Below are 72,089 nucleotides of genomic sequence, written 5' to 3'. Positions count from 1 at the left end.
GCCAATTGAAGCACATAAAACAAAACAAACAACCCCTGAAAAGCATATCCAAGACATTCATGTTGAGGGTGACTGAGAGGCCAGGCAGCAAACTGTGTCCTGAGTTCAATAATGGACCAATGTATGTCAGAAAGAACCAAAATGCAGGCCAAAATGGAACCTGATTCACATCTTGAGCCAGAGTCTAAACAACTTCCAGAAAGAACTAAGAATTCTGGCATCTGGCAATGGAACCAACTCACACGAACCCAGCTCAGTATCTTAGCATAAACACAGAGGAAGAAGGCTTGATTCTTGAATGGCAGAGCTTTCAGGGGTTTCTATTAGATATTCCTGGGACCTAAAGCCAGAAATCTTTGTCATTGATGACTGCTTTCTAGAGTCTTATATTACTTTTATTTCACTCACCCTTTTAAATGACTTAGTAAAAGTAATTTCTAAAAATTCATTTGACTTAGCTGAACTGAAGCAAAATCCCAATGCTGCCTTAGGGAGAACTAATTGAAGCTATTATGGTTATTGACATCTTTCTTAGGACAATCTCTCACATTTCTTTCCTAGTTCACAGGTCATTAACTCCTTTTGGTGTTCAAACCACCAACTCCTCCCCTAGTTCTCTGAATGGTATAGTTTATATTGCTGGAAATATTAATTTTCCTGTCACTTGAAAATATACCATTATTTAAGAAGTTTTGTCATTTGAAAAATACACAATTAATTTTTTCTTTATGTATCCTCTTTATGATTTCAATGAGACAGTCTTCTATGTTATTAACTCAATATTTGGTACTTACTGGGTGCTCTGGAAACAATAACTGTCATTGGTTAATTCATTGATTGTTTAACAAATGCAGAATATTCCGGTTTTAGAGTTTTATACCTATTAATTGAAATGTTCAACCACAAAGAGTCCTGAATTATCTATCGTAGAATGACTAATAATAACCACTTACAAAGTTACCAAATGCAGTTAGAATGAGTCAGACTTTTAAATAAATAGGCTGTGTAAATAGTAGGCAAGTGGCAACATCTTTCTACACGCAGTATCATTTTTATCATGCTCATACTATATTTCAGCCTCTTTTCAAATATAAACATGGATGACACAGAAACTTTTATTCAAACATGAACTAAGAAGATCCTGGATGAAGGCGTATGTGAGAGAAAGTATCTTCTCTAGTGTGTGCGAGTATTTGGTTGCTCAACCTCATGCCCCAGCATTAATTTCACACTTTATTTCCCAGAAATTGAAGACAGTTAATTGACTTTTTACAACTGGTATTGAAACTTTTTTCTACTTCATGCCTCATAGGATGGGAAAACTATGCTGTTAGTGAGGCTCAATGGCTTGTCCAAGAAGAGGTGACATGTCAGTAAATAGAAGACCCAGATTATATTGGGCTTTATAATGTCATGTTTTCATTTCTATAGAGAATCACTGTAGTTGAAAAGACGTCAACAAAGATCACACTTTAGCTCTTTCTCTTAGCTAATTTTCCTTCTTAAAATTCTGCAAATTGTCTTAAATACATAAAAATGTTAGAGCAAGAAGGGCCTTTAGAAAGTGAAGGCCAGAGAAGATAAACTGTTCTCATAGAAGTCATCAAATCAGAATTCAAAGAAAAGTGATCATTCTTTAATTCTGTTCAAGATATAACATAGAAAGAAAAAAGAAGATTGGAAGTAGAGATATATTTTTAAATTTACCATTGTGCCTATTGTGTGTCAGGCCTCACAATAACAATTTTTATGCTTCTTAGATGACTTTTTATTCTCATCTTCCAGCTAAGCAATGTCCTAGGGTGACCATTATTCAAATGAGGAAATTGGTACTGCTGTATATATTAAAGGATAGGGCCCAACACCAACTAACATAGAAATTTAAATCCAATCTCCACTTTTCTATTTAGTCTGAAAAGATTTCCTAAATGGAATAAACATTAGGAACTTACTGAATAAGATAAGAGAACCTTTAGGCAACTCTTGTGAGAGTTTCAGAAACAAGTACTATTTTGATAAAACAGTTAAAGCATGGTGGATATTATAAGGGTTTTTAAAGAAATATTCCAACTCTCCTCTATCTCCAGGCAGGCCTATGTCACATTACAAGTCCTCATGCTCCTGAAGATAGGGGTAGTTATGGGACTTGATTCAGTCAATAAAATGTAGTAAAATGAGGCACTTCTAGGCAGCAACTTTCAGAGATAGTGTGTATCTTGCCAGTTCTGTCTTCCTGCCTTGACCATGAAAAGCTCACACATGTAAGGAGCCTCTGTCAGTCTTCATTCTTGAGTGACTATGATAAGTTGTCCTGACTCACCTGCTGATCATTCAAAAATCTTTCCTGATGGAGCAGGCTTTCCTGTCTGAAATGATACAAATATGAAGAACACAGTTCAAGAGAGATTTGGCTTTGATGCCTGTTTCTGCCACTTATTGGCTAGGTGATCATGGGTAATGATAACTGATTCTCTCTAACCTTCAGTTTCCCCACCAATAATGTGATCACAATAACATTAATTTCATTAGGTTGTCACAAATTAAGTGTGGTAATATTTGTCAATTGTTCAGTTGTGTGCCCGTTGCACACTACTGGGTATTAGAAACATCATCATTATTGTCATCATCTAGGGAGACAAGAAATTACTTTTCACAATATTTTCACAAGGGATTTTGAAACAAAGGGAGCAAGCTGTTTGGTCTATTTGAGACTAAGAAGGATCCACAAACATAGTCTCAGAATGAAAGGACAAGTAGAATGACATGTGAAGGACACATATTCCATGTGCATAACAGATTCTGTGTAGTCTCCCGACAAGAGATGAACACAGTTCAACTGAGGCCAAGGAAGGAGGCGACTGTTTTCAGAAAAACATGTGAAATGCAAACTAACTTCTGAGTATTATTTAAATTGTTATCTCTTGAGAAGAAAAATACTTTTCCCTTAAAATAGTAGAGTAGAATGAAAATGCCCATACATCTTTTGTGTTTTATTCCTAAGCAGTTTCAGCATCTTGGGAATGACTTGAAGCTGCCTCAGTTAGATTGAGTTGAAGGTACGGGTGTCTGGATATGAATCCTTGTTTGACTTTATGAAACACTAATGGAGGAAGATGTTACTAAAACAGAAAACAATAACAACATCATCAAGGAACAAGTGCCTCGCAATTGAATGTCAGAAATTTTTCGACGAGTTCTCAGCAGGAAACCTCCCACTGAGAAGCACAGTCTGAAATCACTTCCCAGGAGAGTGACTCTTAAAACCTGGATGTGCGCTGAACAGGTGTTCCAGCAACTGCTGCCAACTGCATCCTTCAAGTCAGGAGAAAACTTCAGCAACTACTCAGAAATCTTTAAAAATAACGTGCTCAATTGTGAACTGGGAGAAAGACAACACATACAGAGGGAGAAAAAATAAATACCAGCTTTCAAAAATTAATAGACTATATATATGTAGTCTATTATATATATATAATAGCTGGTATATATATATAGTCTATTATATATATATAATAGCTGGTATATATATATATATATATATATACACACACACACACACACACACATATAGACACAATAGAGGCATATGTGCTCAATCACTCAGTTGTGGCTGACTCTTTGTGACTCTATGGACCGTAGCCCACCAGGCTTCTTTGTTCATGGGCTTCTCCAGGCAAGAATGCTGGAGCAGGTTCCTTCTCCAGGTGATCTTCCTGACCCAGGGATCAAACCCTTGATTCCTTTGGCAGGCGGATTCTTTACCACTGAGTCAGCCGAGAACTGCATGCACACAATGTGTGTGTGTGTGTGTGTGTGTGTGTGTAGCTTCCCATATATGTATGGGCTTCCCAGGTAGCACTAGTGGTAAGAACCTGCCTGCCAATGCAGGAGACATAAGAGACGTGGGTCCAATCCCTGGATTTGGGTTGGCTCCATGGGTTGGGAAGATCCTCTGGAGGAGGCCACAGCAACCCACTCCCGGATTCTTGCCGGGAAAATCCCATAGATAGAGAAACCTGGCGGGCTACAGTCTATAGGGTCACAAAGAGTCAGACATGACTAAAGTGATTTAGTGAATGTATATATATATATATATGTGTGTGTGTGTGTGTGTGTGTCTGTATATATACACACACATACATACATACACACACATGAATGTTCTCCATGTATTTAATATTACCATTATTGTACTCCTTAACGTGTTTTTTTTTTTTTTTCCATTCCCTTTAATCAATGGACTGGAAAAGGTCATGGACTGGAAAAGATCAGTTCTCATTCCAATCCCAAGGAAGGGCAATGCCAAAGAATGTTCAAACTACTGCACAATTGCACTCATCTCACACACTAGCAAAGTAATGCTCAAAATTCTCCAAGCCAGGCTTCAACAGTATGTGAACCATGAACTTCCAGATGTTCAAGTTGGATTTAGAAAAGGCAGAGGAACCAGAAATCAAATGGTCAATATCCAGTGGATCATCCAAAAGGCAAGAGAATTCCAGAAAAACATCTACTTTGCTTCATTGACTGTCCTAAAGCCTTTGACTGTGTAGATCACAACAAACTGTGGAAACTTCTTAAAAAGATGGGAATACCAGACCATCTTACCTGCCTCCTGAGAAATTTGTAAGCAAGTCAAGAAGCAACAGTTAGAACCAGTGGATCAATAGACTGGTTCCAAATTGGGAAACGAGTACATCAGACTGTTTATTGTCACCCTGCTTATTTAAGTTATATGCAGAGTACATCCTGTGAAATGCTGGGCTGGATGAAGCACAAGCTGGACTCAAGATTGCCGGGAGAAATAACAATAACCTCAATTGCGCAAATGACACCACAATTATGTCAGAAAGTGAAGAGGAACTAACGAGCCTCTTGATGAAGGTGAAAGAGGAGAGTGAAAAAACTGGCTTAAAACACAACATTCAAAAAACTAAGATCATGGCATCTGGTCCCATCACTTCACGGCAAACGGGGAAACAATGGAAACAGTGAGAGACTTTTATTTTTGGGGCTCCAAAATCACTGCAGATGGTGACTGCAGCCATGAAATTAAAGGACACTTGTTCCCTAGAAGAAAGACTATGATCAACCTAGACAGCATATCAAAAAGCAGAGACATTACTTTTCCAACAAAGATCTGTCTAGTCAAAACTATGGCTTTTTTGGTAGCTATGTATGGATGTAAGAGTTGGACTATGAAGAAAACTGAGTGGCAAAGAATTGATGCTTTTGAATTGCAGTGTTGGAGAAGACTCTTGAGAGTCCCTTGGACTGCAAGGAGATCAAACCAGTCAATCCTCAAGGAAATCAATCCTGAATACTCATTGGAAGTACTGATGTTGAAGCTGAAACTCCAATATTTGGCCACCTGATGCAAAGAACTGACTCACTGGAAAAGACCCTGACATGGGAAAGATTGAAGGCAGGAGGAGAAGGGGATGACAGAGGATGAAATGGTTGGATGGCACCACCAACACAATGGACATGAGTTTGAGCAAGCTCCAGGAGTTGGGGATGGACAGCAAAGCCTGGTGTACTGCAGTCCATGGGGTCGTAAAGAGTTGGACACGACTGAGCCACTGAACTGAATGAATGGTTCTGTAGCTTTGGATAATCAAATGGCATGTGATTCTCAAAAGAAACAAATCTCTGAAGTTGCAGAATTATTTAATCCAGAAAATAATCTCATAAAGAAATTCCATATCTATACATAAACCACCAAAGCTAACCTCTTCCCACTGATGGAAAAATTGTGAGCCAATCAGACTGCTTGGTCACTTCCAGTTGGATTACAAAGAACAATAACAGGAATAAACAGGACCTGGTTTATCAAGAGGAAGGACTTTTATTCCAATTCTAACCTTAGTTACTCATATATATGGTAGAGATTTCCAAACTGTCCTGAGAATCAATGTCTTCATTGATCAAATAAATACAGAAACTGTTGTACCTACATTACAGTTTAGTTAAAAGAATCAATTAGAATGATGTGTAAAAAAGCTTTAAAAAATCACTAAATCCTAGCTACTGGACCATTGAGATGAAAAAACAACACTCAGAATGGGAGAAAAGAATCACAAATGAAACAGCTGACGAAGGCTTCATCTCCAAAATATCCACGCTGCTCATTCAGCTCAATACCAAGACAACAACCCAATCAAAAAGTGGGCAGAAGATCCAAACAGACATTTCTCCAAAGAAAACGTATAGATGTGGCTAATAAAAACATGAAAAGATGCTCAACATTGCTCATTATTAGAGAAATGCAAATCAAAACTACAATGAGGTGTCATCTCACACCAGTTAGAATGGCCATTATCAAAAAATCTAAAAACAGTAAGTGCTGGAGAGGGTGTGGAGACAAGGAACTCATGCATTTTTGGTGGAAATGTAAATTGATTCAGCCACCATGGAGAACAGTATGGAGATTCCTTATAAAACTAGGAATGAAACTACCATGTGACCCAAACAGTCCCACTACTGGACATATACTCTGAAGAAACCATAACTGAAAAAGATACATGTATCCCATTGTACATTGCAGTACTTTTTACAATACCTAGGACATGGAAGTAACATAGACGTTCATCAACAGATGAATGAATTAAGAACTAGTGGTACATATACATAATGGAATATTAGCCATTAAAAAAAAAACACATTTGATTCAGTTCTAATTAGGTAGATGAAACTAGAATCTATTATACAGAGTGAAGTATGTTAGAAAAGAAAAACAAATATCACATATTAAGACATATATCGGAGAAGACAATGACAACCCACTCCAGTGTTCTTGCCTGGAGAATCCCAGGGACAGGGGAGCCTGGTGGGCTGCCGTCTATGGGGTCGCACAGAGTTGGACATGAATGAAGTGACTTAGCATCAGCAGCAGCAGCAGCAGCAGCAGCAAGGCATATGCATGGGATTTAGAGAGATGCTATGGATGAACCTATCTGCAGGGCAGCAATGGAGATGCAGACATAGAGAGCAGACTTGTGGACACAGAGCGGGGAGGAGACAGTAGGATGAATGGAGAGAGTAGCATTGAAACATATACTTTACCACATGGAAAATTAGGTGGCTGCGGGGAATTTTCTGTATGACTTAGGGAGCTCAAATCAGGTGCTCTGTGACAACCGAGAGCAGTGGGATGGGGTAGGAAGTGGGAAGGAGATTCAAGAGTGAGGGAACATACCTATTCCTATGACTGACTCATGTTGATATGTGGCAGAAACCAACACAATATTGTAAAGCAATTATTCTCCGATTAAAATTGCATTTAAATAAAGGGAAAAAATTAAAATGCTAAAACACTGTAAAGATACAAGGAACTATTATTTGCTACTACAATCAATATTGGAATGAATGAAATCACACTGAACCTGTAGCATCCCTACACTGAATTAATTCCTTCACTCCCCCTTACTTGTATAGTCTTCACTGTACAATTATCAACCTCTTGCAGCATAAGGCAAGGATAAATTGTACTTTATTCTGTCCCCTAATCATTTTATATATGTATATGTGTGTGTGTGTATATGTATATATACTTTTCTACCTCTGTGGGGGCCACATTTTTTTCATTTCTCCATTTATGTGGCTCCTGTTACATTCAACATACAGAGTTCAGAGGGTACTCATCATTAAGTATTTTAAACTAGAAACTGAGAAGAATATTTAACAGTTAAAAGAGGTATAATAGAAAAAAGTTCCACATTTCATTGGATAAGCTAGGTTGAAATAGAAGCTACTCCCTCAAAAAAATCTATTTTGCATTTCTAACTGCCCTCCTATACTGGGTAGCTTCATAGTAAATTCAGGAAAACATGACAATTTATAGTCAAGAGTCCTACTGATTGTTTGCAGTTGTCAAAATTACGGGGTCAGTTGGAGAAAAATATAAGGTATGCATCAGCAGAAAAACTTGAAAGTCTTGGGAGACTTCTTGGAAGATATAATAGATGAGATAAATATTGATTCACTGTTCTTGATTTGCTGTTGTCTTCCTATCCAGAAACAGAGAATTAGAAAAAATAAATAAAAAAGAAACACTCCATTGTCCTCTCTCTTTCATATACACAGGCACATTCACTTACACTCCCACAAAGAAATACTGTTCGAGCTCTTTAATTTGATGCTTAAAATCTGCATCAAACAACTTTCTTCCTAGAATCCTTCACAAACACCAAACTGTAGCCCTTTAACACTAAGATAGAATATCTGCAAGAGTGAATGTTCCCTGTGCAAATCTGTTTCACATTCTGAGATTTATTACTGATGGGTATCTGTTATGCAAATATGGAATAATAGAACTGATGACCTTGATTGAATGTTAAAGGTAGAACAAGCAGTCTGACTTTTAGCCAAGTTTAATGCGAGGCCAGCCCACACCTAATCGAAGCGTACCAATGGCATCCAAATCATGACTGGGCAATGTAGAAGTAACTTCTCAGGGAGAAGTTCCCAGTTGAGTTGGTTCATGAAGACTTCCTGAGATCCATGCTATTTCTTACTTATCTAAAACCTGTAGGAAGTGAGATGTTCCATTTTCTGATTATATGCCTCTGCCGTCAAAGGGGAGCTTCTAATAATATATATTTTGAGTAGAAAGACACTTAAACTTGCTTGAAAGATGAGCCTTAATTTGAGGGCCATCAATTGCAAACAGACTCCATTAGAATTGCCACAAGACTCCCTATTAATACACCTAATGGTAATAATAGTCACACTCTAAACCATTTATGTAAATGGAACTAACATAAACTATTTATGCTAATGTTACTGTGATACCATCCAGGGCATATATACTTTAAAAAAAAAATAGTAATATCATTGTGATCATAAAATTTAATGGGTTAAGATAGAAATTAAATTTGTAGGTTAACGTATATCTTTTGGGTCCTACATGTTTATAAAATTCTGTTTAAAAAGAGTGTGGTGCAATTGTAAGCCGTGAGCTGACTTGATTTACCCAGTGCTTGCATATGAAAAATGACTTCAAATGCAGGCACGTCTATGAAGAGCGGCTAAGTTAGAAATAGCCATACATATAGACTAATACTCTACTATAATATAAATGTATAAAAAAGTGATTGTATAGGAATTTTTTGTTGCTCTAATTTAAAATGCTATTTTCAATGACAAAATACTTGTGTTAGTCACCTCAGGGTGCCATAATGAAATGCCACAGACTCAGGGGCTTAAACAACACACATTCTAGAATCTGGAAGTCCAAGAACAGGGGACCAGCATGGTTGGGTTCCAACGAAAGCCCTCTCCCTGACTTGCAGAAAACGACCTTCTTCCTATGTTCTCCATGGCAGGGAGAGAAAGGACTCTCTGGCATTATAAGGTCACTAATCTCATTAGGACTCTATGCTCCTGGCTTCATTTAACCCTAATTACTTCCGAAAGATTCATTTCCAAATACCATCACATTGTATGCTTGGGTTTCATTCATCACATTTATCTTAGGGGGACATAAACATTCTTTCCATAACAATTACTCTAGACTTTTTCTTTTTTTTAATAGCAATACAGTAACTTTAAAGTGCCAGTGAGCTCTACCCAACTAAAGTATTTCAATGTTAAATATATATTTGAAACAATTTGCTTAACTGTAAGCTTTAATTAATTAAGAAAAGCTAAATTTGACTATGAGATGGAAAAATGTTTCACTCATAGTAATATTAAAGAAAACTTGTGTATTTCCAATAGCATATAGCTTTGTTCTTACCGTAGGATCTTACAGGATGCGATGCACCAACACCTCTTCGGGAACCCTTATTGTAAGCAGGAATCATTTGTTATCTCAGTACTAGTTAGTACCTGTCTGTGCTTTTGTCAGTTTTTGCCACATTGCCGCCTCCCAGAACCTCACAAGATTCTAATGTATCCCACTGGGAAAGGCTGCTGGGTGTTGTCAATTTCTCTGACTGCAACACTCAAAGCTCAATCCTGATAGAAGAATGTGTAGTTATTGTATTAGTCAGGGTTCTCCAGAGAAACTATGAAGAGATATAAATACTTTTAAAAACTTTTAAGAAGTTAAGGCATTGGGTCACCTCATTGTGGAGGCATGGTGAGTCGCATGTCACGGCCTGGTGAGGCCCTCAAGGTGGAGACTCGGGAAAAGTTGCAGATTGAGGCCCAAGGCAGTGTATCAGCAGAAGTCCTTCTTGCTCTGAAGAGGGTCCCTTTTCACTCTATTAAGGCCTTCACCTGACTGGATGAGGCCCATTCCCATTATTGAGAGTAATCTGATCTGAGAAAGACTTTCCCTGAAACACCCAGCATAATGTTTGATTAATTATTCTGAGCACTACAATCCAGCTAATTTGACATGTAAAGCTAACCACAACGATACATCATGTTAGGATCTAATGCTTCTTAAATATTTTTTTTAGTCCAATCCCAAATAGACCTGGATGAACAAAAATTTTTTTGAGTGCTTAGCATAAATTCAAGCACTGTGGCAATGAGTACTCTTACACTCATGACTTTATTGATGCACAAGACACTCTTGCGGGAAAATTTTTAATATTGTCTTCATTTTATGATAAGAAAATTGAAATTCAGTTGGTTTAATTGATTATGTGGAAATCAATATCCAGGTTACATCTCTCCTGGGATACTCAGTCTTTTTCCACATTTCTGTGAATAAAATGCTATATTATTACACAGGGTTTATACACCTTCAATTGAGAGACATCACTTTGCTGAAAAATGTCCATATAGTCAAAATTATGGTTTTTCCTGTAGTCATGTACAGATGTGAGAGTTGGATCCTACAGAAGGCTGAGCACTGAAGAATTGATGCACTTGAATTGTGGTGCTGGAGAAGACTCTTGAGTCCCTTGGACAGCAAGAAGTTCAAACCAGTCAATCTTAAAGGAAGTCAACCCTGAATATTCATTGGAAGGACTAATGCTGAAGTTGAAGCTCCAGTACATTGGGCACCTGATACAAAGAGCTGACTCATTGGAAAAGACGCTGATGCTGGGAATGATTGAAGGAGAAGGGGATATAGAGATGGTTGGATGGCATCATCAATTCAATGGACATGAGTTTGAACAAACTCCAGGAGATAGTGAAGGACAGGGAAGCCTGGCCTGCTGCAGTCCATGGGGTCACAAAGAGCTGGACCTGACTGAGTAACTGAACAACAATAACACTTGCCCAGTCAGGAAATTGAGATTGTGTGAATCTGGAAGCTCCCGTCCTTCTTTTTCTTTCCTTCCTTATACACCTCCCCCATCTTTTTTATCATCCAGTGCTTCGAGCTAACCCTGTTGTACTCTGGTTGTGTTTCTATTGGTATTAATTATTGCAACTAAAATGGGATAAGAACGGCTGCCACTTCTAGGGTTCCCAAATGTGTGGCATGCTCATACAGTTTACCTATGAAGTGGGGATGCTGTGCATCTGACAATTAGCAAGGAATGAAAATGAAATCTAGCTACTGCTGGAATCCTCGTGTGAAACCACTACCGTGTGCTGCCCTTCCTTCATCACACAGGAAACCAGGGTCCTGAAGCCTTTATTTCAGTTCATCTTCTTAACTAGAAAGTGGTTACCAGAATGAGAGATGCATTTTCAGCAGGAGTTAGGATGTAGAAGTAACCTGACTTCCTAGACCCAGCTTGGGACCTAAATACCCACATTGCTGCCACATTCCCCACCTCCACAGATATACATGCCCAGGAGGTCTCAGGGTCATTCTGCGTGGGTTCTTTTAGAGTATTCCAGTTCCCCACAGTGAAGTCTGAACTCCAGCGTTTTCTTTTCCTAGAGGACATGACTCTACGCATGATGACCCCTATATTGACCCTGGTTCAGTTTCAAACTAAGAAAAGACTCCTTGGAGCCTTGTTGTGTGTCCATGAGGATCATTTTACGAGCTCAGATCCATTTGTCCAGAAAATAGGCTCCATGAGGACAAAGACTTACTTCTTTCTGATTCTCTCTTTCTCTTTTCAGTCTCTCTCATTTTTAACCTCTAGATCCTTAACGCCTATAACAGTGAGTGATACATAGAAAATACCCAGTAAGTAATTTTGGAATTAATGAATTCATGCAGAACAAGTTAAATAGATCTTTTCTGGTTTCCCAGAATATTATAATTTAAATGGTTGGCCTTCATCCTTTGCGGGTCAGTCTCTTACCTAGTCTGTTCAGGTTGCTATAACAAAAATACCATAAACTTAATAAACACTTATTTCTAATAGTCTGAGAAGTCTAAGATCAAGGTGCTAGCCCATTCAGTATGTGGTGAAGACAGGCTTCCCAGTTTGTAGACACCCATCTCCTTGCTGTAGAAGAAGCACTTGGTAGAAGTGGCAAGGGAGGCCCCACTGCCACCTGTCAGCACACTGGACATTAGGATTTAACATATGAATTTGGGGGGGAGGGGGGTGCACAGTAAGTCAATGGCAGTCAGTTTCACATCTAGTCTAAGCTCTCTAGACTCTTATCCACATAATTCTAGCTCATGTACGCCTACATGTTAACTCTATGTCCAGGTCGTGGTTCCAGCTGCCCTTTGGATAGCAGAGTGCATTTGGAGTTTCATCTCCATCACTGTTGTGTGCACTAGCTGTGTGCTATTTTGAGCCCTGTAGAATCATCATCTAAGCTTTCTTCGCAGTCCGTTTTCTTTGATACCATCTTGAATGACAGCTATTCGCCTCCTTGAAGCTGCTCAGTTTCATTTAGCTTCAGTATGATGTTTTATGACTCTATTTTGAAATATAAGAAGGTGGAAAATATAAGAGAATAAAGACTCAATCCTCTTCAGTGTAGCATTCAAAAATCACACACAATCTGATCCAGAATTATCTTTCTAGCAAAGATCTCCCTGGCCATTCTGCAAGCACCTTCCACTTTCACAGCTCTGAGTTTCTGTTTCTTTCCCCAATAATTGTGCTTCCCTCTTTTCGCTGATCATCCAAAGCCTGCCTCATCTTTCTACTTCACTCTAATTCCTTTACAATGACTTCCCTGACCAATCATTTTACTATTTTATTTTTGTTAATGAATGACCACTTTGAAGGTGCCAAGCTGAACTTTCCAAAGTAATGGTGGTAAAGCAGGCACAATCTCTGTCTTAAAAAGCTTAGAGCACAGAAGAGGAAATACAAAGAGGGAGAGGAAACACATAGACTCACAACTGTGCAGAATTCAGAGGAAGTGAGGGTCGCTCAATCCTTGTCAGTAAAAACCATCCTTGAGCAGAGTTGGGAAGAATGAAAATATTCTTGATTCTAGAAATATCTGGAGGGTGTCTCAGTGAAGTATACCTCAAGAAAAAACAAACAAACAAAACAAGCAGCATAGGTACTACTACTGGTCATTTGATTTGACCAGTCCTCCAAAGATCATGAGAGTATCAAAAACAGGTTGACTGGACCTAGCCAATGGAAGAATATTAATGTCATTTCATATAGCTTGAATTTTACTCTCTAGACAAGAATATGAGGAAACACTGCTTTGTTAATACACAGAATAATACAGAGGAGCTCTGCTCTGCAACTGGGGGGTGGGGGTGGGGCAAACAGGAATAACAGCAAAGTGAAATAGAATGGTGATCTAGCTTCAAGTTAGAAAAAATATCTAAGTACCTTTTACTGCCCCTAGTAAAATTACCCAGACGCAGTTAAGACATCCATAGCCTATGGCATCTCGCAATCTCCATAAGGGTTTAGATCACACATTCTCCCTCTTCTGCTATCTCCTTGATAGAAGTATAACTCCAGAACCGCCATCATCACACAGACTCCCATATAGTTTGTTTGATCTTTTGAATTCTTTACCGTAACACTTTTCTCTAAGTTCCGTTTCTTTCTGACCCATCAGATCTAATGTACATTCTAATATACTCTTTGGACAGTTCATAATGCCTGGTATTGGATTTTGCCTGGTTGCAGTTTACTTAACTTCTCTGAGCCTCAATTTCCATATCTATGAAAAAGAAAAAAATTAACATTCATGGTAATACAGTTGCTGTGAGAATTCAAATTGTGAATAAACATAAAACATTTGGAACAACAACAAAATAAAATTACAAAAACTCTCCTTGTAGAGTGCTTAAGGCTTCCCTGGTGGCTCAGTCAGTAAAGAGTCCGCCTGCAATGAGGGAGACCTGGGTTCAGTCCCTGGGTTGGGAAGATCCCCCGGAGGATAGCAAGGCAACCCACTCTAGTATTCTTGCCCAGAGAATCCCAAGGACAGAGAAGCCTAGCAGGCTGCAATCCATGGGGTTGCATGAGTTAGACACGACTGAGCAACTAAGAACAGCACAGCACAGAGTGCTTAATGAATAGTACTCAGTGCTATTAGTATCTTTGGCAAAATTTCCTAGAGAGTATACGTCATACTTTTTTTGACCTGAGTAAATTTGACTGTATTCTGAGACTATTGCTAATACTGTTGGAATCTTAAGTAGTGGTTTTATACTTTATTTCTTTCTTTCTCACACTTCATATATGTCTGGTGTCTTTTTTTCTCCTCATTGACAGATCCATATCATTTTTGTTTTCTACACTAGTATCACAATTCTGAATTCCTGTGCAGACTTTGTTCCCTCACTCAGTTGTACTGGACTCTTTGAGACCTGATGGACCTCAGCACACCAGGCATCCCTGTCTTTTAGCATCTCAAGAGCTTGCTCAAACTCATGTCCATTAAGACAGTGATGCTATTCAACTATTTCACCCTCGGTTGTCCCCTTCTCCTCCTGCCTTCAATTTTTCCCAGCATCAGGGCCTTTTCCAATGAGAGAGATCTTCGCATCAGTTGGCCAAAGTACTGGAAGTTCAGTTTCAGCATCAGTCCTTACAACAAATATTCAGGACTGATTTCCTTTAGGATTGACTGGTTTGATCTCCTTGCAGTCCAAGGAACTCCCAACAGTCTTCTCCAACACTACAGTTCAAAAGCATCAATTCTTTGGTGTCAGCCTTCTTTATGATCCAACTCTCACATGCATACATGACTACTAGAAACAAAAGCTTTGACTAGATGTAGCTTTTTTGGCAAAGTAATGTCTCTGCTTTTTAATATGCTGTCTAGATTGGTCATATTTTTTCTTCCAAGGAGCAAGCATCTTTTAATTTTGTGGCTACAGTCACCGTCTGCAGTGACTTTGGAGCTCAAGAATATAAAGTCTGTCTCTGTTTTCATTGTTTCCCCATCTATTTGCTATGAAGCGATGGGACCAGATGCCATGATCTTTGCTTTTTGAATGTTGAGTTTTAAGCCAGGTTTTTCACTCTCCTCTTTCACCTTCATCAAGAGGCTCTTTAGTTCTTCTTCACTTTGGGCCATAAGGGTGGTGTTATCTGCTTAACTGAGGTTATTGATATTTCTCCCAGCAATCTTGATTCCAGCTTGTGCTTCCTCCAGCCCAGCGTTTCTCATGATGCACTCTGTATATAAGTTAAATAAGCAGGGTGACAATATACAGCCTTGAAGTACTTCTTTCCCAATTTGGAACCAGTCTGTTGTTCATGTCCATTTCTAACTGTTGCCTGTTGACATACATATAGGTTTCAGAAGAGGCAGGTAAGGTGGTCTGGTATTCCTGTCCCTTTAAGAATGTTCCAGTTTGTTGTGATCCACATAGGCAAAGGCTTTAGCGCAATCAAGCAGAAGTAGATGTTTTTCTGGAGTTATCTTGCTTTTTCTATGCTTCAATAAATGTTGGCAATTTGATCTCTGGTTCCTCTGACTTTTCTAAATCCAGCTTGAACATCTGGAAGCTCTCTGTTCACATACTTTTGAAGCCTTGTTTAGAGAACTTTGAGCATTACTTTGCTAGTATGTTAGATGAGCGAAATTGTTTGGCAGTTTGAACTTCTTTGGCATTGACTTTCTTTGGGATTGAAATGAAAACTGACCTTTTCCAGTCCTGTGGCCACTGCTGAGTTTTCCAAACTTGCTGGCATATTGAGTACAGCACTTTAACAGCATCATCATTTAGGCTTCGAAATTGCTCCAGTGGAATTCCTTAACCTCCACTAGCTTTGTTAATAGTGATGCTTCCTGAAGCCCACTTGACTTTGCATTCCATGATGTCTGGCTCTAGGTGAGTGATGGGTGATCACACCATCATGGTTATCTGGATCATTAAGATGTTTTTTGCATAGCTCTTCTGTATATTATTGCCACCTCTTCTTAAATCTTATGCATCTGTTATTTCCATACTGTTTCTGTTTTTTATTGTGCCCATCTTTGCATGAAATATTCACTTGTTATCTTTACATTTCTTGAGGAGATCTCAAGTCTTTCCCATTTTATTGTTTTCCTCTATTTCTTTGTGTTGATCACTTAGGGAGGCTTTCTTATCTCTCCTTGCTATTTTTTGGAACTCTGCATTCAGATGGATGTATCTTTCCTTTTCTCACTTGCCTTTCACTTTTCTTCTTTTCTCAGCTATCAATATTTACAACTCTTTTTGAAGTATAGATTATCACAGTTTACAACTCTGTCTTATTAGTTTCTTCTACAGATCTTACAGTTTAGCTCTCTCTCACCTTTTAATCAATCAATCTGTCTCCTTGTCTTTGCCATCATCCTTGGTAATTCAATATCTTTCTTGGATACATTCCTATCAACTACTTCTTCACTTCCTACTACCACTTGCTATCCTTGCATTCCTATATTTATACCCTAGATTTTGTCATTTACAACTCAACTGCTCCAGAATCTGATTTTGAGCAAACTTCTTTCTGACCCTCACTTTGTCTTGACTCATTGACTCGGCATCTTCACCCCAATAGCTCATGTGATATACAGCATCTTTTCTTTTCATTTAACACATCTAAGAAACCTTTAAAGAACCCATCCCCCATATCACCATCCAAGAGATCTACTCTTCCCCATGCTCTTTCATCTTAGAAACCTTTAGATTTTAACCCATTTTGTACACAGATCACCTGAAATAAATGTCCTAAAATGAAAATTGTTGAATGACACTCCTCTATTTAAAAATCATTCAGTAACTGGCCATCACATCTTGAGTGGATTGCACTCTCCTTTCTCTGACCTGTAGTGTCCTTCTATGTGAGTTCTGCTCACTCTTTCTCTGTCTCTCACTCACTAAGTCTCACTCATCCTGGCCTTCTTGCTGTCAGTAAACAGTTCAAACCTAAGTCTTTACCCTTTCTAAAATTTTACACTGGATAGCTTTACCTGGAACCATTTTCACTGAGATGGTTTGAAATCTTCATCTTGTCCCCCACTCAGATCTTTGCTCAAGTATCACCCGCTTAGTGAGATCTTCTCTGATTCATCTTTCTATGATATCTTGCCCTCTAGCCAATGTCATCTTCTTTCCTCTTATTCTTTTTGTTTTTGTTCTTTTTGGCCTAGCAATTACTAGAAGAAATAGTTTTCTGTATTCCTTTGTGGGATTTGTTGTTTCCTGCCACTCCCAGTTAAGGTTAGCTCCATGATGGCAGCTGCTTCCCTGGCCATTATTCTATTTTTGGTGCCAAGAACAATCATTGCTACAGGATAAGCTCCATTAACACTCTTCTTTTTAAATGAATGAATAAGAAAGCTGAGAAAATGAGAAAAACTATTTAGGAGTCTCTTACAATAATCAATAACTGTTACATCTAAAAGTAATAGCTTATTATTCATTAATTACATAGATGAATAGCATCTTGTGATTCTTTTTCTGCATTGCCAGTTTGCATTAGTAACTGACTCTTGTTATTTTATATTTGAGATAGTCCAGTGGCCTCAGGAGTAGAGGAGAAACTTACAGAGCAGAGTTACCTGTAGGGTAATGGCTTAGATTAACTGATTTTCTAGTGAAATTTGATGTCTTTTCATACTCATTGTGTTAGGGGAAGCACACTGATTGAAACCGCCCACCCTGGTCAGGTACCATAGTAACCATTTGCATGAGTTGTTTTATGGCAGGAGATCCTGATAAGGAATACGGAACTAATAGGCCACCACCAGCCGGAAGAGTTCGGGAAAGATCGAGAGGAGACACTACCTGTCCGTCCACTTCCCAGAATCCCTCCTGCTAGCATCCATCTTGGCTGAGCGATGCGTGCGCCACCAGGAAAGACTCTGAATTAGAATGATTGGCCAAAGACCACCCGGAAACTAATCCCATCACCATAAAACCCAAGACTGCGAGCCACGCGGCAGAGCAGTTCTCCTGGGTTCCCTTACCTACTGCTCTCCACCCGGGTGCCCTTTCCCAATAAAATCTCTTGCTTTGTCAGCACGTGTCTCCTCGGACAATTCTTTTCCGAGTGTTAGACAAGAGCCCAACTTTGGGCCCTGGAAGGGGGTCCCCTTCCTACAACAACTGGCGACCACGAAGGGACTCCCCCATTTCTACTGGGGCTGACATCCAGACCGCTCGGGGTACTCCAGGACCAGCTCGCCTGCCGACGGATCTGACCCAGCGGCCGCAACTGGGACTCGTTTGTCCCTGGTCTCCTCCTGACGCAGACAACTGGCCAGGGTGCCCCAACCGGGTAAGGAACAAGAGATTTTGTTGACCCTTCTTTTCCCACCCCTCTTTTCAACCTATCCTATTTTTCTAGTCCCCCGGTCCTGGACGCAGGAATCTGGTCGAAGGGCCTCAGCTTAAGCTGAGGATTGGAGACTGATCACCTCCTCTTGGCAGAGAACTCGAATTCTGGTTCTGGTAGGGCCGAGTTCCAGTCCTCCCTTCTCTGGAAGCCCAGGGAAAAGTCCCGTAACGCCTGGGTGTCTGCAGGTGGCAGGAGACGTCTGTAAGGCCACCCCTTTTTTCTCTTTCTCTCCCCCACTCCTAGACCTTCTGTCTCGTCCCACTCCTTTTCTCTCAACCTGGCCCTCTTCCCTCTCTTTGAAGACCCAAGTTATTTCCGCTTACTCTGTCTGTCAGTACTTGGACCTGAAGTTCTGGGTCTTTGTAAGAGATTTTCAGAGAGGCTACGCCCTCTGCTCCCCATCAACTGTGCTTTCTGTTCCTGGGGAGACGATCGGGCGTTAGAAGCCCTCCATCGGGTGCCCTGTTTCTATAAATTCAGCCATTTAATTGCGCATTTGGCTGAGTGCTTCCACGTGGAAGTGATTGACGGGGTTCAGTATAGTCGCACCTGGTCCTGGGTGAAAATTAACACCCTAGATACATCCTTAGGGGTTAATTTACCTTTTGGGGCCAGCCCTACAGCCCCATTGATTGTGCTTACTACCGAACATTTCCTTTGGCGCTTATACAATCAGGCCCTTTGGGACCAGGAGAGAGCTTACAATCTCTCTAGAGTCAGATATAGAGGCATCCGCCCCAGTACTGGTCCCTTGGGAACGAGATATAGGCTATACCATCGCTAAAATGGGAAATAAGCCTAGCTTCCCTCTAGACACCCCGCTCGGTTGTCTTTTGGCCAACTGGGAGGGACACCAACTGGGAGGGTTAAAAAAAAAAAAAAAAAAAAAAAAAAACTTATCAAATACTGTACTCAGTACTGGCCTACTTACTCCCTGGGAGGAGGGGAAAAATGGCCCCAGTCAGGATCACTTGGACACAACACCATTTTACAGCTCAGTCTATACTGCAAACGTGTGGGTAAATACAAGAAAGTTCCCTATGTTCAGGCCTTTATGGCCCTCTACCAGGATTCTGAAAAAAAGGGAAAATATAAGCTTGAGGACTTCGATAAATGCTCTTCCAAAATCCTTTTAGCAAGGCCTGAAACAGAAGATCCCCTTGACCTTCTCTTGACCTCCCCTGCTTCAGCAGAGAGGCCACGAGGAAGGGAGGGTCAGACACGCCCGAAAGTCAGGAGCCCCGGCCGGAAGACATGAGATCAGAAGGGGAGTCACTCCCAGTCGCCTCGGCTCCTCCTCCATATGTCCCCTCCCCCATGGGGTTACGATCAGGAAGTAAGCTTTGTCCTCTACAGAAGGAAAGGTCATCCTCAGACAAAATCTGCCCCCTAAGAGAGGTACCAGATGGGGAGGGGGGAACTATGCACGTTCATGTTCCGTTCTCTATGCAAGACATTACCCAATGCAAGGAACAATTGGGTTCATATTCCGAGAACCCCCAAAAATTTAAAGATGAATTTGAGCGTCTTAGCCTTAACTTCTCCCTCACCTGGAGGGATATAATGGTCATCCTCACCCGGTGTTGTAATGATGAGAAAAAAGCTCGAATCCTAGATCAGGCTAAAAAAGTGGCTGATGAAAGACAGCGGGTAGATGTCAGTCTGGCCCCTGCCGAAGAGGCAATTCCCTCGACAGAGCCAGACTGGGATCCTAATACAAGGGCAGGAAAGAAATCCTTAAGACACCTCATTACTTGCCTACTACAGGGAATGACCCAGGGTGTGCGAAAGGTTGTTAATTATAATAAGATAAAAGAGGTTACACAGAGAGAGAATGAAAATCCAGCTCTTTTTTTGGGCAGACTCACAGAAGCCTTTAAAAACTTTACCAAGACAGATTTAACAAGTATGGAAGGACGAGTCCTGTTGGCCCATTCCTTCATAACCCAGGCAGCTCCAGACATAAGGAGAAAATTACAAAAACTAGGAAAAGGACCAGAGACCCCAATTTCCGATTTGGTGGAGGAGGCAAATAGGATGTTTTTGAACAGGGACCGGGAGGAGGAAGCAAGAAGGGAGCAAAAAGAAGTCCGAAAAGATAGGAGAATAGAGAGGCAGACCCAGGCCTTGGCCCAACAACAGGCTAAAATCCTGGCCTTGATTCATCCTGCCACTATGCGAGAGTCCCGGGGAGAGCAAGGAAGAAAAAAAGATCTTAACAATCCACCGCGGCTGAGCCGCACCCAATGTGCCTACTGCAGAGAGGATGGACATTGGAAAAGGGAGTGTCCATATCGTCCTAAGGGAAGGCGTATGGCGACCCCTACACCTGCTCCCTCTGTGTTAGTTCTGGGCGACCAGGACTGACGGTGCCCAGCGGCTCGAGAAACCCCCGCGAATGGTGAGATCCAGATCACTCCTCTCGACCCTTGGGTGACTCTACAAATAGAAGGTAAGGATGTGAACTTTCTTCTAGACACGGGGGCTGCCTTCTCCGTTCTTCCTTTCCGATTAGGACCTTTAGACTCCCAGACTAAAATGGTGATAGGGGTAGATGGAAAACCCCAAAGCCGGAATTTTACTAAGCCCCTCCATTGTAAGGTGGGAAATTGGCAAGGAACCCACCCCTTCTTATACATCCCTGGTTGCCCTGCTCCCCTACTGGGGAGAGACCTTCTTTGCCGCCTCCAAACCAAAGTGACTTGGGGAAAGGTAGAAGTCGATAATTTTCTTTGCCTAGTGTCTGAATATTTACAGTCAGAGGTAGAAAAGGAAGAGTCTGTCCCTTTCCTAGATGAGGTCAATCCCCAGGTGTGGGATGTCTCCAGCCCTGGTTTAGCCATAAATGTTCCACCGGTAAAGATTTCTCTGAGGCCAAATGCTCCCTACCCCTGGAAAAGACAATATCCCTTAAAACCAGAAGCTCTTAAGGGTCTTAGACCGTTAGTTAACAAATACCGAGATACTGGAATTCTAATCAGCTGTGAGTCCCCCTGCAATACTCCAATCTTGCCCGTTAAAAAACCAGATGGATCTTATCGATTCGTCCAGGATCTAAGAGCTGTTAATGAAGCTGTGGTTCCCATCCACCCCATAGTCCCAAACCCGTATACCCTCCTATCCCAAGTCCCAGGAAAAGCCAAGTACTTCTCAGTCTTGGATCTTAAAGATGCTTTCTTTTGCATTCCTCTCCATCCTGAATCCCAAAAACTCTTTGCTTTTGAGTGGCGGGACTTGGAAACGAGGGAGACCATACAACTCTGCTGGACTCGACTACCACAAGGGTTTAGGGATAGCCCTCATATCTTTGGGACTTCCTTGGGGAGAGAACTAAGGGAATTAACTTTAACGAACAGTAGTCTAATACAGTATGTGGATGACTTGCTCATAGCTAGTCCAGATTTTACCAGCTCTCAAATGGACACTATTAAAACCCTAAATTTCCTATATGAAAAGGGTTATCGAGTATCCCCCAAGAAGGCTCAGATTAGCTTAACCCAAGTAAAATACCTTGGATTTATAATTACAGAAGGAAAAAGAATGCTTGACCCTGAGAGGAAATCCCTCATCTTAAATACCCCATACCCCCAAAACAAAAAAACAGCTTAGGGGATTTTTAGGAATGACCGGGTTTTGCAGGATCTGGATTCCTAATTATGGCAATCTGGCCAAACCCCTATATGAAAAGTTAAGGGGGAAAGAGGAAGAGCCACTTGACTGGGATGAGACCTGCAAGGTGGCCTTTAATGCCCTAAAAGAGTCCATCACTACAGCCCCAGCTTTAGGCCTCCCAAACCTGGAGAAGCCTTTTAGACTCTATGTTTCTGAAAGGATAGGAACTGCTCTTGGGATGTTAGGGCAGATGATGGGGCCCGTATTACAACCCGTGGCTTATCTCTCAAAACAACTAGATGAGGTGGCCAGAGGGTGGCCCACTTGCCTCCGGGCAGTAGCAGCCACCGCTCTTATGGTTAAGGAGGCATCTAGGCTGACCCTGGGTCAGCCCACCACAGTGTATACGCCTCACCAGGTGCAAGCAGTCTTGGAAACTAAAGGGGACAGGTGGATGACAGGGGGAAGGATCACCCAATACCAAGCCCTCCTCCTTGACACTCCAGAAATAAGGTTGAGGGTCTGCCAGACTTTAAATCCAGCAACCTTACTGCCAGATCCCCCTACTTCCCCTCTGGATCACCAATGCATACAAATCATAGACGAGTTATACTCTTCTCGCCCGGACCTATCAGAGACACCTTTATCTGACCCAGAGGAAAACTGGTACACAGATGGCAGCAGTTTTGTAGAAAAAGGAGAGAGGAAAGCAGGATATGCAGTAGTGAGCCTAAAAGAAACTAAAGAAAGTGGGTCTCTTCCCCCAGACACCTCAGCCCAGAAAGCTGAACTTTTTGCCCTGACAAGAGCTTTGGAGTTAGGAGAAGGAAAGAGGATTAATGTGTATACGGACTCTTAAGTATGCTTTCCTCATTCTGCATGCCCATGCAGCAATTTGGAAAGAAAGAGGGATGCTCAGTGCCGGAAGCTCTCCTATTAAACACAAAGAGCTCATTCTCAGGCTCCTGGAGGCAGTCAAACTTCCTGCAAAATTAGCTGTCATCCACTGCAAGAGTCACCAAAAGGGGCAAGAAAAAGAGGCCCAGGGAAATAAGAAAGCTGATCAAGAGGCAAAACGAGCTGCCAGGAAAGCTACCTCTGCCACTGCTATCTGCCCCCTTTTCCCAAGGAAACCCTGACTCCAGATTATACCCCAGAGGAGCATTCCCGATATGCTGAGCGGGGCTGGGAGATTGGGTCACATGGGTGGTTTCAGACTGATCAGGCCCAAATAATACTCCCTGATTCTCAGGTTTGGAAAATTACTAACCCCTTACATAAGAGCATCCATTTTGGAAGAGATAATCTAGAAATCTTGCTTAAGTCTATTCTCTACCATCCCCAGTTAGCTAAGGTTGTTAGACAGGTCACACAGAATTGTGATACCTGTCTAAGAAATAATCCAAAAACCAGACCCTTGCCACCTCCTCTAATTAAACCTGTCCAACATAGGGGATCATACCCAGGAGAGGACTGGCAAGTAGATTTTACAGCCATGCCAAAGACCCAAGGGTTTTCTTATTTGCTAGTCTTTATTGACACATTCACAGGATGGATCGAAGCGTTCCCTACTAAGACAGAGAGAGCTACAGAAGTCTGTAAGGCTCTGCTGAAGGAGATAGTGCCTAGGTTTGGGCTGCCTCGGTCACTTCAGAGTGACAATGGGCCCTCATTTACAGCCACGATATCCCAAAACCTAGCCGCATGCTTAGGCATAAAATACCGGCTCCACTCATCCTGGAGGCCTCAAGCTTCAGGAAAGGTAGAGAGAGCCAACCAGACTCTTAAAAGGGCTCTGGCTAAGCTATGCCAAGAAACACATAATAAGTGGACACACATGCTACCCATAGCCCTCATGAGGGTACGGACATCCCCCAAACGGTCACTATTGTTAAGTCCTTATGAAATGATGTATGGACGTCCATTCTTAACTTCTGATTTGTTTTTTGATGAGGATGCCAATACACTCTTAAAACATATAACTGACCTGGGAAGGTTTCAACAAGAACTCCAACGGTATGGAGAACAGATCCTCCCTAAACCACAGGAAGACTTGAAAAATCCCCAGGTAGAGCCAGGGGATCAAGTATTAGTAAAGACCTGGCAAGAAAAAGGGAGTCCAAACCAGCTGTCCGAGAAATGGACAGGGCCATATCAGGTTGTTCTAGTGACCTCAACTGCTGTAAAAGTGAAGGGTCTATCTGCCTGGGTCCACAATTCTAGAATAAAACCCTATGGCCTACAGGAGGGGGAGACAGAAACTGAGACTCCAAAGCCAGAGGACAGCTATTCCTGTGAACCTGTTGAAGATCTCAGGCTCTTGTTCAAGCGGAACCCCATCAACCCTCCCTCAGATAAGTAAAATGCATCATATGATGTTCTTCCTCTTTCTAATCATATCTCCCTGTATGGCTATTGATCTCTCCCTAAACGAGGCATATACACTTGCAAACCACACTGCTTCTCAACTCAACCTAACCAGCCCATGCTGGATCTGCATTAATGGCAGAAGTTGGGGATATGTCCAACCTATCCCAGGGTATCAATGGCCCACCCTTCCAGCCGAGCTACGGGCTGTTACTCAGCGCACCCCATCTGGACGTAGTATGGCCTTTTGGGAAAAGGGGGAAAAAAACTTCATGCCTTGGTACCAGCAACAACTGTCTCTATTTACCCCCTCGATGACATCTGCAATCCCACCTGAGCCCTTATTTTCTCTCTTGACTAACATCCCTCAAGTGACCTTCCCTATCTGTCTAAAAAGCCACTCCCTAACAGGGGTGTCAGTTGGAAATCTAGATGACTCACAATGTGGGGTGACCTTCACTGTTGAAACTGATGGGAAAAACCGGGACCTAGAAATTTCACTAGGGTATTACGATTTAGCCCAAAGTTTGGGAACTAGAGGTTCTGGCAGAACCGACACACTATACCTATCCCCAAACATGAGGCTCTCCTCAGATGCCATTAACCAGTCTCAAAAATCCATGTTCTGTTCTGGACGACCAAAGAACCACACCCGTTCGTCCTGGTTTCTAAACCGGACGGGCAACTCTGACCCCTGTTATTCTCTTGTAGGGGTACCCACCCCTAAAAACCTAACCCTATGGTGGGAGCCCAAACGAAATATTCTCTACCTTGAGGACAAAACCCAGGATGCCTCACAACACTTAAATCCGTTTCTAAATGCCCTCACTGCTGCCGGTTTTGCAGCAAGTGGGGTGACAGTCTCCTCCCAGCTGCTAAAGGACTGCCCCTGTTCCATTATGCCATGTTCCAGTTGTAAGGCAGATGGAAATCCTGTTCCTCTTTGGCAAACTCATTTTGCTGCCCAACTTAAACCTAGTCATGGTGTCTATTTCATATGTGGGGATAAAGCTTATTTATCCCTACCACCTTTTTGGTCAGGAACTTGCTCCCTAGGGTATGTTACGCCCCACATAGATCTGGCCTGGAGTAATACCTCCTTGCCTCTACCAGTATATACCAACCAGAGGATACGTCGTGCGGTAATACTTACCCCTATTTTCCTGGCATTAGGACTGACTGCTGGTTTAACAGGAGTTGCCGTGGGGGGAACTTCTTTACATAAATTTCAGCAGCTTTCTACCGACACTGCTGTATCCATAGAAAAAACAGCGAGGACCCTCCAACGCCTACAATCCCAGTTAGACTCCCTAGCCGCAATGGTCCTACAAAATCGTCGGGCCCTAGACTTATTGACTGCAGGACAGGGAGGCACTTGTCTATATCTAAAGGAAGAATGCTGTTTTTATTATAACCAGTCTGGGCAGGTCCAAGAAGATATCAAGGGGCTTTTGGAACAGGCTACAAAGATCCGGGATTTAAGTTCAACAGGTGTATGGAGTTCTCCTTCTTTCCCTTCTTGGCTCTTACCATTCATGGGTCCAGTGATAACTATCCTATTAGGCCTCCTATTTGGCCCTTGTATACTCCAACTCCTTACAAAGTTTATCTCCAGCAGACTCCAGCAGTTCCAGGCCAAATTGATGTTACTACAAGGGTGGGAGCTGGTTTCAAATATAGAACACCCCAACTTAGATCAGGTAGAGAGAGACTTCTGCTCTGCTAGGCAGGCCTACGCCCCAACACAGCAGGAAGAAGTTACAGAAGAAAGAGACCTCCGCCCCAATTCCCAAGAAGCATCTTGAGTATGAAGTCTCTCAGGGGGGAGTTGTTAGGGGAAGCACACTGATTGAAACCGCCCACCCTGGTCAGGTACCATAGTAACCATTTGCATGAGTTGTTTTATGGCAGGAGATCCTGATAAGGAATACGGAACTAATAGGCCACCACCAGCCGGAAGAGTTCGGGAAAGATCGAGAGGAGACACTACCTGTCCGTCCACTTCCCAGAATCCCTCCTGCTAGCATCCATCTTGGCTGAGCGATGCGTGCGCCACCAGGAAAGACTCTGAATTAGAATGATTGGCCAAAGACCACCCGGAAACTAATCCCATCACCATAAAACCCAAGACTGCGAGCCACGCGGCAGAGCAGTTCTCCTGGGTTCCCTTACCTACTGCTCTCCACCCGGGTGCCCTTTCCCAATAAAATCTCTTGCTTTGTCAGCACGTGTCTCCTCGGACAATTCTTTTCCGAGTGTTAGACAAGAGCCCAACTTTGGGCCCTGGAAGGGGGTCCCCTTCCTACAACAATTGCAGGATGACTCAACCCTGCCTAAGCTGGTCAGCTGTCCCACGGGTTCCTGTGAATTCCTGATCTTCAAGTAACTCTGCAACTGGACTCAGCTGCAGGGAGCAAGGAGTACTGCACATCTAATTGATGCACCCTCGGACTTGGAGCAAGTGTGGCATAACTGGTTAATTTTGATTCAGGCCACCTGTCTCTAGAATATATCATTTAAATCATGATCTCAGTCTCAAGGCCGACACTTGAGATGAATAAAGCACAAACTCTCTGACCATGCAGACCCATTCTGTACTCCACTACACAATGGTATCCTCACTCTCTCAATTCCTAGTGACAGTCATTACTGACTCCTAATACTTATTTTCTCTATTTCTTTAACTATCCTCCTGATCTCCTCCCAATTATATTGCCAGCTCTTGAGGGACTGACTCTAGTTTTTAAATTTTGTTTTTCTGCCACATCATTACTACTTTATCTGTTAATTTGTACAAAATAGGTGCCCAGTAGGTAATCTTTACTAGTTTTATGTAAGTAACTATAATATTTATGAAAAAATAACCTGTTGGAGTGGCCACTAGCCTAAGTTAACAAAATTCAGTTGCTTCACTTCAAGGTCACAACAGTGGCACATACACTTAGACTGAAGTGAAGATATCACTGAATTCTTTTCAGATTGAGATGTTCAGGGAGCTGGTCAAAACTTACCTCTATCATTGTGGACATCTGCTAAGAATGTTAGAGGTAAACAATCACCTGAAAGATATATTTGCTGCCTGTAGTGGGAAACAGCAGCTCATTAGCTCTCTGCTTAGCTCGTTAACTCACCAGCTCGTTAGCCCTCTGCTCGTTAACTACTTAGCTCTGATTAGCTCTGCTCACTTCCTCCTCCTATCATTCACAGTGTGAACGAACTGTAAATCTGCCAGAGCAACAGATGGCCATTCCAGGTCCAGGGAGGGAGTTCAGGAAGTAGGGGACAGAGACTTCCTAGACTTTGCTGACCTTGAAGTTATTCCATTTCATTTAAGTTTGAAGGTTATGGCTTGACTACATCTGAAAGAAACTGGCACCATTTTATTTTAAGCTGTAGAAGAGTTTCCTTAAATTGATTCCTGGGGATCACGCAAATGTGCTATTATAGGACCATGATAGGCTGTTGGCAGTGATCTACCTAAGACTCAGGAACTTTAAAACACAAGAGAACTTCAAGAGTATGTATAATGAGTCCATACTAATGTTTTGTCAGTGCTTAGCCTGTGCTTGACACTTGTGAGGAATTCAAAAGATGCTATTCCCGAGATCATGTGGAAGAGATGGTATTTCCATGCACAAACTAGCAGACAGCAGTGAATCTCAGTCATTCATCAGGAATTAAATTGATGGCAGAGGATATATGTACTCTGGGAGTTTAGAAAAGAAAACATATTGGTTATCAATACCAAAAAAAAAAAAAAGAAGAAGAAGAAGAGTTCCTCATTATTTAAGTTTTGCAAAATCACAAGTGTGGTTTTCATTGTCTAAGTAACCAAACTGCCTTAACATCAACATGCTGTAGCCATGCTTTTAAGAATATTTATCTGCACAGATGTCACCCCGCATCTACTTGCTAAAAGCTGCAAAATACACCATTGGTGATTCATTTATTATAGCCTAAATATTGTGCCTCCAGGTAGCTAAAACTTCAAGGGCATGTATTGTCTGGAAACAATGACAGATGATGTTTTGGCATCTTCTTTTTCATCTACTTATCTACTCACACATTCATTGTATTTATATGCAATAATCCAGAGAGTAGTTGAGATAGTATCTATTCCTAATGACTTGTCCTAAATCTGTTGATTACATTGCCAATCAAGACCCTGAATAGAGATAGTAGAGACGCTGGGCAAGTTTTGATATGATAGAAGAAGATTCAAGAAATACATAGCTAGGATTGGTACAGTGAGAGATGGAGGGAAGCTGGTAAAACGCCAGAGCACCGAGTTGCTATTGGAACTCTGGATACCTGGGTGAAAGGGTCTTGTCAGGGGTGGGGGACAGAGAGTGGAAGAGAGGGCTCTGAGAGCCAATTTTATCTGCTCTGCACTATAGTAGATGGGTGATCCCATCTGCAGGGGGAGCTTCTGTGACTTTCGCCTGCAAGGCAATATCTCATTGATTTTAGTCCATGCAGATGCAGTCTGTTTTATTGCTACCTTATTGTCTAAAAAAAGTTGTGTTTTTTTTTTTTTTTTAAGTGAAAAGGAAATAGCAAAAAAAGGAGACCTTTCTTAGATGCCTGGGGCTCTCTTACTTCTGCTGTAAGGACTTTTGAAAAAGAAAACATAAACAAAATATATTTCCTGTCTGCCCATAACAAACAGAGACTAAAAACACTGTTACAACTGTACAATGGTTTAAGGTCAATGTATTCCCTCTTCATGGCTATGAAAACCTGACCTGCATAAGGCATTAAAATTCATAACACATGAAAATTAGGGAGTCCTAGAAGCACTTTCTTCTATATAAGTACAAATTTTCTCTGCCTACATCTAGCATTTAAAGGAAACCATCCAGATAATTAAAATGCCTATAAATGAAATGTCAAAGTTAAATGTTTTTTTTAAGTCTTAATGCTTAGGCAAAGTGAAACCTTTTTTCTAAAATAATATGCTTTAAATACTAGCAGTATCTTTGAGGAAGTAGAATAATTAAGGTTTGCCACATAAAATGGGTCTATGGGTCCACGTGCTGCTCCACTCAGTAAGTAACCTTTATGAAGGGGAATGCGATAATCAGTGTGTATTTTTTGTCCTTAAATACTGCCATTATTTTAAACATGAATCCAGCTACTGTGGCAAAGCTAACTGTACAATGTATATGAAGTAATTTAATCACACAAATACAGAAAACAGACTTGTAGTGTTAGGCAGATTTTGATTTGATTTTTGTGTATTTGATTCATTATTTTTTTTCTTCCACTTATATTAGAATGATAAATGTTACTTGTTTTCTATATTATCCCTTTATGTATATCACGTGGGAAATAGCCTGTGAGCTGAGCCTAGGTTTGGGACAAGTATGACAATGGGACAATGAGACAATACATCTGTACTATGAGACAGAGTACAATTCAGTCTCTTAGTCATGATGTGGATCAATCAAGATCATGCAAGGGGCTGCTTTTCTAAAGCTTCTATTGTTATCCATAGGTTTGAATCAAAGATTTCACACACCACACTTGTAAAAAACCTTACACACAAACTTTATGGCCAGCTCCTTTGAATGCTAGAGTGATTAAAATTCCTATCCTTTGTTCCAATTGGAGAAGGTCATGACCTCATTCTCACCAAAGAGACAACAGCACAGGTCCACGGTAAGGTCTGAGCACAAGATAAAGAAGGGATGATACGTATCATCTCAATCACCTGTATTCACTCCTAGCTCTTGTGATGCTTATAAGGCAAGACTATAATTTACCTGAAGAGCTAAAGAGGAAGAACTAAAGAGCCTCTTGATGAAAGTGAAAGATGAGAGTGAAAAATTTGGCTTACAATTCAACATTCAGAAAACTAAGATCATGGCATACAGTCCCATCACTTCATGCAAATAGATGGGGAAACAGTGGAAACAGTAACAGACTTTATTTTGGGGGGCTCCAAAATCACTGCAGACGGTGACTGCAGCCATGAAATTAAAAGAAGCTTATTCCTTAGAAGAAAAGTTATGCCCAACCTAGACAGCATATTAAAAAGCAGAGACATTACTTTGCGAACAAAGGTCCATCTAGTCAAGGCTACGCTTTTTCTTGTCGTCATGTACGGATGTGAGAGTTGGACTACAAAGAAAGCTGAGCACTGAAGAATTGATGTTTTTGAACTGTGGTGTTGAAGAAGACTCTTGAGGGTCCCTTGGACTGCAAGGAGTTCCAACCAGTCCATCCTAAAGGAAATCAGTCCTGAATACTCATTGGAAGGACTGATGCTGAAGCTGAAACTCCAATACTTTGGTGACATGATGTGAAGAACTGACTCATTGGAAAAGACCCAGATGCTGGGAAAGATTGAAGGTGGGAGGAGAAGGGAGTGACAGAGGATGAGATGGTTGAATGGCATCACTGACTCAATGGACATGAGTTTGAGTAAACTCCAGGAGTTGGTGATGGGCAGGGAGACCTGGCATGCTGTTGTCCGTGGGGTCACAAAAAGTCAGACACAACTGAGCAACTGAACTGAACTCACCCAAAGGTCAGCAGCAATTGACTTCTCTACTCTTCTTTTGCTAGCCGGTGGCAGACTTCCCAATGGGGAGTACACTGGGGGACAGTCCTTAGTTTTTCAGAAGACAATCCTGACTGGAGTTGGTTCTTTCCTCATCAAGAGCATTCTTCAGTTTCCCTTTGATTACAGCATTCTGAAGATCAGGTGTGAGACTGGCTGCACCAGTCGTCCATGAGGGGCTCCTACCTCTGGCTTATGCATGCCACACTCCTGCAATCACATCTTATTTGTATGCTTAAATCCCCCTTGTGTTTGAGTGACAGATAGCCAGTTGGTAAAGATAGTCAATTCCCTCTCTGGGCAATATGTGAAAAATAAAATCAAGCCATATAGTTTTGGAGGGGAGATGAAAAGTCAAATACAAAAGCTAGCCTTTAACCATCTGATTGGTACAAGTAGCAGAGAGATTGATGCTAATAAACAGAGACTCCTCTCCATGGTTTCCCAGACACAAACCTTGGACACCACTCAGCTTGAGGGGCAGAAAGTGGGACTGCATATCACTGAATTAAAATTGTGCGTGTTTCAGATGTAACAAACAGACTTATGGACTCAGCAGGAGAAGGTGAGGGTGGGAATGATTTGAGAGAATAGCATTAAAACATATATATTACCATATGTAAAACAGATGACCAGTGTGAGTTCCATGCATGAAGCAGGACACGCAAAGCGGGGTCAGATGGGGAGGGAGGCAGGAGGAGGTTCAGGATGGGGGGGACCCATGTATACCTGTGGCCAATTCATGTTGATTTATGCAAAAACTGTCACAATGTTAAAAGTAATTATCCTCCAATTAAAATAAATTAATTAAACAATGAATAAAATAGTGCATGTTTAAGGGATAGGGGCATAGGAAAAATCAAACCTTGGCTTCTGACCTGTTTCTCTGTCATAGTCACATTTTGGTTTTGGCAAGAAAGGACCTGGAATAAAGATTCTAAAGAAGGCAGAGTTATGGCCCCTGATCTGTATGGAGACCACAGAACACCTCCTCATTTCTCATGTCTATGCCCAAATTTTTCTCCAACAGAGAGACCATGTGTCCACTTATCAGCTACTTCCCAAGACTTTTTACAAAACCACAAATATGAAAGAGAGAGAGACTATATATCAAAGGTTCTAGAGGGTTCTATTTCCTCGTGAGGCCTTCTGAGGTGGCTCCAGCATCCTTGGTCCCATCCATTCTTTTGCCCCTTGATAATACTCAAGAATGGCATTTATTTTTTGCCCTTTCCAGAAAAGATACAACTATGTTATAGTAAGATAACTTGATGGATGATGGGAAATTGAATCTTTATGAATCTTGCTCAACATTGGGAAGCATGGCTAGCAATCCATAAAGGTCAAAATTTAAACAATTCCCATGATTTTAAAAATAATCAGGAAGAAAAAATATGCAGGAAAGCAGAGCAAATCTACCTATTTATTCTCCTTTTTAAGGACAATTGATACAGATGGAAAAATGAGATTTTCTACTATTTTTATTTGCTTTTTTCTTTGTTTCGGTGAAGGAGGGAGCAGAGAATATATTATTACTCATAAGCTTTAAACAGTTATTTACTCACTTTTTAAAACTCTATTGGCAATTTAATATTTTATCCTTCATGCTACTCTCTATGACATGAGGTTCAGTAATCACCAGCTCTTCTGGAAAGTGCCAGAAGCAGTTCACTCATGTTTGGATCTTGACTTCTGGCAATAATTGGTGAATAAGAGTCTAGGAGAGTTGGCATGCTGATGGCAGTTTGGGTGTCAAATCAAAGTTATCATTCTCCATGACCTGCTCTTTGCTGTATGGCTATTACCCCTGGTTCCTTAATTGCAGCCTTTTCTACACCCACTTTAACCAGGAATACTACTTATCACTTTTTATCTCTCAACAACTCACATCTAATCTGTTACCAAGTCCTGTCAGTTCTAACTGCTGAAAGTCTTTTCACTTTGTGTCATCCCAAAGAGTACCGTCCAGTTCAATACCAGTAGATCTCCAGCATCATCACCAATGCTTGAATTTTACAAATTTTACAAAGCCTTTCATTGGTTGCCTTACCTTCCAACTACCCATTCCAGTCTTGTTCTCCTCATTGTAACCAGGGAAATCTCTCCAAAATCTTTCTAAAATATGTGAGTGGTTTCCAAAGTCTAAGGACAAAAACAAACAACAACACAACAAACAAAAAATCCAGAAAACAAATACAGATACACAAAACCTTACAGAAACTCATATATATATATACTGGCTTTGTATAATGTCACATTTTTGTGTCTCCAACCTCATTATTTGTTATTACTCACCTCAGACTAGCTGGTAACATACTAAAGGGCTTCCTATTCTTCCAATGAACCACATTCCTTTGTTCCCTAGACATTTATATCTCTGACTCTCTCTGCTCCTCTGCCTAGCCTATTTCATGTTTCAAATTTCCCCGCCCCCCCCCCCAAAAAAAAAAAAAAACCACAAAGTTTCCTTGTTCTCCCAATTGGCTTCATTTCTGGACTAGCTCTTTCATTTGCTTATGGAGTCCAGGGGTTTCTCTTTCCATATTCGTATTATTAACTCTAATACACCTTTGAGTGGAGTCTGTGTAAAGACCTTATTGTCTCATTTACTCATATGCACCAAGTGCTCACCACAGAATATGCATTCACCTAATCCATGTCATGTAAATAAACAACAGTCTCACCACAACCTCAGTCTCCACTGCGCGCATATGTGCTAAGGCACTTCAGTCATGTCTGACTCTTTGTGACCGTATAGAATGTAGCCTGCCAGGTTCCTCTGTCCATGGGATCCTCCAGGCAAGAATAGTGGAGTGGGCTGCTCTCCTCCAGGGGTTCTTCCCGACCCAGGGGGCTGAACCTTGTCTCTTAAGTCTCCTGCATTGGCAGGAAGACTCTTTGCCACTAGTGCCACCTGGGAAGCCCTTGTCTCCTCTAAACACTTTCTTTTAATCACTTTCTTAGGTCCTGAGAAACAGATACTTTTCAAACTCACAAGCTATTCTTCCACTTAAATTTACCTGGACAGTCAATTCTATTAAAACGGATAAATATGTTTTAGCTCTATAATGAAAAAAGAAGAAAACTATTAGTAAGCCCATGTCAAGAATTTCACCAGACATTCTCCATTGTCCTTTCCCACGCCTGGTACCATGAGTGTGCTCCCCACTTCATCTTCAGGTATTCAGAGCAGTTCTACTTTGGAGTTAAAAATCCAAAGTCGAAGGATGACTGATTCCAAAACTTCGGCTTTTAATATTCTCTTTGCTTGGCATCAGCCTAAGTGCCCCTTCTTTGAGTACTACTGGCAAAGAGAACAAAAGGATTCCCTAAATTGGTCCAAACACACAGGGCTCAGGGCTAGAAGACTTGGTCTCTAATCCTGCTTGTGCAAACCATTCCATCCCTTTGGCCATGAGAAATGAAGCACAGTGGTTCTTAAAACAGGTCATTGCAAACATTATTCTACATATGAAATCCAAATGAGACCATTGAAAATGATCCTTGTTCCAAACTCAGCCCGTTTCTTTGCTGTAGGTTCCGGTTTGGGAGAGAGGCAATGTGTGTCCATCCTGGGCTGCACTCCCACATCATGCCTTTACTGGACCAATTTCTAGACACTGCTTATTGCTCTAGTTTTTTTTTTAAAACAGTATTAGGTATACCTGTTGGTCCACATGATTAAGGAAGGCAAATATTATTATGCTTATTTGTTGTTTTTTAGTTGTGAAGTCATATCTGACTCTGTGGCCACATGAACTGTAGGCTGCCAGGCTCCCCTGTCCATGGCAAGAATTTCCCAGACAAGAATACTGAAGTGGGTTGCCAGTTCCTTCTCTGGAGGATCCTCCCAACCCAGGAATCAAACTCTCATCTCATTCATTGGCAGCTGGATTCTTTACTGCAGAGCCACAAGGCGGTGCCTACTTAATACCTTGTTGATCCACATAATTCTAGAAGGCAAATATTCTTATGTTTGTGTATTCCCTCTAATATCCTGCTAAGAGCTTTGCACAGAAGAAGGGTTTATAAATATTTATTGAGATACTGATTTATTAGCAAAGATTCTTTGAGTGGTAATATGGATTGAGAAAAAATGACCATCAGAATGTTGAGTTCTCATTCTAGTAGAGAATCAGAGTAAGAAAGCAAAACTTAAGTAATTTTTGAATTAAATATATTAAAATGCCCTCAGCAGTGATCAAATTTCTTGGTTTTCTGAAAGCTCCTCAGACCTTGTCACTTTGCGTTTGGAGGCATTTTGTTAGGCAGGATTTGCCTTGTTTTACTGAGATAAGCCACGAAAGAGAAATGATTTTGCTAGCACAATAAAACTCCTAGCATAAACATACTTTAAAAAATATTCCATTTGATTGTAGAGAAATTATTTCAGTATTAAAATAAAATTTTTTCCAATAAAAGTGCTACAAAACTTCAAAGGTTCTGTGCTTTTTCTAAAAGTACTTCCCTTAGATGTTCAATTTTGATGGATCACAAGATAATTCCATTCTTTGGTTTTAATGTTGATACAGTGAAGGGAGGCACTTAACTGTGCTACACTCTGTATCTAAACCCTGCATGATCCTCTGCCAATGGAGATGTCTTCTCAAAGCTTGAGCTTGCATCTTCATTGTACAAGACTTCTGGAAAGGGAAAGGAGAAGCAGGCAATCTCATTTGATGAAACCATCTTTGTCTCAAACCTGTCCCTGATTTACAGGAAGGATTAGCTGAACAATTGCAGTTTCAAAAAGATGCATCATTTTTAAAGTCATAGGAGTGATTTGAAGCAGCATTTCAGAAAATTCAGAGGGAAAAAAAAGTGAAACATACCAGCAGAATGTGAAGGAAAATCAGTAAGAAAGAGCAAAGTAGTTGCTATATTAACCATATTAACCCAAGCTTTTATGTGGAATAGATAGGTATTCACTGAACTTCTGTCTTTGGAAATAAATATTGTGATTCAGCAGAAAAGTGTTACTGCAAAAATGACCAGAAAAAAAGGTAATTTGATCTATATAAAAGGTCAAACTATTTGAAAGATGTGAAAAATGTAAAATAAGTCATTGTGTTTTCATTGGTTTCTTCTTTTTCTCCTTGACATTTGTTTATTTTTTTGCTTATGTGGATGCTGAATTAAAAAAAATGAGCAACATCTGACAGAATAGAATTAATTTTTCACATTTCATAAAATGTTTGGAGAAAGAAAACATTGTTTTCTCTTGTCTACAGAGCACATTTATACTAATAAAACATGGGATTAATAAAAAGGCTTGCATTTTGGGGTTAGTTAGATGTTGCTTTGTAGCCTGATATTTTAGTTATTTCAAGTAGGTCACTTCTTATTTGAACCTCAGCTTTCTTGTTTGTAAAATAGGATTAATAAATCCTAATCTTATACTAATACATACATACCAGTACTTAACATATAACAGCTAATACAGAAGAGAACAGGCCCGCCTCCCATGAATTGATTGAGGGGACCCTGCTGTCTTTAATGACAGTATATGACACAGTGCAGGCTGAACAACAAACGCAAGATATAGATGCTCCTGCAAGGTTTTGAAACTGACTGTTGGTGACCTTTGGATTGTGAAGTCACTGTGAGACACAAGTTTGAGAAGGGTGGGACATAAAACTGGGAGGAAAACCAAAGGCGATGGATTCTAGAAAATTGTGTCTAGTTCTTAATTCACCGCCCAAATTTCTCCCTATGGGCCCAAACCTTGACTGAATCGCTGTGTTCTGCACTGGCCATGCTCCCTGCAGTTCTATTAATAAATAAGGGCTTGTTATGGGTGCGCAAGTCACTCCGGAGCAGAGTGAACTGTGTCTCTTTGACACGGCTATGTACCACAGCGGTCTGTTTTGATGCTTAAGTTCCTTCTCAACCAAATTGTGAATGCTCTATTTCTCTCCATTGCCACTGTAAGGAACTTAGCAGCAATTATACCCAGGACTCCTTAGACTAGCTTTTTGTCTCTTTTGGTTCTCATACTGTTTCGGGTGTCACAATCCTGGAGAAAACGTGACAATAGAGTTGGTGCAAACACAAAAGAAAGTCTCATTGACTAGGAAACGCGGTGAGGACGGAAGCTAGTTAATGGTGAGAGGAAAGAGTGTATTCTTTTAATGAATGCAATCTTTGAAAAGATTGAAATATAAGTCTTAGTTGCATGTTCTTAAGTTTTTGAAAGGTAAAATCCAGGCAGCATGCTCATGCATGGTAACTAGGATTGGACACCATCAGCACAGCAAACCCCCAGGAGTCCCTGGGAAATCTGTTTTGCCATGTCTTTACTCTATATAGTCTCTTAACATGTTTTCAAAGTACTTTTATATGTTACACACAGATCCCCCAATGTGATGCATTAGTGGTAAAAACACAATATCCCAATTGTTCATCCAAACGTTTTTCCCATTACATCCCACTAGAGGGAGGGGAGGGAAAGCACAACATAAGCAATACAAAGAAATGACTTGATTTTGATTTGTTTTATTTTGATTCTATTTATTAATATTTAAGAACAGCTTGAAATTTATTTTTTTTAAATAAAACAATATAAAGATTAAGAATCCAGCTTCCATTTTCTCATTCAAATTCTGTCATTTTCTAGAAGTGGAATTTTTGAGAAGCTAGTCCCCAGCATTACATCTTTTAAATGGAGATATTATTACCTATTTCAAAGAAGAATAATGAGACTTAAAAGCATGGAACACAGTATCTTCTGGCCTTTAGTAACAGCCCCAAAATTGTTTCCTACATTATCACATACCTCAACTTACTAGGTCTTACCACTGTTCTTATTTTCTTATTTTTTCTATTCTTTATTCTTTTTGCCAATAAAATTTCAATAAATGGTAATTAGTGGCAGACATTTTATTTTTATACATTATCTAATTTAATCCTGACAGCAATCATATAAATTAGTGATGTTATTATTACAACTTTAACCATCACTGATTTACATTCAGGAAGAACTACAAAGTTCTCATTAGCACTCTACCATACTGTTTCTCACCTTAATATTTTTAACATCAGAGCAAGATTTTAAGTTATAATGAAACATTTAAGCCCCAATGGAAATGAGACTTAGAGCTTTAATTTTCTAATAGATTGTGACAGGAAGAAGAAATCATGCATATCTGAGCTTCATGGACCAGGCGATGATAATTAAGAAAAAAGATATGCAAGGCTATAATAATTGTACCTATCCTGATGCAAATAGCTAGCACCTTCCCTATATGTAAAGATAGTGCATTCTCCTTCCCCAAATAAACTCCCTTCATTCAAGGTCATAAAGGTAAAACAGGGCTCCGCACACAGGAAATGACTCTATGCCTTCCTTCTTGTTCCAGTCAACCACCGCCAACCTCGCTCCTGAGAGCACAATTCTAGCACTTGCTTTAGTTGCAGGAAGCTGTCTCCCCCAGCTCCGCCTCTCACAGATTGTTGCATCTTCATGGATGTCCATATAACTGCCAGAGACTTCTCAATGGTCTCTTTCTATAAGATATAGTTATACTTTTGTCAACTCAATGGTACATAAGTTTGCTCACTTTCAAAGAAGTTGCCTAAAAGAAAGCTTCAGATGTTGGAGAACCAAGATGCTGATGTCAACAGATGACAAATTAGATGCCTAACAATGCAAGAATCCTTACGGTATAGATTTTAACATAATTATCAATACATTCCTCTCAGCTATTTCCCTATTTTAATTGCACACAGTTTATGTCTTTGTTTTATGTAGCTATTTCTATGAGAAGAGAATGGAAGCAGCAAGATGAAAATGAAAGAATTATGCAAAGGAATCGAAGGCTTGCCAAATACAGAATTTGTGGTTTCTACTTTGTGCATGATTTATGCACGATTACATTTTCAGTATTATCCTGCAAGCTACTTCATTGTATAGTCCCAGTTTGTCTTTCTGGTGTCTGTATTTGGATTGAGACAAATATGCTTATTTTATTTTCATTCTTGAAGTCAAAAACTTTTGGGAAGAGATATGGAATTTACCTTAAAAAAAAAAAAAAACTAAGCATGAACATGATGCTTTGTGTTACTTCTATTTGATCTGATGCTGAGCGATTTCACCATCCTGGTTGGTCAACCTCCTAACCTAGGCAAACAATTCACTTCAAAAGCTGATTCTGCTTGCTTCTCAGGATTAAAATCCAGAGTTTATCTGGTATCTGACTTAGCTGGGTCAGTAAAGAAGAGGGGCCACAGCTTCTTCATGTTGTGCTTAGGATGTGTGTTCAGTTGTTCAATTGTGTTCAACACTTTCAACCCGTTAGACTGTAGCCCACCAGGCTCCTCTGTCCATGGGATTTTTCAGGCAAGCATACTGGGGTAGGTTTTCATTTTCTTCCTCCATGGGATCTTCCTACTCAAGGGATGAAACCCATGTCTCCTGTGTCTCCTGCGCTGCAGGCAGACTCCTAACCCACTGAGCCTTTGAGGAAGCCCCATACGGTGTGCCACAGGGTAAAATAAGAGGCACAGATGGGGCAACAACAAAACCAAAACTGATGGCATTTTAAAATATAAACAGAGAAGATCATAACAGCATGTTTCACCACATAGATTTAAAAAACTACTGGGTTAAGAGGGACAGGCACAACAAAAGCTTTATGTCGAGAAGAGAAAGTGAGAAAATCACATAAATGGGGAAACAAATATAAATACAGGCAAGCAGGCACTCAGAATTAGGGGAGATTTGTCAACAAAAAACAAGATACTACCATCAAGATGGGCTTTAGGGATTGTTAAAGGGTTTGAGTACACTCTGCCTCATGTCAGTATATAAGTCTCGGTGCTGGGAAGAGGACAAATACAAAAGTTAGGATCTAGTGTGGTCCAACAGGATTGGTTCAATAAATCCAATGTCTGTCCCTTTTCTAAACGTTAGCTGTGTTCATGTGCTTCAAATATACTTACTTCCTATGTCATGAATATACATGCTGATCTACATCTTCTTGACCCACATTACTAACTCTCTTCCTTTAACAATCATGTTTTTCTTAAAAGTCATGTACCCGTATTTTGGTGTATGGTCTATATAAGATTCATGTTCTAAAGCCTTGCTTCCCTTATATTTTCCCATTGAAAAATCCCTGGAAAAGTCCCATGTTATTTTATATTCTTATTATTTGTATGGCTTTTGTTGCTGTTGTTTAGACCTCTGAGCATCCAGCTTACCTATGCGAAAACAAATTCTTCCTTGTAATGCAACATAATTCAGGGCCTTGACTTAGACAGGGGAAGCCAAGAACTACCCTAAGTGAGCACCAGGACCAAAAAAACAGGACATACAATTTATAGTTTGAATGGCATATGCTCACGTCTACATCTCATATCTAGCTGTGGGACCCAGATAATGCTAAGTTTTCAAAATCACCCGATTATTCTAATGTTAATTAACTGTACTTAGGCTAATTCCCATTCTTAATTCTTTCAAAAATATATTTAGGCTGAAAAGAAGAGCTTATGTGTCTATAAAGGATCAACTGACTAAAGCCAAAGAAAGGATGGACCTTTATATCCAATAGCTTATATTGGAAAATGCCATGTAATATATATGCAAATGTGTGTAGATGCCTACATATGTATGGATATCAGTGTTAAGTTTTTCAAACCAGGCTTACAAACTACTATACAAGCAACATTTCTTTTGGAAAGGTTAGTCATGAATAGGCAAGGGCTATGCTTTGAGATATACTAAGCATCAAGGTGATGATATGAGGTCAAGTTCCCCCTCTCACACTATAATAATTAAGCTGATTATTTACAACACCTGATCTAATTGTTGCCCTTAATCCTAGATGCCTATGTCTGTTGGAGTAAATAATAACTATCCTGATATCCAGGTACTGGCATACAGCAACTTCAGTAGCAAGATGGGACATCTGCCTTGATCATCCCTTAATGATGTATAGTAGGTTATGAAAAGTCCCTTGAGAGTTCCTTGGACAGCAAGATCAGATCAGTCTGGAAGGAATTCAACCCTGAATATTCATTAGAAGGACTGATACTGAAGCTGAAGATCCAATACCTTGGCAACCTGATACTAGGAGCCGACTCGTAGGAAAAGACCCTGATGCTAAGGTTGAAGGCAGGAAGAGAAGGGGATGACAGGACAAAATGGTTGGATGACATCACCAAGACAAGGGAAATGAGTTTGAGCAAACTCAGGGAGATGGTGGACAGGGAAGCCTGGTGTGCTGCAGTCCATGGGGTCGCAAAGAGTTGGACATGACTAAGTAACTAAACAGAACAGAAGGCTATGAAAAAAAAATTAAACCTGACTTACCCTATCTCCCTCTTACTTAATTTCTCAAGACTTTCCCTAGCACCTTGTCTGCTGTGGGGAAAATGTTTTCTCTTTAAGGAACATGCATGAAATAGACCAGATACCACCTCATGCACACTAAAAACCCATAAACAAAAATAGTACTCAGGAAATGAATGATATCTCTGGCTGCAAGATACGCATGGCCATCTTCTGATAATAGCTCAGGTCTCAGAATGGGGGCCATGTATAGTAAATTTGTTAGCAAAATTTCAATTCAATAAAATATTATCTAACTTGTCCATATTTATGTTAGACATAGCATTGCAAGAGAGCAAACAAAATAGTAGAAGAGGAAAAAATAGGCACAAATAATTGCAATGCACAGTGCAAAGAGCAACAATAGCACACACCACACACAAAGTTAAAAAAAAAAAAGAGGACATTGACATAGGAAATTTCAGAAAACAAAGTATAATATTAATTTCTTCATTAAAAAAAAGACATTTATTTTGCAGTGTTTATTCAAAATGAGCAAAAAAAAAAAAAAAAAAAAAAAAAAAAAAAAAAAAACTACTAAAAATCGAATCATCCAGGGAAAATCAACACTAAAATTTTAGGATCTATCATTATCACCCAAAGATAGGATTCAACCAGAGGAACAGAAGGATATAGGATATAGGATATATATAGGATCTAGGCTATAACCAGTAGGATGTATATATTAAAATATTCATTGCAAGAATTTGGATTATGCAAATATAAGCCTGGATAGGCAAGTTCAAAAATCCATATGATAGGTCATTAGAAAGGGTAGGTTTGAACTCTTGAGCCTGAGCTGAAGCTGTAGGTCACAGATGAAATTTCTTCTTTAGAGAAACTTCATTTCTGCACATAAGTCTCATCCAGGTTTTCTAAGTTAACCTCCTTTAAAGTCAACTGATTATACATGTGAATCATACCTACAGGATAATGTCACAGTATACCTAGTTTAGTATTTGATTGCTTAGCTGAGGACTAAAGCTTAGCCAAGTTGATACATAAATCTAACCATCATAGTTCATTTCTTGTCAACATGTTACTGATGCATATCTTAAACGTTCATTCCTGAAGGATCTGAGTCATTAGAAGCCTTGCCTTAACTTAGTTTTCATAGTTGTCCAATGCCTTGAATACTAGGATAGCATAACATTAAAAGACACTCTAAGGAATCTTCTATATTCCAGACACACTCTTCCTTACCTGTATATTGTAGTGACAACCCAATATTCTCCATTTATCAGGATCAAGTGCTCCAACCAGTATAGTAACACATTTCTTTGCCTGCTGATTTAGAAGCATGAGGAGCCCAAAACAACCAGCCAGCAGTTACATCTTTCAGTTCAACAGAAGCTTCGTTATGTGAACTGATAAAAGCATTCTTCCCTTTGGTACTAGGACCTCTAGACCAGCAGAGCATAATGTCAATGAGGCAAGACCTTTCTTTTTATTAAAAAGAAACATAAATTTTTATAAACTATATATTTATAAAGTATAAATAAAATACAAAATATTAATATAGCCTCTCCAGATTCCCTTTAGTTATTTTTATCATGATACACCTACTTCTTTTATTTTTTATTTTTTATTATTATTATTTATTTTTTGTCATACATTGATAGGAATCAGCCATAGATTTACACGCATTCCCCATCCCGATCCCCCCTCCCACCTCCCTCTCCACCCGATTCCTCTGGGTCTTCCCAGTGCACCAGGCCCGAGCACTTGTCTCATGCATCCCACCTGGGCTGGTGATCTGTTTCACCATAGATAGTATACATGCTGTTCTTTTGAAATATCCCACCCTCACATTCTCCCACAGAGTTCAAAAGTCTGTTCTGTACTTCTGTGTCTCTTTTTCTGTTTTGCATATAGGGTTATCATTACCATCTTTCTAAATTCCATATATATGTGTTAGTATGCTGTAATGTTCTTTATCTTTCTGGCTTACTTCACTCTGTATAAGGGGCTCCAGCTTCATCCATCTCATTAGGACTGATTCAAATGAATTCTTTTTAACGGCTGAGTAATATTCCATGGTGTATATGTACCACAGCTTCCTTATCCATTCATCTGCTGATGGGCATCTAGGTTGCTTCCATGTCCTGGCTATTATAAACAGTGCTGCGATGAACATTGGGGTGCACGTGTCTCTTTCAGATCTGGTTTCCTCAGTGTGTATGCCCAGAAGTGGGATTGCTGGGTCATATGGCAGTTCTATTTCCAGTTTTTTAAGAAATCTCCACACTGTTTTCCATAGCGGCTGTACTAGTTTGCATTCCCACCAACAGTGTAAGAGGGTTCCCTTTTCTCCACACCCTCTCCAGCATTTATTGCTTGTAGACTTTTGGATAGCAGCCATCCTGACTGGCGTGTAATGGTACCTCATTGTGGTTTTGATTTGCATTTCTCTAATAATGAGTGATGTTGAGCATCTTTTCATGTGTTTGTTAGCCTTCTGTATGTCTTCTTTGGAGAAATGTCTGTTTAGTTCTTTGACCCATTTTTTTATTGGGTCATTTATTTTTCTGGAATTGAGCTGCAGGAGTTGCTTGTATATTTTTGAGATTAATCCTTTGTCTGTTTCTTCATTTGCTATTATTTTCTCCCAATCTGAGGGCTGTCTTTTCAGCTTACTTATAGTTTCCTTTGTAGTGCAAAAGCTTTTAAGTTTCATTAGGTCCCATTTGTTTATCTTTGCTTTTATTTCCAATATTCTGGGAGGTGGGTCATAGAGGATCTTGCTGTGATTTATGTCGGAGAGTGTTTTGCCTATGTTCTCCTCTAGGAGTTTTATAGTTTCTGGTCTTACATTTAGATCTTTAATCCATTTTGAGTTTATTTTTGTGTATGGTGTTAGAAAGTGTTCTAGTTTCATTCTTTTACAAGTGGTTGACCAGTTATCCCAGCACAACTTGTTAAAGAGGTTGTCTTTTTTCCATTGTATATCCTTGCCTCCTTTGTCAAAGATAAGGTGTCCATAGGTCCGTGGATTTATCTCTGTGCTTTCTATTCTGTTCCATTGATCTATATTTCTGTCTTTGTGCCAGTACCATACTGTCTTGATGACTGTGGCTTTGTAGTAGAGTCTGAAGTCAGGCAGGTTGATTCCTCCAGTTCCATTCTTCTTTCTCAAGATTACTTTGGCTATTCGAGGTTTTTTGTATTTCCATACAAATTGTGAAATTCTTTGGTCTAGTTCTGTGAAGAATACCGTTGGTAACTTGATAGGGATTGCATTGAATCTATAGACTGCTTTGGGTAGAATAGCCATTTTGACAATATTGATTCTTCCAATCCATGAACACGGTATGTTTCTCCATCTGTTTGTGTCCTCTTTGATTTCTTTCATCAGTGTTTTATAGTTTTCTATGTATAGGTCCTTTGTTTCTTTAGGTAGATATACTCCTAAGTATTTTATTCTTTTTGTTGCAATGGTGAATGGTATTGTTTCTTTAATTTCTCTTTCTGTTTTTTTCATTGTTAGTATATAGGAATGCAAGGGATTTCTGTGTGTTAATTTTATATCCTGCAACTTTACTATATTCATTGATTAGCTCTAGTAATTTTCTGGTAGAGTCTTTAGGGTTTTCTATGTAGAGGATCATGTCATCTGCAAACAGTGAGAGTTTCACTTCTTCTTTTCCTATCTGGATTCCGTTTACTTCTTTTTCTGCTCTGATTGCTGTGGCCAGAACTTCCAACACTATGTTGAATAGTAGTGGTGAGAGTGGGCACCCTTGTCTTGTTCCTGATTTCAGGGGAAATGCTTTCAATTTTTCACCATTGAGGGTGATGCTTGCTGTGGGTTTGTCATATATAGCTTTTATTATGTTGAGGTATGTTCCTTCTATTCCTGCTTTTTGGAGAATTTTAATCATAAATGAGTGTTGAATTTTGTCAAAGGCTTTCTCTGCATCTATTGAGATAATCATATGGTTTTTATCTTTCAATTTGTTAATGTGGTGTATTACATTGATTGATTTGTGGATATTAAAGAATCCTTGCATTCCTGGGATAAAGCCCACTTGGTCATGGTGTATGATTTTTTTAATATGTTGTTGGATTCTGTTTGCTAGAATTTTGTTAAGGATTTTTACATCTATGTTCATCAGTGATATTGGCCTGTAGTTTTCTTTTTTTGTGACATCTTTGTCTGGTTTTGTAATTAGGGTGATGTGGCCTCATAGAATGACTTTGGAAGCTTACCTTCCTCTGCAATTTTCTGGAAGAGTTTGAGTAAGATAGGTGTTAGCTCTTCTCTAAATTTTTGGTAGAATTCAGCTGTGAAGCCATCTGGTCCTGGGCTTTTGTTTGCTGGAAGATTTTTGATTACAGTTTTGATTTCCTTGCTTGTGATGGGTCTGTGAAGATCTTCTATTTCTTCCTGGTTCAGTTTTGGAAAGTTATACTTTTCTAAGAATTTGTCCATTTCTTCCAAGTTGTCCATTTTATTGGCATAGAGCTGCTGGTAGTAGTCTCTTATGATCCTTTGTATTTCAGTGTTGTCTGTTGTGATCTCTCCATTTTCATTTCTAATTTTGTTAATTTGGTTCTTCTCTCTTTGTTTCTTAATGAGTCTTGCTAATGGCTTGTCAATTTTGTTTATTTTTTCAAAAAACCAGCTTTTAGCTTTGTTGATTTTTGCTATGGTCTCTTTAGTTTCTTTTGCATTTATTTCTGCCCTGATTTTTAAGATTTCTTTCCTTCTGCTAACCCTGGGGTTCTTCATTTCTTCCTTCTCTAATTGCTTTAGGTGTAGAGTTAGGTTATTTATTTGGTTTTTTTTTTTTCTTGTTTCTTGATGTAAGCCTGTAATGCTATGAACCTTCCCCTTAGCACTGCTTTTACAGTGTCCCATAGGTTTAGGGTTGTTGTGTTTTCATTTTCATTCGTTTCTATACATATTTTGATTTCTTTTTTGATTTCTTCTATGATTTGTTGGTTATTCAGAAGCGTGTTATTTAGCCTCCATATGTTTGAATTTTTAACAATTTTTTTCCTGTAATTGAGATCTAATCTTACTGCACTGTGGTCAGAAAAGATGACTGGAATGATTTCAATTTTTTTGAATTTTCCAAGACCAGATTTATGGCCCAGGATGTGATCTATTCTGGAGAAGGTTCCGTGTGCACTTGAGAAAAAGGTGAAGTTGATTGTTTTGGGGTGAAATGTCCTATAGATATCAATTAGGTCTAGCTGGTCCATTGGATACACCTAGTTCTTTTCTAGGTAGTAGGGAATTGAATCTATAATTTGTCATCACAATCTGAGCCATTTAATTTCAATGTTTAAGCCATTTATATTTAATGTTATTACTGATATTGTTGTTGTTGTTTAGTTGCTAAGTTGTGCCTGACTCTTTTGCAACCCCATGGACTGTAGCCCACCAGGCTCCTTTGTCCTTGGGATTTCCCAGGCAAGATTGCTTGGAAATTGCCATTTCCTTCTCCAGGGGATCTTCCTGACCCAGGAATCAAACACATATCTGCTGCATTGCAGGCAGTTCCTGTATCACTGAGCCACCAGGGAAACCCAATTACTGATATAGTTGCTTTTAAAACAGTACTCTTGCCACAAGCATTTGTTGTAGGCTATTTGTTCTTTGCTTCTTTTTTCTGCCTTCTTTTGGATCGAGAAATTTCAGAATTCCATGCTATATCCTTTGCTAGCTCATACATTGTAAATTTTTGTAGTTGTCCAGGGTTTATAGTGTATATTTTTAACTCATCACAATCTATCTTCTTCAAGTAATGTTGTTGTTGTTGCTCAGTTGCTAAGTCATGTCTGACTCTTTGCAAACCCATGGACTGCAACATGCCAGCACTCCCTGTCTTTCACTATTTCCCAAAGATTGCTCAAACTCATGTCTATTTAGTCAGTGATGCCATCTAACCATCTCATCCTCTGTCGTCCCCATCTCCCCTTGCCCTCAATCTTTCCCAGGATCAGGGTCATTTCCAATGAGTTGGCTGCTTCCATCAGGTGGCCAAAGTATTGGAGCTTCAGTTTCAGCATCAGTTCTTCCAATAAATATTCAAGTCTGATTTCCTTTAGGATGACTGGTTTGATCTCTTTGATGTCCAAGGGATTCCCAAGAATCTTCTCCATTACCACAGTTTGAAGGCATCAATTCTTTGGTGCCCTGCCTTCTTCATGGTCCAAATCTCACATCCATGCATGACTACTGGAAAAACCATAGCTTTGACTAGACGGACTTTTGTCAGAAAAGTGATGTCTCTGCTTTTCAATATGCTGTCTAGACTGGTTATAGTTTTTCTTCCAAGGAACAAGTGTCTTTTAATTTCACAGCTGCAGTCACCATTCACACTGATTTTGGAGCCCAAGCAAACAAAGTCTGTCACTGTTTCCACTTTTTCTCCATCTATTTCCCATGAAGTGATGGAACTGGATGCCATGTTCTTCGTTTTTTGAATGTTGAGTTTTAAGCCAGCTTTTTCACTCTCTTCTTTCACTTTCATCAAGAGGCTCCTCAGTTCCTCTTCACTTTCTGCCATAAAGGTGGTATCATGTGCATATCTGAGGTTATTAATATTTCTCCCAGCAATCTTGATTCCAGCTTGTGCTTCATCCAGCCGGGCATTTTGCATGATGTACTCTGCATGTAAGTTAAATAAGCAGCGTTGCAATATACAACCTTGACATACTCCTTTCCCAATTTTGAACCAGCCCATTTTTTTCTTGTCCAGTTCTAACTGTGGCTACTTGTCCTGCATACAAATTTCTCAAGAAACAGGTAATCTGGTCTGATATTCCCATCTCTAAGAATTTTCCAGTTTGTTGTGATCCACGTGGTCAAAGACTTTAGTGTAGTCAACGAAGCAGAAGTATATGTATTTTGGAATTCCCTTGCTTTTTTTGTGATCCAACGGATGTTGGGAATTTAACCTCTTACCTCTTCACATATATAGTTTAAGAAACTTAAAACAGTATATATCAATTTCTCCTTTTCCAGTCTTTGGATTCTTATTGTTAAACATTTTAATTTTACTTAAATTATAGCTTACACAATGCATTTTAAAATTTTGTTTTAGGTAGTCAAATTTTTTTGGACAATAATTGCTTTACAATATTGTGCTGGTTTCTGCCATACGTGAACATGAATCAGCCACAGCACTCTATTATTTTTGATATATCCAGATTTCTTCCTAGTACTATTTTCTCTGTCTGAGGGAGGGAATTTCTTCAATATTTTTTGATGTACAGGTCTGCTGATGATGAATTCTCTAACATTTGTATGTCTGAAATTGCCTCTCTTTCACTATCATTTTTGGAAAACATTTCATTAGTATAGAATTCTAAGCTAATAGTTTTTCATTCAGTACTCTTGAAGTGTTGCTCTCCTGTTTTTTTGACTCCAGTTGCTTCCAAAGAAAAGTTTGCTGAATTTGTTTTCTTTCCTTTTTTTTTTTTGGTATATAATGTGCCATTTCTTTTGGCTGCTTTTAAGATTTTCTCTTTATCACTGAAAGTGAAAATGTTAGTCACTCAGTCATGCCCCACTCTTTGTGACCATGTAGACTGTAGCCCACCAGGCTCCTCTGTCCATGGAATTCTCCAGGCAAGAGCACTGGAGTGGGTAACAATTTCCTTCTCCGGGGGTTCTTTCCAACCCAGGGATTGAAGACAAATCTCTGGCATTGCAGGCAGACTCTTTACTGACTGAGTCACCAGGGAAGCTTCTTTATCCCTGGTTTTAAACAATTCAATTGATTCTTTAAGCTTCACTTTTAAGTTTCTAGATCTTATTTTCTCTCCACTAATAACCCCAATACCTTCTCTTACACCACTATTGTTCCATGGACTATGAGGTTTTTCTATTCAGCTAGTTGTGATAAGAACTATTTACAGTCCTTTGAAATTTCTGAGTATTGTTTGCTAAATTATTTTTGTGTATATCTTTCCTCAGTCTTCATTACTTCCTTTATATATAAGAGGTGTTCAGTATTCAGCTGAAACATGATAAGGATCCTCTGCAGAGCTCCAAATTTTTCTTCTTCTCTGTAGTGCCCTATGCTGTAAAATCTACCTCTCTTGGCTTCCCCACACTCCAGTTTTGTATCATCTACCTTAGGAAGACTTCAAGGCTCCAATGTGATTTACTTACCTTAGGTCTAAGCTTGGAAAACTTATACAGGCTGCAAGCTGGGACAGTTGTAGAGCTCACTTCACTGGCTTCCTGTTTCCCCTGGATCACTGTCCTTTGATATCCAATATTTTAAGAATCATAATTTCATATCTCTTGTCTAAATTTTTAGTTGTTTCAGGTAAGAGGGTAAGTATGTTCCCTGTTTCTCCATCTTGGCCAGAACTGAATTTTCTATAATTATCTTTTTTGAGATTAAAGATATATTTGTACTTTTACTTGTGCAAAAAAACATAGTTGTTAAAAATATTATAGTGATTTTTATTATATTGCATTATATGGAGTTTTTCACACATTATTTAGCAGCATTATTTGAGAGTAATTTTTGATATCTTTAATGATAATTTGGTTTACATTTTCCTATGTACATAATTGCTAACTTGTTTATTTTTTCCTAATGGAATATTTCTAAAAGTATAATTGCTAAAACAAATTTTAAGTCTTTTAACACATATTGCTAAATTGCTCAGCTTGGTCAAGCTTCAGGTGATATGTGAAGAATGGATAAAATGATTGTATCTGTGTTTGAGAAAGTAGAAACTCACTATTGTGTGAAGAGTTGTTGATGGTTGAGAGGAGGAGAGGCTAGAGATAAGAATTCCAGTTAGAAAACCAAGCAGCGTGATGATGACGAGAGTCTAAATTAATGTATTGCTATGAGAATCAAGAAAGGAGAGAAGGATTTCAGAAATATTTCTGAAGCACAATCCACAGGTTCTGAAATTAATTGGATGTTGATAATCTTTGCATAATTTGACCATGGACTGAAACAGGAAGTTCTTAAGGCAAGCAAGTTTTGTATATGTAGAGGGTCAATTCATTACTCAATTAATGAATTTGTATTAAAGTTAAATTGCATAGAAACCACCTATGGGACATTTGAGTAATGACGGTTAATACAAAGTCAGTTTAGTTAAGAGTTTTGAGCTTGAGACATCGGTTTGAGTATTTTCATATTTAGGCAAATACATAGTAGTGACAACTTATCATGGATATGCAACCTATAAATTTCATTTCCTAAGTAAAAATATCTAGAGTGAGAACATGGAAAGGCCAAGGAAAGAATTAAACTTGTGTGTACATTCTGAGTATGAGTAGAATAAAATAATTCTAAGAGAATACATGAAATGACTGTTATAAAGGTAAAAGGAGAGACTGGCATGCAAAATCCAAGAGTCAGGGAAAAAAATACTGAAAAAGGAGAAATGTCCATGATAGCAAATATTGTCATAGTGGCCCAGAGCAGTAAGTATCAAAAGATATCTTGAAATTGTGCAATTGTTTTAGTAAAAGTAGCATTAGATCATTTGGGAAATCATCTGGCTATAGAAGTGAATGGGAAGAAATTTAAGATCCAGAATATATTAGGTGCATGGAAAAAAGTGAAAAACATGGAGTCTCCATGTCCAGCATGCTAGTCTTCATCATGGGGTGAACTAGAATAAACTTTGTCCTGATCAGGCAGGCTGGTAACATTAGGGCCAATACTTGAGTTAGATTTAGGGTTGAATTTTCAATGTAAAAATTAATTTGATTGCAGCAGACAGATTGCTAACATATATTTGCTAATTTTAATTGGGAAGAAACTGCAGCATAGACACAGAGGTAAATGTGTCATCGTAAAGCTGCAGAGTCTGGAATACCTAACACTAGATTCAATTCAGATAGTATTCACTGAATACTAAGGTAACATCATGAAAAACAGAAACAACAACAACAAAAGCCAGGGATTGAGGAGGCAGAGTGAAGAAAGATGAAAAACAAACAAATAAAAAATGGTCTTGGTAATTCCAAATACTTATTTCCTATAATCGATGTAGTGAAGAAAAGTTGTTATAATTATTAAACTTATATAATGTTTTCCCTTTTTGGCATAATGTTGTTGCTGTTTAGTTGCTAAAATGTGTCCAACTCTTTGTGACACCCCATGGCCTGTGGCCCACCAGGCTCCTCTTTCCATAGGATTCTCAGCCAGGAATACTGCAGTTAGTAGCCATTCCCTTCTCCAGGGATCTTCCCAGATCAGGGATGAACCAGTGTCTCCTGCATAGGGAAGCGATATCAAGTAAATAAATGGATGGCTAGCAGGTAAACAAATATCAGAGAGCTTTTCGTTAGTTAGAGAATTAGAGAAGTTTTCAGGAGGAGGAGGCAGCCAGTTGCTGGATTCTTGTTATCAGTTCTGCAGATGATGTTCTAAAATATCTAGCTAATTTTTGTCACTATTTTAGACATGTCACCATAAAATGTGGATTCTAGTAGCATTACATGCCACACCCCAAACGTGTTTGTATACCAAGAGTTCCGTAATGATTAATGTTATTTCCAAGACTGCCGACAGAACTAATAATAATTAGCCACCTATAGCCTGAAATGCAGATAAACGATCAGCTTTCTTCTTCCCAATTCATTTCTTTCTTTTGTTTAATAGCACAAAGAAGCAACTGTCTTCTGCATGTGACATCACAGTCCCTCCCATAGCAACAGGCATTTCTATCAGACAGCAGATACGAATTCTGGAAGGAGAGAGAACATATTTATATATAAATACACTAACAACCAGCAATTTCTAGGAGACAGAAATAGAGAGGAATAGGAATATCTCATAGATAAGAGTTTCTTTTTAAATGTTAATTTTTGTCTGACTGCAAACTTTATCTTTCAAACCCTTTCTCCCATTATTATCATCATACCTTGAGTGCTTACAGCTGAACACCGGTTCACCGTGACCTTTCTGAAATCACAAGCCATCCTTTCTCTTTGTCACTGTGATAATGGAATGGATCAGATTCTTCCTGCAGACATTATAATGGAGTTCAACTGTCTATGGCATACACTAATGAAAAATGTTAAACCTTTCCCGTCTCTGCCATGTGCCGCCAGAGCACACAGCAGATGCGCCGCCTGGAGAAGCCCATATGGCGGGCTGGTATCGGTGATATTTCCTCTAATGTCAAGGGAGCCTGCTGTATGGAAAGGATGCTGTGGGTGCCATTTGGAGGCTTAGGTACAAGTGCATCAAGTAAGAGCCACTTTATCTGTCTGCTGTCCCCCTTCACAGTGCCAGCTAGACTCTCATGGGCAGCCGAGTAGTCCTTTCTGCGGTGCGATTTTAGGACCACTGGAAGCCCTTTCATTACCCTCCACACCCCTCCCCTCCACCCACACGATATATACCCAGGCCCTCAGTTTTCTGATGTCCCTTTAACAGTCTGGAAAATTTTTCCTGAAACTGAAACCTAACACATAAGATGCAAATATTGCAGACAGGGTAAAACACTGACTTCAATTCTTATTGTACAGGTATCAGTATAAATCATGGGCATTACTTCTGCTTCTCAAAGAAAAATGCAGTGTGGTTTATGTGCCATTACAGGAACGGAGCAGCTAAAGTGGCCTGAGGTAGGGAGAGTCAAAAATACTCTTAAATTCCATCCCTAACAGCCACTAAGTAACAGTTTTATTGGTCACTATCACATATTATTTCTTTTGTTTTGTTTGTTTTTTATTTTTATTTTTTTAATTGTTTTAATTGGAGGCTAATTACTTTACAATATTGTGGGGGGTTTTGCCATACATTGACATGAATCAGCCATGGGTGTACCTGTGTTCCCCATCCTGACCCCCCTCCCACCTCCCTTCCCATCCCATCCCTCTGGGTCATCCCAGTGCACCAGCCTTGAGCGCCCTGTCTCATGAATTAAACCCGGACTGGTGATCTATTTCACATATAGTAATATACGTGTTTCAATGCTATTGTCTCAAATCACCCCACCCTCGCCTTCTCCCACAGAGTCCAAAAGTCTGTTCTTTATCTCTGTGTCTCTTTTGCTGTCTCGCATATAGGGTCATTGTTACCATCTTTCTAAATTCCATATATATGCGTTAATATACTGTATTGGTGTTTTTCTTTCTGACTTACTTCGTTCTATATAATCGGCTCCAGTTTCATCCACCTCATTAGAACTGGTTCAAATGCATTATTTTTAATAGCTGAGTAATATTCCATTGTGTATATGTACCAAAGCTATCTTATCCATTCATCTGACAATGGACATTTAGGTTGCTTCCATGTCCTGGCTATTGTAAGCAATGCTGCGATGAGCATTGGGGTACATGTGACTCTTTAACATTATTTCTCATTGTCTATATTATTTCAGTTCAATTCAGTCATTCAGTCGTGTCCAATTCTCTGTGACCCCATGAACTGCAGCATGCCAAGCTTCCCTGGTTTTCCTTTACCAATGCCCAGAGCTGGCTCAAACACATGTCCATTGAGTCGGTGATGCCCAAAACCATCTCATCCTCTGTCATCCCCTTCTCCTTCTGAATTCAATCTTTCACAGCATCAGGGTCTTTTCCAGTGAGTCAGTTCTTCGCATCAGGTGGCCAAAGTATTGGAATTTCAGCTTCAGCATCAGTCCTTCCAATGAATATTCAGGATCGATTTCCTTTAGGATTGACTGGTTTGACCTCCTTGCAGTTTAAGGGACTCTCAAGAGTCTTCTTCAAGACCACGGTTCAGAAGCATCAATTCTTTGGTACTCAGCATTCTTTATAGTCCAATTCTCACATCCATACATGACTACTGGAAAAAACATAGTTTTAACTACAAGGACCTTTACTGGAAAAGTAATGTCTCTGCTTTTTAATATGCTGTCTAGGATGGTCATAGCTTTTCTTCCAAGGAGCAAGCATCTTTTAATTTCATGGCTGCAGTCACCATCTTCAGTGATTTTAGAGTCTAAGAAAATAGTCTCACTGTTTCCATTGTTTCCCATCTATTTGCCATGAAGTGATGGGACTGGGTGCCATGATCTTAGTTTTCTGAAAATTGAATTTTAAGCCAACTTTTTCACTCTCCTCTTTCACTTTCATCAAGAGGCTCTTTATTTCTTCTTTGCTTTCTGCCATAAGAGTGGTGTCATCTACATATCTGAGGTTATTGATATTTCTCCCAGCAATCTTGATTTCAGCGTGTGCCTTGCCAGCCTGGCATTTCTTATGATGTACTCTGCATATAAGTTAAATAAGCAGGGTGACAATATACAGCCTTGACATACTCCTTTCCCTATTTGGAACCAGTTTATTGCTCCATGTCCATTTCTAACTGCTGTTTCTTGACCTGCATACAGATTTCTCAGGAGGCAGGTCAGGTGGTCTGATATTCCCATCTCTTGAGGAATTTTCCACAGTTTGTTGTTGTCTACATAGTCAAAGGTTTTGATGTAGTCATTACAGCAGTAGATGTTTTTCTGGAACTTTCTTGCTTTTTCATTGATGCAATGGATGTTGGCCATTTGATCTCTAGTTCCTCTGCCTTTTCTAAATTCAGGTTGAACATCTGGAAATTCTGAAAACCGTACTGAAAACAGTATGTTTCACGTACTATTGAAGCCTGGCTTGGAGAATTTTGAGCATTACTTTGCTAGAGTGTAAGATGAGTGCAATTGTGCAGTAGTTTGAACATTCTTTGACATTGCCTTTCTTTGGGATTGGAATGAAAACTGGCCTTTTCCAGTCCTGTGGCCACTGCTGAGTTTTCCAAATCTGCTGGCATATTGAGAGAAGCACTTTCACATCATCATCTTTTAGGATTTGAAATAGCTGAACTGGAATTTCATCACCTCCACTACCTTTTTTCTTAGTGATGCTACCTAAGGCTACCTGACTTCACATTCCAGGATGTCTGGCTCTAGGTGAGTGATCACACCATTGTGGTTATCTTGGTCATAAATATCTTTTTTGTATAGTTCTTCTGTGTATTCTTACCACCTCTTCTTAATATCTTCTGCTTCTGTTTGGTCCATACCGTTTCTGTCCTTTATTGTGCCCATCTTTGCAAGAAATATTCCCTTGATATCTCCAATTTTATTGAGAGATAAATCTTTCCCATTCTATTGTTTTCCTCTAGTTCTTTGCATTGATCACTGAGGAAGGCTTTCTTATCTCTCCTTGCTATTCTTTGGAACTCTGCATTCAGATGGGAATATCTTTCCTTTTCTCCTTTGCCTTTAGGCATTTAAATCTTGTGAAAAAATGAACACCATTAATTAAAAGGACCAAAAGCTATAAACAGACTCTGGTAGGCATGAAATCAAGCCTTATAGATATTATATAATTTACAGTTTGCTTAGATGAGCCAAGAGAATACACGTTTAGGAAACAGTAATAAAGTGTATAAATCAGGGAGATGATAATGATGATGATGACCAGGTGAATATGCTCTTCTAGTTCCTCAGTGGAGACCCTACATTCAGAGGCTTGTGGCAATAAGTTGACCTAGATTTTGGTACATAATCCTGTTCTTCAGAAGTTATAACAACTTTATTAGGTCTTCCAAACTTCTCTGGATGAAAAGCATATATCCAGAATCTATATATAGGATTACATATAATTTCTTTATTATATATAGGTTTATAACAATGACCAGCATCTGGTCCAATCCCATCATAACTGTGTGTTCAGGTGACCAGAATATTGGCACATGCTGCCCTGTTCTTCCAAATCACAGAAACCCAAAGGGATTAACCTGACATCCCTGGGCATGGCTTATCAACTACACTGTACTGTAGTTTCTTCTTCAGGGACAGACTCAAACTGCATGTATGTTTGCCTAGTCAAAGGGCCAAGTAACAATTATACGGATGATTTTACCTAAGGCTTCACTATTTGCAAAATAGTATGAATAGCTAAGGTGTTTTTTTTTTGTTTGTTTTTTTTTTTTTTAATCAGTATTTCTGGAAATTGGCATAGAAAAATCACATAAAACTCAAATGTTTAGCTTCCTTCTTCTCTCAGGTCATGTCATTAAATTAATACATCATGGCACTGCTGCTCTAAGATTATATTTCCTGAATGTTCAACTAAACAACTTGTTCAGCTTATATTTGCAGTTGGCAAAGAGATTGCAAGCTAAATCCCACAGCGATTAACACACAGGTTTTACAGTAACATGGCCTGTGTTCAGTCCCTATCTCAGACATATTTTTCAGTCTACCTATGTCTCAGTTTCCTAATCTTCTCAAAGGAGATAGTAATAAAAATCCCTAGCATGAATTTGCCAAGAAGGTTAAATTAAGTAGGGCACATGAGATATTTCCAACAATGCATGGGGCAGAGTAAGCCCTTTGTAAATTTATTAGTCAACTTCTGGTTACAGAAGGAAGGCGAGACTGTTGAATGCTAAACTAAAATAAGTTCATTGAAGACAAAGACTTCAGTGATCCCTTCAGACAAAGACTTCAATAACCCCTTCAAACACACATGCACCACCCCCACACACACACACATGCATGCACCACATGAACATAATTCAGTGCCTAACACAAAACTGAAACTTGAGGAGAATTCTGTGGTATCTGTGTTCTGTAGTCTCCGATCCATATGATTGGCTTATCTATCTCAAGACTGACAGCTGAGCCTTTCGTTTCGAACTCCTGTTAAACAACCTTTCTAGGACAATAAGTAGAAGAAGTACCACACCCCTAATGTTGATAAAACTAAAACACTTCCTAACAATATACAAATTGGCTCTGGTTTCTTGCCAGGGCTTTTTCTGGTACACTGGATGAAGATTTGATTGCTGGCTGGCAAGTACACTGACTTGATGTGTGATCCCTGAGGTTTTAATCGCTTTGATCACATTCTTTTTTCACTGAAAAGTGTAGTTGTTGGCAATCACCCCTTTCCTCATTACTGCCAACTGGCTCTAGCCTGTTGTACATCTTTCTTTTACTGCTCATCACTCTTAGTTTTCATAAAAGCCTAAAAACAGTTCTAGCACCTTGGCATACCAACCTTGGCCGTTAAGAAGATCCCTCACTGGAATAATGCATTCCACTGAAGTTTACTGTAAGTGAAACTCAATAATTAATTACATTTCTGTACACCAGTGTTCTTGCCTGAGGTATCCCAGGGATGGCGGAGCCTGGTGGGCTGTTTTCTGTGGGATCACACAGAGTCGGACACAACTGAAACGACTTAGCAGCAGCAGCAGCAGTACTATCATTTATATTGAGTCAACTCTATCATATTTCTGCTGAGAACAAAAATATATATTTATATTCATTTGGGCTATCATTAATCTTTTGATTCATTGATTGATACATGTATCCACCTAACAAATCTCCATTGAATGCTTAATATGTGTGAGGTACAGTCCAAGATCCTGAGAATACAATGATAAAGTAAAGTAAATGAGGCCCTTGATATCACTAAACACATTCTAATAAAAGTGACAAATATTATCAACTATACAAACCAATGCAAAACTATAACAGTTATAACGCTCTAAAGTTGAAGTACATAGTACCATAAGTGGTAGAATTTTATCCAGCTACAGATGCTTGGGACCTCTCACTGAGGAAATGACTGTTGAACAATGAGAGTAGTGACTGATGATAGGGCAAAACATTTTAATTTGGAGATAAAGAAAGTTCCAAGCTACTGAAATGCAAGGGAGGTTTGATCATAGGGTCTAAAAGGAACAAACAGAAGATTGGGGTGAATGAAACAGAAAATGTGAGGTAGATTAAGTGATAAAAAAGTTGAAGAAGTAGTAGGTAGGAATTAGACCATGTCAAATTTTGAAGACTGAGTTTAGAAATTTAAGAACAATGAGATTTGAATGATTTTAAGCTGAACAAAAGGCATGATTCTAATCTGTATTTTGAAAATAACACTGACTGAATATGGGAAAGAGACACATGGAGAAGAGAAGAGATAAAGATGGACAAGTACAGGAGTTAATATAAAAATTCTAAAAAGAAAAGATGGCAACCTGCACAACAGTTGTAGAAGTGCATATGAAAAGAAACAGATTGGATAAAAAGATATTTGGGATTCCCAGGTGGTGCCAGTAGTAAAGAACCTTCCTGCCGATGCAGGAGACATAAGCGATACAGATTCGATCCCTGGATTGGGAAGATACCCTGGAGGAAGGCATGGCAACCCATTCCAGTACTCTTGCCTGGAGAATCCCATGGACAGAAGAGCTTGGCAGGCTTCAGTCCACAGGGCTGCACAGAGTCAGACACGACTGAAGTCACTTGGCAGTAGCAGCCACGGCAGCAGCAGCAGCGGCAGGAGGATTTGGCACCAAACATGCATGGTTAGTGTCCAAATGAATCCTAGTTTCCAGATTGTATATGGATGGATGGTGGGGCTCTGTGCAAAGACAAGAAATATGTAAGAAGATTACATCAGATTGAATTTTCATCATACTGAGATTGAAATAAATGAAATATCTACAGGAGGAGCTGTAAGGTGAACAAATGGCTAAACACACCTGAAGTTCAGAGATGTCTCACCTGAACATGTGTATTTGTGAGTTATCCTCTTATAATTGGTAATTCAAGAAGTAGGGATGGGTAAGCTTGTTGAGGCAGGGAGTATGCATGTATGGGTGATTAAAAAAGTGGGAAGAGGACTCTTTTCAAAGTTTGATTTTTTTTTTTTTTTTTTGTACCATGAATGACAGGGATCCCCAGTAAACTGATGATTCAATTTCTAGGATAGCCTAAAACCGAATTAGACATAGAACAGGGAAGCTGGATAAAAAGTACATGAGAATTTGAGATCACAGATTTTCTAGTAGCTACAGTTATTTATTCTCACTTTTCTGTGTAGACTGACTCTTTGATAATTACCTCTTGGCTTATTTGAAGATCAAAATAATAACCTATCATACATGTTAATTTTACACATTTTCTGCCAGTAAAGAGAGCTAGTAAAGCTATCATTCATAATGTTACCCAATGTTGCTTATATGGAGACTTCAGGGTCAAGTTTCCTCCATAGCTTTTGTTTGCATATAATTCAGAATGCTCTGACAAGTCTTCCTGCTATTCAATAAGCAGGCCATTCTTTCCCTCAAGCTAACCCCTTAGAATCTTTTTAAAAATGTAAATATATTTTCTTTGACGTCAAAGTTCTCCCCTGCTTTACTCATGTGCACATTGGTAAGGCTTCCCTCTCAAATGACTAGGCTTCCCACTACCACACTGTCTTTGCTGATTTCAAATCAACTTAATTATGCAAGTCATTATTTTCTTTCTTTTCTAGCTTCTATCACTTCCTTGCATCTTCTAACACTTTCTCCATTGAGTATTCCCACCACTCTGATGTCTGCATTTTTCATTTCTCTCTTTCAAAGGTGGGATCTTCCTCCATGGATGGAGAGTTACATCCAAGACTCTGGAGAAAAACTTGTGAGCAATATGCAAAGACAGCATTTCAGTAGCTCTGAGAAAACTACTCCAAGGAGGTGGGCAGAAGAATTGAGCTATATACAAGCTTATTACAAAGACAGCAGGCCACGTGAACATCAAAATCAGGTATCAAGTTAAGGAATTTAGGATTCTATGTATGGGAAGATGCAAGCCTCTGGGCTCACTGAATTCTTTCCTTTCATATGCATCCCAGCTTTCTGGGGCCAAGTCCCTTTCCTTGTTCACCTTAGGAAGTGGCAGATGGTTACTTCTGGCCTTCCCTCTGAGTTCTTCAGCAGTCATCATGGTGAGTGGCAGAATCCGCTGGATCTCAGTTTTGGGAGCCCTCATTCACATTTGGAGGCCAGAAATCACTGATAGCTGTGACATTTCTTGTTTACTGATATGTCTGGAGATATCTTCATTTTACGTTATTATAGATTTTTTTTGGTCAATTGTCTTAAAGTCAATAGATCTTCATTGCAATGATTTGTTTCTTTGAACCTTTGCATATATTTGTACTCACCATATCGCGTGTGTGAATCTCCCCTCCCCTTCAAAATTGTGGGCAATATCTTCTTTCTCCTTTGATACTCAGTGCTAGGAAAGGCTGATCTAGTAAGTCCTCCAAACTATTTTTAATTAATAATATTTGAGTAAAAATGACTTCTACTGTAACACTTCAACATGTGAGATATACCCATCTGCTTGTAGTTAAGACATGATAGTTTGATGTCCATCAATTCAAACAAAATGAGTTATTAACCCAAAACTCCTGGATCTCACAATGTAAAGGAAAGGGGAGGCATGGATGTAGGTAGCTTAGTACAGGTTTCCCCTGGTATCTGAAGTTACAGTGTTCCTATGAATTCCCATAAGCCAATTGGCCTAAAGTAAAGAGGCAATTACCTAAGCATAAATCTTAACTAATGAAGGCACAAAATACATTGAGATTAAGCAAAGATGCTACTTTGGCTGTGGCTGCTTGATGAGAGGTGCTGAGATGCTGTGTGGTTCTCAGGGAAGGAGCTTGGTGGTGCTGCTTTCACCGCTTGGGTGTTGCTGTCTCCATGATGTGACAAAACAATGCTGAATCTGATTTTTACATTTTGCCTCTCTTTTCTTTTTTTGGTAAAAGAAAATATCTTCTTCAGATTTCTGTCAGTCAGTGAAAAGCAGATATTAATGTAGATCTTTCATAAAAGTGAACTGTCACAAAACAGATTTTTAAAGAGTAGGAAATACTTGTACAGGCTAGGATGGTTTGCCTTGGGGAAGTGCTTCATTCAGGAAGGTGGTACCTTTCACTGGAGGGCTTTAAACATTTCCTGGTGGAAATGGGAACATTTTCAAGGTGAGAAAATATGCAGGCATAGAGTGTGCAAAGAATACACTATGTCCAAAATTCCTGTGAGTCCAGGAGATAGGGGCTATCCTGCTAAGTATACAATAATGTATAAACATGCAAGAATGAGGTTGCTTTAGAATCCAGAATGGATATTCTATAGACTATGAATAGAATGACCCTTATCCTGGGATGTCTAGAATAATTAACAGCTTTGATGAGTAACAGCAACTTTTGGTCTCTCAAAAGTGCCTGGTTTTGATAGCAGATTACAAGATCATCTTGTACATAAGGAGCTGTGACAATGTTCTGTAGTTAGATGCTTTCCACAGTATATCCAGCAGAATATAATTACAAAAAAAGGCTTCTGTAGACTGTTGTAAGAATATTGTATATGACTTACATCCTTCTAAAATATTTGCAATGCATCCTTACAAGCTCTGTGGTATAGAAATTAATTTAAATGTTTTTAACAATTTTTGACCACATAAACCTTTCTATCACAGGACACAAAGGGACATCACAAAAGTGAGAATTCTCATCTATTGATTGGAAGAGTGTCATAGGGTAAGTGTTTATGTTGCAGAGAGATTAATCCCTAGCAAGCTAAGTCAGTAAGTGACAGACACTGAAGGTGGCAAGATAAATTATGTTTTTAATATATTTGCTTATGTTACATCTTAACTCAAGATGACAGGTTTTATTTTCCAACAATGAATGCAATAACATCTTACATTGCACATGGTCTTCCAGAACCCTGCCACTCCCCACCAAGAGCTGTAGTCTTCATCTCTTCCATCTGAGGCTGAGTCAGATTTTGTGGTTGCCTTAAGCAATAAGGTGATTCACAAGTTAGGGCACATGACTTCCTAGATGAGGGCATGAAAGAAGATAGAGATTCTACGCACTCTCCCTCAGGATTTACACTTTTGGATCCCTAAGACACTTTTTAAGAGGTCCAGCTACCCTGAATCTGTCATTCTGGAGAGACCCCATAGCAATGAGAAGAGATGCCTGAATGTTTCTGGCTATTCCTCTGCCAGGCTTCTGAGTCTTCCCAACTCGGAGGCCAAACATGTGAATGAAGAAGACTTGGTGATCACTCCAGTCCCAGACACTGTGTGATTACAACTCTACAAGAAACCCTAAGAACTACCTAACTGATCTCAGTCAGTCATCCTCCGAAACTGTTAGAGGTAATAATGAGTGACTGGTTTTGTTGAATGGCACATGGTTTGTTATGAGGTGTTTGATGACTGGAAACTTCTTATTTATAGCAGTTCTCAGAAAGTCTTTAAACACAATTAAATAAAATATTAAAATAAAAGATGAGAGGACAATATGGAAACAGGGAAGGAAAAGTAGAATGATAAAATGAAGGTAATGTGAGGTCAGTCTGTAACACAAGAGATAATCTCCTTAAATTTGTTAGAGGTGGTCTCAAATGAAGTTCTCAAATTTCTAACAGCCATAGCCAACTTGATCTCTGACATCATCAACACTGGTCAAGCATGTAGATGGAGTCTCATGTTAGAGAAACATCTCTTGGAAGGGGAACGGGAGGGATGGACAACAAGCACAGTGAATAGCAAACAGAAATGTTAAGAGTTTGAAGTAGGAACACAGCAAGGGAAGCAACCTATATTGGATATGAACAAGATGTGAAAATTTTTTAAATGGTATTGATTTAAATTGAAAAAAGAGAAGAAAGAACCAAATATAATTCTGGGACTATGAGCCCAGGTAACTAAGAGAATGGTGCTTCTATCAGACAAAGGTGGAAAACAGAAAGACAAATGTTTGCAAGAACAATGTTAGAAGAAGTTTCTCAGATGTCAGACACCGACACAGAAATATTCAACTCAGAAGGCAGACTGAAAGGAGGGAATGGGGTGCAGAATGTTGATCAAATGGCAACAAGTTCTAAGATTTATTAGTCATTTCCTTGGTGATAACAGTTGAAGATGTGACAATCAACAAGATTGTCTGGGGAAAGTGTTTTGAGAGAGAAAAAAAAAATGGAGAAGACAAAATCTCTCATTGTTTCAAAATGCCAACCCCTTTATGCTGAAAGAAGATAAGAGAAGAAAGGGAAAAGTTAAAAGGCAGCACAAAGAGAAGAAAGGAAAGAATGAGGAAGACTAGAAGCAATAGAGGAGCCTTAATCAGACTGCAAAATATTGACTTCTCCACATCATCCAGCTGACTCAGAAGTTGAAAAAAAAACTTATCAGGGTTTTGGGGAGTGCAGTGAGGGGTACCCCTTTGAACGTGCACTGGAGCCAAACAAGGACTGTGTAGCTCTGGGCTGACTTAATCAAGCTGGCTCTGTAGTCAAGATGCTGGATGTGCCACTCTGCTCCTTTAATGTGCAGCACAAACCCATTTACTTGTTTGATTTTGCTCCTTTTTGGTAAATAATTTACATAGTTTTACATTAGCTCAATTTGCAAAAATTGAGCAAACAGTGCAATTTTCTGTAATTATGCCAGTGCAAGACAGAAGTAAAGTCTGGCTGAGAGAGGCTTTATCTGAACTGAAAAGACATTTGGTGGAAATGGAGCATGAGAAGAAAATGAAGATCTGCTTAAATTGGCTCTGGCCAAAGTGAGGAAGAATAGAACACAATTCAGCTAATGCTATAACCAAACTAAAAGTCTTTGTTTCCCCTCTTCCCCACTAAAAGTTGTCAGGTGGGCATACATACACTGCCTATATAGTTTTATGCCTGCCCTCATAGAGAAGAAGCAGATAACATTGTAATGGTTGCTGATGTAATTTTCTCACTAAACACATATACTAGTTCTTTGAATTTCTTCATTATTCATGCTGATCCTCTATTTTGCACATCTTACTCCTTTACTATTCCCAAATATCCTACAAGAACAAAATTAAAGGAAATTAAAGATTGAAGTTCATTTTGTCAAGGGTCAGCCAGGTGGCAAGGCTTTGGCTAGAAATCCATGATGAATTTGGAAAAAGGAAGAGAGATGTAATTGTTTACAACACTGGGCATGGGGCAGTAGGGGATGTGTTTCAAAATCCCTGCCAAGCTCTGAATTGTAGAAAATTGGTATGACTAGAACTTTCAGTGTTTTCTAATTGGCATGTGGTCTTGAAAGGGATGGTTTGCTTCTATAAATTAAGGAATGAAGGTTAGACTCCCCATCCATCTGTTAAGTTAATCTATTTAAGCAACAGGTCTGGTTGAAACTAAACTCAAAGTAGCCACTTTGTTTTTCTTGTTTATTTTAGCTTTCATAGTCTGATTTGGCTCTGTCCTGTCAATATCTAGCTATGGCTTTGATAGAATCACTTGCTATCTTGATGCCTCTCTCTCCTTATCTTTGAATGAGTGTGCTATGTTATAGGGGCTTCACGGTCAGTGCCAGTGATAAAGAACCAGCCTGCCAATTCAGAAGACCTGAGAGACATGGATTCTATCCCTGGATCAGGAATAGCCGCTGGTGGAGGGCACAGAAACCCTCTACAGAATTCTTGCCTGGAGAATCCCATGGACAGAGGAGCCTGGAGGGTTCCATCGGGCCCAAAGAGTCAGACAGGACTGAAATGACTTAGTACTTAAGCTATATTATAGGACCACTAAGTTCCTTGGCCATTCAATAATTTGTATCAGAACCTCATTATAAACATTTCAATCAAATATAGATATTATTTTCTATACCTTTAAAAGTAAAGTGAAAATAAGCACATTTTATATAAGTTTTAAGTGAAAAGATACATTTGTACTCTGGAACTGAGGGAACAGTCTCCCTTTCTGAAACTCAGATGAAGGATTAACCTGAACTTTGTAAATGGGTGAACTCCATATAAATTCCACTCCACATCTATTTATTTTTGTGGAATCATATAATTACTGTTTTGTATAGTATTTATGGAACTTCCCTGGTGGCTCAGATGGTAAAGAATCTTCCTGCATGGTGGGAGACCTAGGTTTGATCCCTGGGTTGGGAAGATACCCTGGAGAAGGGAATGGCAATCCACTCCAGTATTCTTGCCTGGAGAATTCCATGGACAGAGGAGTGTGGTGAGCTGCACAATGTTTATGCACATTAATTATACAGTGTTATTTTAACAAACACCTCTTGTTTTATTTGCTCAGCATTAATCACTTCTTTGCTTATAACACCAGCCAGTTTTCCCTTGTGGTGCCATCTTCTCCCCAGTACACAGGATTCTACTGAGGCTGTCAATTATCAAGCCCCATTTTCTTTAGGCTTGTTGATCACATAGACTATTCCCCTGATTTTAGGGCTATTAAACTAATCAGTTAATCAGAATCTTATCTGAGGTTTTTGTATAGATTCTAGGGGAGGAAAAGTCTCTTTTCCATTTGGATAGTAACACTTGAGAACATAAGCCTCAAAGAACCAGAGGCTACATTTTGAGTCATGTTGGGAAACCTGCCTGAGAATAAAATGAACATACTGAGAGATCAAGGATAGGAGATGGAGCCAGTGAGAAGAAGAGAGAAGGAGAAAAGCAATGACCTGATTTGAATCTGGCTGTGCACACAGTCTAATTACTGCCCTTGGACTTCCCAGATACATAAACCAATATAATGCTCATTGTAGAAGATGAGAACACTGCTTGAATTACTCCTTCCCTTTCTACCACCTCCATGGGAGGTGCATACTTCGCCCTGCATTGATGTTGAGTTCTTCCCCATGACTTGTTTTGCCAATAGAATGTTAACAAATGTGATGTAAACAGAGGCTTAAAATGTATTTGTACCATTGAACTTGCCCTATAGTGTTTCTCTCATCTCCGTGAAAAGTGCTACTTGTCTTCATCCTAAGCTTCATAATTTATGTTCATGGAGCAGACACAACCCATAGTATAGCTATCCCTAGCTATATCTGCACCTCAAAGCTGAGCTGTTCAGTTGAGGTCAGCTGGCCTACTAACTCTCAAAAGAAAATAAGTGATTGTTACTCTAAGCCACTGAGTTTTGGAGGCAGTTTGTTACAGACCAGTAGTTGATATATATGCTTTAAAAAAATATAACCTATTTTGATTCAGGAATCTATTCCTTGCTACAGAAATAATTTGTCTAATCTGGAAATGTTCATCTTTTGTCTCTTCTTCTCCTAGGAAATGTTCATTTCTTTGAAATTATAGTTAATTTGAAATTTTATTATTGGGAAAATTCCACGATCTGTTTCACTTTGCAATGTTAGATGCAATAAATAGGACAGAAGAAAAAAGAGCTGAAGAATAAACCCTGAGACCATAAGAAGTGTTGAGAAAATGAGAAGTGAGAGTGAAATGAAAGAATGAAGAGCAGTAGCCAATTAGTAACTCTAGCTATTGATTCCAAATTTCTAAAACTGATACCATAAACTTAAATATGATTAGAAATAATTAATTTTCCACCCACCATAACTATGCCAAGAGAAAAAGGAAATGTTAAAGCTAGTGGAAAACAAACAGAAAAAAAAATGCTCTGAAGGAAAACTAGAATACTATGAAATAATATCCAGATACTTTCTATAGTATCCTCTCAATCAAAATACAGTTGTTCAGCCTTTCTTTATTTAGTTTAATGCACTTCCCCAATGGTCATAATAGCTAATGGCCACATAATCAAATAGAATGAAGAATCTATTTGAATTTAATTGTTAAGATCAGCAAAATAATCAATTTGACAGCCAATTTATTTTAACCAGAGAAAATGACAATCTCATTGATTTTTTGCTGGTCAGCCTCTGGCTAGTCAATATGATGCCCACACAAAGTGACTTTTTCTTTATAATTTGTAGGTGTCTGGGTCAAGAGTAGGCAAAACCAAACCTAGTGTAGAGACTGCTCTGCATCTCCAAGAGATTCTGGACTTTTAATTGAATCAGGGGCACTTAAATATGATTTCACCTGTAGAGGAAAGTCTGCATAGAAAAAAATATATAAATTAATACTTAATACTGAAAGAAGTGATCCATGGAAGTCATCAGTGTTGATTAACAAAAACATCTGCTGCTACTCATCTTCCAGAAACATGGGACAAGTCTGCACTTGCCTATTCCTCTGAAGCCAGGCCAGGCTATGTGTCTTACATTGGCTAATAAAATGTTAACAGAAGTGACAGCTTACTTCTGAGCAAAAGTCCTTACAAACTATGTGTGACTTGCTATTTACCTGTACCCTTGTAGGTGACTAGCGACATTCAAAATTATGAAGTCTCCATTAGTGCCTGATTAAAGATGACGTGGAATATAAAACACTGCTGATCATAAGTGGAGACACAGCATGAGTAAGAAAGTTTTGATTTTTTGAGCCCCTGAAATTATGGTGCTACTTGTTAGTGTAGAATAATCAGGCCCTGAACGATGTAAAGAGGTCATAATATCTCAGTGGAAAAGCAGTAATATAAGCTGGAATTTTTTGGACATATTCCACACTGAATGTTGTCTCCTTTTCAGCAGTCAATTATTTGATTGGACTAGAGAAATTGAGAGATTAACTAATCATAACTGTTTTACATATAGTCACAGAAAATGTATTCCCTTTTTGTTCTTCTCTTTAAAATAAAATCTAACCTTGGAACCGTTTCTTTGTCATATGTATATATTGTTGTGTGGATGAGAAGAGCTGACAGAAGATGAGGTTTTATTAATTTTAGTTATTCCTGCAGCTTTCCCTTATTACTGGTGTTTCTCCTTCGCCTCCTCCTTGGACAGCAGAGAAAGAACACTACAAGAAGCAATCTTTCACACTTAAAAGAAAGCCGATGCCCTGTCCTGGGTGTGTTGTCAGGAAAAAAATAAGCTGTGTCTCTCCAATAACTGTGAAATTCCTTTGCCCCTAGAGAGGGCTGCTTTCTGCATCTTGGCCAAGTCATGACTTTCTCTTTTTATAAATGCAGCCAGTGTGATCTCCGAAGAGATAAATGATGAACAAGGTGGAGGCTATTTATAGTCTGGCTAGGAAAAACAATTTCACTTAACAAGGATGTCGGTTAAAATAATTAATGTAGATCAAGTGGACATGTGAATAGAGGAGGCTGTTGGAAAGTGATTAAATGGACAGCCTGATTCAGGAAGAAATATACTCTCAGATACTTTCTCTCAGTGACCCAGGCAGTTATTGGTGAGATGCTCATCCAAGGGTTGAAAGACCAGGCAATGCTTTTCTAGATTTCATTAAATGAAGTATACACTCACACTGAACAAAATAGGTGGGGTTGTGGTTAGAACATCTGGTCTATTCAAACGTACTCCCCAGTTTAGATCTTTGTTTGGGTTTCATTCAGAAATAACAGAGATGTAAGTGAAACATGTGGCTTTCATTTGGCAATGACTTATTGAGTATCTTATACTATTTTCCTTGGTAATAAACACTCACACCACCTAGATATTGTCCTTGACTATCATTTTAAAAGGAAAACAAGAGAACAAAGATCTAACACAATGCTATTAAGTGTGATGTGAGTCCTAGATTGCAAAAGTAATATATAGATGTGGTCAGAAAAGAATACATGGAAGGCATTAAATTGTTAACAAGATTAATAGAAGTGAAAAGAGGATATCTCAGGCATGTTGATGAGCCTGGGAAATAAGGCAATGTTGCTATGAGCACCCTCAGATGGTCCTCCTCTGGAGGTGAGCCTGGGAGATTCCCATCTAATTCCAAATGTGGCGAGCCAAACCTGGGCGCAGCTGTAAACAGTCAAACTGAAGAGTGTAAAGAGTTTGGAGAGCTAACTTTAGCCTAACAAAGTACAGTGAACTTGGGTCTCATCTCTTCACTCTGGTTTAATTGAATGCTGAAGAAATCATAATATCATGGTTACCTAACTATAGGGCAATGAAAACCATTTTTTTTTTTTTTTTTTTTTTTTTACAATTTTGCTTTACTCCTATGTATGTATCTTTGTAGTGAAATAGAAACACTAAACTCAGAACTGATTAGTCTTTAGCACTTGTTATTTCCATCTCTGCGCTACCCAGGTGGCTCAGTGGTAAATATTCTTGCCTGGGAAATCCCATGGAAAGAGGAGCCTAGAAGGCTACAGTTCATGTGCTCACAAAAAAGTCAGGCATGACTTAGTGACCAAACAACCAAAACAACAATTTCTGTCTCTAATGATTCTTTAGTTTAAAAAAAACAAAATGAAAGCTTTCTGCAGGAGTTTCTATGTCAGTTTTGGGGACTGTGATGGCAGCATTCTCTTTATTTCATGTCGGCTGTGTCCCTGATGAACAGGACAAGTCTTATTTATAAGGACAATAATGACTAGAGAAAACATGTAAACCTGCTAAGGAAGATAAAGCAAGTAGCATTGAAAGGACTTTGCAATGCTGAAATCCTATGATTCTTTAATTCCTGACTGACAGTTTCAGATAAGTATCAATATAGTTAACCTAGGTAGCACTAATGCCAATTCATGAGACACAAGAGCCGTGGGTTGGATCCCTGGATCAGGAAAGATCACCTGGAGAAAGAAATGGCAACCCACTCCAGTATTGTGCCTGGAAAATAGGAGAGAACAAGGAGCTTAGTGGGCTGCAGTCCATACAGTTGCAAAGAGTCAGTCGCCAAGAGTCAGACTGAGCATACACAAACACACACACTCGCAGAGAGAGAGATAAGTGAAGAATTCTTTGTAGACTCCATAACTGCAAAAGGAAGGAAGTTTCAGAGCTGGTGTGGCACTCCTGCATGAGAAGGGAGACCACAGTCAGGTTGAGAGTCAAACACTATCCACACTTCTATTGTCCTGTGGGAAAGTTACTGAAATATCAGCCTGAGCTTCACCTACTACGAATAACATCTATTGTAGCAGATTACACTTTGGGAAAGTGAAACAGTGTATACAATTAAACTAACCTTAATAGATGCTTTCTAAGTAGTAGTTAGCTTCCTACCTAACCTGGAAACCTGTCAAAGAAGCAATCAACTGAGTGTCTTGAAAGTCAAGAACATCAGAAGCATCAAGTTTCCAAGTGTTCATAAACAGTCTCATCTGGATGGGAATCTGTCTTGAATTTGGTTCACAAATTCCTTCATGAAGTGAGCTTTTTTTTTTTTTATCAGATAATCTCTAATAATTTAAACATCTCTAACTCTGGTACAATTTCTTAAATTAAAAAGATTGCCTGACTTACCAAAAGATACAGAAAATAAATACAATTTTTGAATTATAGTCAGGTCTCTTGATTTTTAATCCAAAATACTTCTTCTAAATATAATAAGTACAGGATAATTAATGTGCCAAGCAATATGCCATATGCTAAATCATGTCCAACTCTTTGTGTCCCCATGGACTGTAGCTTGCCAGACTCCTCTGTCCATGGGATTATTCCAGCAAGAATACTGGAGTGGGCTGCCATTTCCTACTCCAGGAGTTTGTCCCAACCCAGGGATCGAACCTGCATCTCCTGTGTCTCCTTTATTGCAGGCAGATTCTTTACCCACTGGGTCATCAAAGGAAGATAATTAAAGGCAGTTTTATAAATCTAGTCTTCCATACATCCTTCAGTCTCCATAAGAGGCTGTCAGATGTGGCCTGTCTACAGCAGTGCCCAGGTGACTCAGGGGAGGACAGGTTTCTACCTCAAGAACTTGTTGTCAAGATGCAAGGAGAGTTGAAGTTAAACCTAGTCCAGCCTCAGCAAGGGGACACTCAAGAATCAAAAGGTAAGAACATGAAGTGCAGAGCCTATACTGCCTGGAGCAGAATTGCAATGTGGGTCATGTGCCAGGATTTCAAAGTTTAGTGGAGGTTAAGTTAGAAAAAGATCAGATTTGGAACAAATGAAGGGATGATAAGGAAACTGTTACCCTAAAGCCCATGCCTGGATGTGTTGGACTAGTTTAAAGGACCACAGAACCAGGCAAACAAATACAGTGATGCTCATTTTGGTGGAAATTGTTTTAAGCAGGCTGTTTCTTCTCAAACTAAAGTAGATTGCTTGTTAGTAAGAAAATGGAGGGTCTAAAATGGGGAAACTATATGTAAAGTGAATTGTTTAGGGGTCAGAAGTACTGTGAAGGGCAAGTGTAGATAAAAATGAAGAGTATCATAGAGGCAAACTCCCAACAATCAAAATATTTCATAGTTATTATGGAAATGGTGAATAAAAGGGAATTAGAAAGAAGCTAGGGATGATCTTTATCCAAAATAGAGTCATTTTGAATGCTTACTCAAGTCCTCACATATGTGTCCAAGCCAAATATTTTATGATATCCATTTTTTTGAATATTAAAATTCTCCTCAAGGGTAGCAAAACATTATACCCCTTTTAAAATCAGAAACAGAAAAATAGCTTCCAAATGAAAGTCTGTGAACTGATATGGATACATTTTTACAATGACTGATTTAAATTAGCATCTTCCTGCTACAGCAAAAAATAAAAATTATGAAACTAAGGGTTTCCAATTTCACAACTCCCAGCCCACGCTTTGCCTCACCACCCTGGTTTTCTTTGGAGAATTTTTCTCAGACAGATGGTAGTGAGTTAACAAGTCTAGACTGTGGGAGTATATATCTGCATTTGCATCTATATGATTATATAGAATAATTTTTCACTAAAATGGCATGCATCGTTGGGATGAGCTCCAGGACTTTACGACTCCTCTCTCCTCAATTGAGTATGGCATGTGTACAATTCACTGTGGCCACTACAAAAATTCCACCACAGCTGGAATGGAGAGCAACAGCTGCTTGCCAGCACACAGCAACATGGCACAACCATTTAGAATCATAAATGAAGAAGACAGCCTTCGATAGACACCGCAGGGGGAATTTAAAGCAAGAGGAAGCAATTAGCGGAGCTGGAATAGAGCCAGGCAAGCAGGACAGGATTCTCCCTAACTTTGGGAAGGAGAAGGCAAAGTGTGGTATGTGAGCATGCTCTCAGTCCAGGCTCACGGGCCAAGGCGCTAAGAGCAAGTATGGTCATTGGGATC

This window comes from Dama dama, chromosome 27 (assembly GCF_033118175.1).
Source record: "Dama dama isolate Ldn47 chromosome 27, ASM3311817v1, whole genome shotgun sequence".
Lineage (NCBI taxonomy): Eukaryota > Metazoa > Chordata > Mammalia > Artiodactyla > Cervidae > Dama > Dama dama.
This window is presented reverse-complemented; position numbering follows the sequence as displayed.